This window comes from Ranitomeya variabilis, chromosome 3, assembly GCF_051348905.1.
Source record: "Ranitomeya variabilis isolate aRanVar5 chromosome 3, aRanVar5.hap1, whole genome shotgun sequence".
Lineage (NCBI taxonomy): Eukaryota > Metazoa > Chordata > Amphibia > Anura > Dendrobatidae > Ranitomeya > Ranitomeya variabilis.
In genome coordinates, this window is record NC_135234.1 from 367,714,548 (window position 1) to 367,786,636 (window position 72,089).

A 72,089-nucleotide genomic window follows, 5' to 3' on the forward strand; every position below is an offset into this window, starting at 1 on the left:
CTTATTTTATTTTATCTCTACTTGGATGTTTTTTTATTCTGTGTCTGTTTTTGGTTTTTCAATAAAGATTTACTATATTTTACATGTACCCCCTGTCTGGCATTTTTGTTTTTTCAATATTAACATACTGTACATTATGCATTAGAAATTACCTGGCAATATGGTACTCCACACCCATACAGTTATGATGATACCAAACTTGTCCAGATTTTGTATTATTTTATTGGTGAAAAGAAAATTGTAAATTTGCAAAAATGTTTTGATTTTGTCGCCATTTTTTGAGACTTGTAACGTTTTCATTTTTTGGTCGATGAAGCTGTGTGAGTGCTGATTCTCGTGGGGTGAGCCAACATTTTTTTTTTAAATGACATATTGGGATATACACAGCATAACAGACTGATCACTTCTTACTGCCTTTCTTCGGGTGTTTGTTATGACCCCAATGGCAGAGGGTCTCAGAGGTTATTACCAAGTCTGCACACACAAAAAACCAGCTCATAGGGCAGTGGTAACTAGGCTGACCGTATAACTGATCCTAGCACAACAAATAGCAGTAGCCGGGGAACGTACCTACGTTGGTTCTAGACGTCTCGCGCCAGCCGGAGAACTAACTAACCCTAGAAGGGAAACAATAGACCTTTCTTGCCTCCAGAGAAAAGACCCCAAAAGTTGGATACAAGCCCCCAACAAATAATAACAGTGAGGTAAGAAGAAAAGACAAACGTAAGAATGAACTAGGTTTTAGCAAAGAGAGGCCCACTGACTAATAGCAGAATATAGGAAGATGACTTATACGGTCAGCAAAAACCCTATCAAAATTTCCATGCTGAATATTCAAGAACCCCCGAACCGTCTAACGGCACGGGGGGAGAATATCAGCCCCCTAGAGCTTCCAGCAATATCAGGAATCACATTTAGTACAAGCTGGACAAAAATAAGAGCAATGCAAATAACCAAAAAATAAGGAAGCAGGACTTAGCTTATTTTGCAAAGAACCAGGACCAGCAGACAGGAGCAAACAGAAAGGAACTGATTACAACGATGCCAGGCACCAGACTGAGAATCCAGGGAGTTTAAATAGCAACACCCCTGGACTAACGAACCAGGTGGGTACCAAGCTAAGGAAAGAAAATCAAAGTGTCATGTCGCTAGTGACCACAAAAAGTTCAATTCACAACAGGTGTTGCAGTAACCAAAAAACAGCAATTTTGGCATTTTTTTTCAATTTACTGTCTTTACTGATTGGGTTATTGAATTTTATATTTTGATAGATTGGATTTTTATGGACACGGCGCTGCCACATATGTGTATTTTTTTAGCCTTTTATTTTTATTTAGCGAAAAGGTGGTGATTTGGATTTTTATGTGTGTTTAATATTTTTCATATATTTTAAAACTTTTTTTTATTCTTACTGTATTTGTTTGTCCTCTCAGAGGACTTGAACCTGTGATCGTCTAATCCTTTGTTTTTTAGCATTGCTGTGCATGGTTAAAATCACAGTCTGGGGGGCCTGCCCGGTGCCAGCAGAGCAGCAGAAGGAGACAGGAGCCTGTCCCTGCTGCTAAAGAGAAATTAATATTTATTATTCCCCATGCCTCCATGGGCGTTGAGAAGAGTGAATACTCATTTCAATTTAACAGCAGGCAGTGTTAGCCTGAGGCTGAGGCTAGCACTGTCTGCATGTAAAGCCAGTGGGGTTGCATTGGGGCCCCGAAGGTTGGCCCTTGCAGGGTGGCTAACCTTGAAGACAATCAGCAGGCAAGGAACGATCCCTGCAGCCTGGCAGCGGAGCGGAGCTGCAGGAATCTGATGCGCTTCCTGTCTGACAACGTGGCTGGATGACATCATCATTAAGCATGCGACTCTTTCAGAGAGAAAGCTGCCAGTGACGAAGATGCTGCCGAGGTGTGCTGCGGCTGCAGGTAACGTGCGGAGAGGTGAGTGGTGCTGTGTTTCTGTCTGCATGCGTGCGTGTATATGGTGCAGTGCTGTGCTTTGTGTGTGTGTGTGTGAGAGTGGTGTGGTACTGTTTGTATTGGAAATGTGTGCATTGGAGATTGATAATGATGTGGGTGATGGAGAGAGCAGTGACGGGGTGGTGGGAAAGAAGACAATATTGTTGGTGGTGGAAAGGACGATAGTGGTGGTGGTGGTGGGGAGGCAATGATGGAGGTGTTGGAATGGGCAATGATGGGAGAGGTGGGGGAGGAAGCAATGATGGTTGTGGTGGAAAGGACAATGATGGTGGTGGTGGAAATGACAATGGTGGTAGGGGAGGAGGAGGCAATAATGGAGGTGGTAGAAAGGGCAATGATAGGGGTAGTGGGTGAGAAGGTAATGATGGAGGTGGTGATGAGGACAATGATGGGGGTGGAGGGGGAGAACAATGATGGAGGTGAGGGGCTGCATTATACTCTATGAGAGGGGACTGCATTATACTTTGAGGGAGCTACATTATATTCTGTGGGGGGCTGCAATATATTCTGTTTGGGGGCTGCATTATTCTCTCAGGGGGCTATTGCCATGATCCAGGTCAGGTTTCACTCCAGGCTATCTCTTTCCTGACCTGGTCATGTGCGGGTTAACCTTTCCTGCCTCTCTCTGGTGTATGGGTGGCTATTACCCTACTCTGTTGCTGGCAGCTGATGTCAGTGATAGGTCATGTCTTCGGCTAGAGCAGCTGACCTAGTGTACCCTGAGTGTGTCCCTTGCTACCCTTACTACATAATTAAGATGTGTACTACCTTATATTATACCCTGATATTAGTGTGTTTTACCAGACAATTAGTGGTCTTTTTATTTCTATGTAGCCACATAGTGGGCCCCAAGAATGATTTTCGCTAGTGGGCCCAAGGTGCTCCAGTCCGATGCTGGTCCAGGGCAGCGGGCAGGAAGAAACTGCCGGAGACCCACCTGTCTGACTAGTCTCTGGCATGGTTAGGTCCTCGGCGGCTTTTAAAGTATGTTTTTCTCTAAAACGTTGCAGCATTTCAGAGTCAAACATGTTTGGCAGAGAACATACAGCCAGTGTCTGATACAGTAATGTTTGGACCCACTCATTCTTTATGCCATAATGTACACATAAGCACCTTGTTACGATGTTATTATCTTTATTTTTTTTTATGGTTGTCATAAAGTGAAGACTTCTCATTTTCGTGAGGATCTTCTTGCCATCATCTAAAGGATTGCATTTATCTGGTTTTCTTGCTACTTGAAGAATTTAGAGCTTAAAAAGTCCATATTTTTTTGGCTTTTATCTATTTTCAGTTCCTATTACAGATGCTCCAGTAAGTTCCATAAGCCATGACAAAATGCTCTGCTTAAGCTCATATTTTCCCACTTAATTTCCTTTCAGTTGTCTGTCTGAATTTATTAATTGATGAGGTTATTTTTACATCAAGCTTTCAATCAAGGCAAATAAATATAATAGTAATTCAAGTGGCAATTACCGTCTAGCTTTGAAGAGTTATCAGCTCATTTGTGAATCTTCAGAATAAACGCATATATTCTTTCACCACAATGTTATACCCTTTTTCCTAGCCAAATGATAAATACAATGAACTTCTTTGGATGATACTGAAATAATACAAAGATCAATCTAATAATCTCTCACCCACCAGGTCTGTATGCATCATCCAACCAAGAAAAAAAATTATGTATCAAGGTTGCTCACCTTCAGTAAAGAATCACGTCTGTACTGCAGCACAGCCACAAATAAAAGTGCGGTAATTAAAAATCAATATATAGCCCATGGTAGGATACCTCCTGTGAATGTCATCCAACAAAAGGTAATAAATTGGACAACCCCTTAGCACATACAGGTCCCCTGTTGATGAGCTGATCGCAGGGGGTCCTTGAGTCAGTTTACCATCTATTGCTGAGAAGCATGCTTGCACTGTTGAGACCTTAGCAAGAATCGTCAACACAATGGAATATGAAAATAGCAATATTTTTAATAAGGCATAGAAACAGAATAACCATGATTTGCTACAATATTCACATTTTAAGGAGATCATATTCAAATAATGCCACTGTCTTGGTTAAAGCACCCCTCCAGATTTATTTTTATTGCAGCGCTAGAGTGGTGCTACTGATTTAAGTGTCCTGTCGCTAGTTTTGCACTCACCAGCCTCTGTATTCATCTATTATAGGCACCACTCCTGTAGGTTTTCTGCAGGTTGTGATATGTTGGATCGTTCCATTGTTTTCTGGGTGATCCGGAAGTCACTTCTCAAAGTAAGTCTGTAAGAGCTAGAACGAGGTCAGAAGGAGGCCCTCATAGGCTTACATTAGAGCTTGTGACCGTTATATTTGACTTATGGTCATTAAGAAGTTGCGGTCACAAGATGGCGGATCGGGACCGGAGTGCCGCTGGGAAGAGCTGAAGCCTTCATCGAATAAGTATAATACTGGGGTCATGGAACTTAAATTATTTGCACTTCTCCAGTGCTAAAATTAAAAAATGCTGAAGTGGTGCTTTAAAAGGAAACTCTTGAATTATAGTAGTTGTCTATGGATATTTTCAAGGTCACAATTGTACGTAACAGCAGATGCAGTAAAATGATGATAGTGCCAGATGTTTTTACTGTATCGAACATCACGTTCCTCTATCTTGGTAGGGAAACCTAACACCATTATGGAATATTAAGCTTAATCCTTGTCTTGGGGCCTCCTCAATTCTACAGTATGTACAATGATACCGGATCATGGTATCTGCCATCTTATACCAGAAAGAAAATATTGGAAAGCAGACATCAACAATGACAGTCATGAACATAATATAGTGGTCCTTTAAGTTGTAATTTTAATTTGTTTCAGGACATCAAGGGTATTCCCATCTCCAAGATCCTATCCCAATATGTAGGGGGTGTTATAATAATAATAATAATAATAATAATAATAATAATAATATTAGCAAATACCTACAATTAGAAATGTAGTGTAGTTCTTCTGATTTGCTAAGCTACTTACTCCATGTGCAGCACATTACAGTAGTAATAAGTAATATCCATCCACCTACTACATGTTGGAATAGGATTTTGAAGATGAGAATACCTCTTTAAATCTATTCTAACTTGAGACCAGAGCTGAAAGTCTGGTAATTGTTCTCAAAGCCCACAAAATTTGAACCCAAACAATACAACATAAAGAGTAAATAAAATTAAGCAGATGCCTAATACAGATAAAGAAACTCCTTGTATATAAAATGAAAACAATAGGTATAGTAAAGTTGCATATTACTTATTATGTAGAAGACACACCTTACATCCCAAGGAGTAGCTCAATGTGGCAAAGGTATAAAGCAGCACAGAATATGTACCACCACATACTGTAGAGAGGAGCTACTAGACAGCCAATCAGTGCATCCATGATGATGGGCAGGAACTTACTGTCTTCACACATGATGAAGATTGGAATGGGGGTGGCAACATGGTGAATTTGATTTTAGGTTATAAAGTCCCTGGAAAAGCAATGGTATCAAAAAGCATAAAGCATGAACGGCACTGGGTATAACGTAGCGGGTGGTGTAACCGTAGCCTGAGGATTCCACTGCAAGACTCCTATAGCACATATATAGTCAGCAATGTTAGGGTGGTGCTCAGCAAAAAAAAAAGCAGTGAATGAATATCAAAGAAGAAAAGAGAAAATGCGGCACTCACCCTGATGAATTGCAAGTTAAAGTCCTTTATTCATCATAACTTGACAACGGACATAGCAAGGAGAGGTGGCTGGGAGAGATCAGCGGTGCGGGGAAAGGGAACAGGACTACGATCGTTTCGCGCTTGTGTCCTGGACCCGTGGAAGCGCACAAGCGCGAAACGATCGTAGTCCTGTTCCCTTTCAAAAGCAATGGTATGTTAAGAATATTTTCACTAAGGTCATTATAACTTGACGGATCACTGTTGATTTTGGTTCACAATTTTTTGACCAAAATTACCACGTGCATGTCTTTAAATTTGCAGTATCCCAAATTTAAAAAAGCAGGGAAACAGTCATTGTCTACTGAATTTTTCCAAAAAATGGGCAATTGTCATAACACAGCATCTGTGGAAATGTTCAAAGAAGCTTGAGTTCATAAGAAAAACATTGGAATAGTGAAAGAGCTCTGCTGCGGAATTCCTGAATTCAGCTCGAAGAAGGCATACTGATTTTAAAGCAAAGCGATTGCATAACAAACTAGAAACTTTTGTCTCAGGGCTTGCATTTTAAAAGCATTTTCATAACAGTCAATGGCAATTTCAATTGTTGCGCTCACATGTGGGCATGGAATGATGAGTATGGATCATTGTAACTGGGTATTGATAAGATATTTGTATGTGAAGCTTTATATTTTTGTTTAGGGACATCACCAAGTCAATGCGATTGTAATATTCTCTCTCCGGTGATCCCACCAGAGACTTTGCTAGATTGAGCACAGCAGGAGAAAGCCCACTGACCTCATAAATAGTGGAAATGATTGCAAATCAGAATGCATGTACGTCTTTTCTCAGTAGGTATCTTCATCCCCCTACAAAGGAAACAATCATCTCTTTCAGATCATGTTTGCCCTTTCTCTTACATTTGTTTGACGTTAGTATGGAGAAATGTTGTTTTTTTTTCATAGCAGTTGTGTTTCAGTTATATAGAACATAAGGCTCTGTCTATGGAAGAATATTGCCGTTTCAGGCAAAATAGATTTTTTTTTTAATTTGTACGATTTTAAGTTAAAACAAATAAACCTGCAATCGGCTGACAAAAGAATAATCTTTAGCAAATGTTGGTAATGTTTAATATTTCTATAACTGTAAATATTCAAGGCACTAGCTTAATGACATAATGTAATATTTACAGTACCCACTTAGGGAACACATAGACCCCGATTCATACTCCATTTCATACGCCAGTTTTAATGAAGTTCATGCAGGAATAAGATGCCCCAAATTTATTTCGAGGTGAAAGTCACATAATGAATTCAACACATTTTATCACTGGTGTTTGCCACTGTGTGCCTCGCTAGGAATATTACTACAGGAAATATGTATGACGCCACTTTTGGTGAATTTGTCGGGTGGGCGTTGGCACGCCTCATCCTGCCCTGGCTCCTCCCTAGCGCTGCCCTCTTTGCTGGAACTGTCTGAAAGTGGCTTGAAAATGTCAAAAGTTGCAATTTTGGGGGTCAACTACATGTAATACTTTTGGATGTCACTGTAATTATCTTGTTAAATTTGCATTATAATAACAATTATATTCTTCTATTTATAAAAAAAAACCCTAACTCTTTATTGAGATTCCTAACTGGCAAACAGATCTGGTTTGATAATTTACCTTACTACTTACCTATAGAGACCCAAGTGTTTTCTTTTGGGTATAATGTTTTTGGCCATAGGGGTAGTATTCCGTTTCGGCCACGTAAACTTGGTTGTAGGTTATATCTTCTGACTATATTGTGTCTATAGACTCCCTTACAGGTTTCATGGACTACAAGAAACGTGACAAAACCTGGGTAACACAACTCGGGGTGGTATTTGGTGAGAGGCAGCTAAATGACAGGGAAAAACCTGATATAAAAGACTTGAAACTGAAAATCAGGGAACTCCTGAAAAAGAGAATAAAAGTGCGGTGGAATAAGGCCGCTCTAGAAAATTATTTACAAAAAGACATCATACCTAGTGGATTACATATGGGTCATTCCATGTCAAGTGGACCAGTTTTAAAAATCGTCCCCACTCGACCTTCTCCGATTTTGCTGAAAATTTATAAGGATGTACATGTATGTTTGAAAAGAGGTTCTGTAAATTTTTAGGGCCAGATCTCAAATACATTGGGCAATGTTGACCTTTCACTGGAGGTTCCACCAAGCCTGCGGCTTCAGCTAAGAGGATTTTGCAAACTTTAGCACATAGCCATTAGAGTTCTATACTGGCTATGATGCTGAAATTTGGCATACTAGCTCAACTTTTGCTGCTAAACACGATAAAATTATTACCAGCTATGACAAAACAATATTTCGGCCGCAATTTTGTGTCAAAGTAGCTTGAAAAACGCGTCGCGTAAAATTTATGCCAAACTTTGCCCATATATAACTCAAGACCAAAAACCAATAGTAACTGGTGCTTTGCCCTGTACACCAAACATCTACATGACTTTGCATTGCTGCAATATCACGGTCAAAGCATATGTATTTGTGGAAATATTCACACCCACATATGATGAAAAACTTAAAAAAAAAGAATTTTACCTATTTTTAGGTCAAATTTCTCAAAAAGGGTACTCCTAAAATATATTAATTCTGATATCATTAGAAAGAGCACATTTTTCTCTACAAGGATCATTGTTTGTTTTTTTGGAGTCTCTCAGTTTAAGAAATGAAAAATGCCACTGAACATGGTGTTATTTATTAATACGCAATGAATGGTAACTGCACTACTCAAACCCTTGCGTTGGTCCATGGTGGTTATACCACAACGTTTTTTCATAAAGTTCATAAGCCAGTATGCTATTCCTATTTCCTATATATTTCATATTTCCTCATTTTAGCACAGATAAGTGCGGCCATAATCTATTCTATATGTGTCTTTTTTGGCTATGCACTAGCATTAATTATTATTATATATTGTTCAGTCAGTTTATTTATTTCTACTATATACTATTTTCTGACTTGAACGTCCCGCCCTTCACCATACCTGTGATTTTAATTACATCTCAACACTATTGGTTCTGAGCCTCCTTTATAAGTAGGCTTTATCATGTTAGTAGCCACAAGCATGTGTTCACATTGGGCAGTAGCTCAGATACCATAGGTAAGTGTTCAATGCAAAGTCATGTAGATGTTTGGTGTACAGGGCAAAGCACCAGTTACTATTGGTTTTTGGTCTTGAGTTATATATGGGCAAAGTTTGGCATAAATTTTACGCAACGCGTTTTTCAAGCTACTTTGACACAAAATTGCGGCCGAAATATTGTTTTGTCATAGCCGGTAATAATTTTATCGTGTTTAGCAGCAAAAGTTGAGCTAGTATGCCAAATTTCAGCATCATAGCCAGTATAGAACTCTAATGGCTGTGTGCCAAAGTTTTCAAAATCCTCTTAGCTGAAGCCGCAGGCTTGGTGGAACCTCCAGTGAAAGGTCAACAGTGCCCAATGTATTTGAGATCTTGCCCTAAAAATTAACAGAACCTCTTTTCAAACATACATGTACATCCTTATAAATTTTCAGCAAAATTGGAGAAGGTCGAGTGGGGACCACTGGTCCACTTGACATGGAATGACCCATATACAATTGTTTCCCACATTGGATATAGAAGATCCTTCCTTCACTAGCAAGTGGGAGGATACACTTTCTAAATGTTCCTGTACATTGCTGGAGCTCTTAATTGGTGTTGTTGACAAAAGGACATTAGAAACGATAGAAAAAGAGATTGAAGTGACACGTGATAAAATCCAGGAGGCCCTTCCTAGTGACGAATACAATAAATTTGATTCTACACTGGAAGAGGACCTCTCTAAATGGGAATTGGAAATACAAAACAATAAGACAAAAAAATATTTACGGGACCTTGAAGATAGATTATCAACAAAAACAAGTCTACCGTTGGTGCAAAAAACAATTTAGAACCCAGTCCAAATCACAATCTATCTCAAGTGTCTCCACTAGGGAGAGGGAGCATGCACTAGGGAGAGGGAGCATGTGGTGATCATTTTTTATGGGGAAGAAATGAATGAAGAGGGGAAACGTGGTTATCTGGCCTGTCGATTTGTACTAGGCAGAGGTATTCAAACAGCTTAATAATAAGGAATACTATCGTCGTTTGGATGTCCTACCCACTTCAGTTTTCCAACGTGAACTCACTCATCTCTTAGATGATGGAGTTGAAAATAGTGTTATCACCAATAAGATGCGAGAAGCCCTGCTGCCTGAGTTCCCTATAATTCCTACCTTTTACGTGCTTCCTAAAGTTCTGCCGGTGCCCACCTGGCAGATCCATTGTATCCGGCATAGGTAGTCTTTGTGAACCAGCGTGTAGATTTATTGACTTTTACCTGCAGAAATGCATGGAAACATTGCCATCTTTCGTAAAGGACGCAACTAATGTCTTCAAAAGATTGGATGGCCTTACCATGGATGATGATATGTGGTTTGTGACTTGCAACGTGGAGTCCCTGTATACATCGATCCCTGGATACGAGCTGCACAATTTTTTCTTAATATGACTAATCTCGATTCTGGTTTGATATAGTTTATTTTAAACCTTTTGAACTGTATACTTACTCATAACTTTTTTGTGCTCGAGGACTGCCCCTTCCTGCAGCTCCAGGGAACAACAATGGGGGCATCTTGTGTGCCCTCATATGCTAATTTGTTCCTGGGGCTGAGGGAGAGGGATACGGTCCTTGACACACCTGGTCACAGCTCAGTAATCTCATGGCTACACTACATCGATGATGTATTTTTCATCTGGCTGGGCTCCACGTCGCAACTCGATTTATTTCACGGTCACCTTAAAGGGAACCTGTCACCTGAATTTGGCGGGACCAGTTTTGGGTCATATGGGCGGGCTTTTCGAGTGTTTGATTCACCCTTTCCTTACCCGCTGGCTGCATGCTGGCCGCAATATTGGATTGAAGTTCATTCTCTGTCCTCCGGAGTACATGCCAGCTCAAGGCAATATTGCACCCGAAAACCCCACCCATATGACCCAAAATTGGTCCCGCCAAATTCAGGTGACAGGTTCCCTTTAATGACAACCCACTCAACATCAAATTGACCTGGAAATATAGCTATCCTGCGTCTCTGATTGGTCGTTGCCGCCAGGCCTCGACCAATCAGCGACGGGCACAGCATGGCGACGATGATATCATAAAGGTTGCCTCGAGCAATCAGAGATGGGCACAGTCTGCCGCGAATTCGCCTCGACAAATCAGCGATGGGCACAGTATAGATGTAGATGTCATAATGGTTGCCATGGCGACGATGTTGTCATCAAGGTTGCCTCGACCAATCAGCGACAGGCACAGTCTGCTGCGAATTCTGGAATCATCATTGTCCATATACTACGGGGACATGCATATTCTAGAATACCCGATGCGTTAGAATCGGGCCACAGAATCGGGTTTTTCTGTCTGTCCTGGAAATCCCGCGTCTCTGATTGGTCGAGGCCACCTGGGCCTCGACCAATCAGCGACGGGCACACTATCGACGTAGATGTCATAATGGAAATCCCGCGTCTCTGATTGGTCGAGGCCACCGGGCCTCGACCAATCAGCGACGGGCACAGTATCGACGTAGATGTCATAATGGTTGCCATGGCAACAATGATGTCATAAAGGTTGCCTCGACCAATCAGCGACGGGCACAGTCTGCCGCAAATTCTGGAATCATCATTGTCCATATACTACGGGGACATGCATATTCTAGAATACCCGATGCGTTAGAATCGGGCCACAATCTAGTTGTATTAAATGGATATTTATTGATTTCGGTGGTGTTGTGATCTTGGCACTATGGATTATCTTAATCATAATGACTTTTTATGATTTTGTATAATTTATGATTTTTAATTTTAGGTGCTTATCTACCACACCATCGAGAGATATACAGTTAAATGAAAAAGTTTGCGCACCCCTATTAATCTTAAGCTTAATGTTTTATAAAAATTGTTTTTTTTGCAACAGCTATTTCAGTTTCATATATCTAATAACTGTTGGACACAGTAATGTTTCTGCCTTGAAATGAGGTTTATTGTACTAACAGAAAATGTGCAATCTGCATTCAAACAAAATTTGACAGGTGCATGTATGGCACCCTTATCATTTTCTTGTTTTAAATACTCCTACCTACTTTTTACTGACTTACTAAAGCACTTTTTATGGTTTTGTAACCTCATTGAGCTTTGACAAGTGTGACCAACTTTTTACTATAGATGCTGCTTATGCAGCATCAATAGTAAAAAGATATCATGTTAAAAATAATTAAAAAATAAAAAAATGGTTATACTCACCCTCTGCAGACAGCCGATCTCCTCAGCAGCTTCCGTTCCTATAGATGGTGTGTGCAGGACCTTCGATTACGTCGTGGTCACGTGACCGCGACGTCATCGCGGTCATGTGACCGCGACGTCATCGCAGGTCCTTCACACACACCAGCTATAGGAACGGAAGCGGCAGCATGCACCTGAGAGGCGGGAAGACTCCGGGGGCCATCGAAGGTGAGTATATGACTATTTTTTATTTTAATTCTTTTTTTTTACCAATTATATGGTGCCCAGTCCGTGGAGGAGAGTCTCCTCTCCTCCACCCTGGGTACCAACCGCACATGATCTGCTTACTTCCCGCATGGTGGGCATAGCCACATGCGGAAAGTAAGCAGATCAATGCATTCCTAGGTGTGCGGAATCCCCGCAATTCCGCAAATTTAATGAACATGCTGCTTTTTTTCCGCGATGCGATTTTTTCGTGGAAAAAAATGCAACATTTGCACAAGAAATGCAGAATAAACTGAAAATAATGGGAGGCATATGCAAGCGCTTTTTTCGCGTTTTTTTCACGTTTTTATCACGTTTTTATAGCGAAAAAACGCAAAAAAACCGCGAAAAATACTGAATGTGTGCACATGGCCTCAATCTATGGAACAGCCTATCTCAGGAGCTGATCACAGCAGGGACCAGTGATGGTTTCATAAAAGGTGTAGAAGATTTCTAAAGAGAAAATAACTTAAATACTTTCATTCATTCATTATGCTTTTACATATATCCCATACTTTCATTCAAATCCTCTCCCATCCCTTTGTGACTTTCTTCCTATCAAACTCTGTTCTACCCATATCAACCTTCTTTCTACCAATGTAATCATCTCACAGTCTTGCAGACTTCTCTACTTTGGCTTATTGGAGTACCATAATATCCACAATCCTTACAATAATGGTCTCAAAGGTCTAGCAGAAGATATACCTATTTAACCTAGGAGCCAATCCCACATTTATTGGATTTTTTTTATACCTACCATAAAAAGTTAATATTCAATTAAAAGAGGACACATTTTGTATAAATGGAGACTGCCCTCCAAAGCATTTCCTATTCTCACTTATACTTCCTTTCATAAAGAATTTCCTTTTTATTCCATTTAACACTCACAAACTCTCCAAAGTAGAGGGACACAATAAAAATGTTATCTGGGTTTTGGTATTGTTGTACATGGGGCTAAGAACAGGAATGTAGTTCTGCTCGGTGCCGATCTCTGTCTGCTAAGAAGTCACAGACTGCTTATGCCACTGATTCTGTGATGTCCAGTGACGTCATGTCGACGCTTTGTTCTGTTGACGGGGCTTCTCTGTTGATGTCATGCTGATTGACAGGCATCTCCCACAACCAGTTGTCAATAGCAAGACATCTTCAATGATGCACTTTTGACACAGCAAGTTGGAAGCGTAAGTGCTGCTTTGTTGATGAGGGGTGTAATAAAGCAGGGGAATTACTGGCTGAGTCAGAAGAGATCATCCCTCTGCAGACCAGGCAGGTAGTTAGCAGCTACCTCCCTGTTAGTTCTTAGCCCCATACGCAAAAGTATTAAAAGTCATGGACAACCCCTTTTAAAGATGAATATAATGATTAATAAAGATCATATAATCCTTGCCAAGAGATACTGACCTGCAGCAGTTACATGTGAGTTAGTGATAATTACATATCTACAAAAAATTGGTTCATACTACGAACCGAAAAGTCTCCACATGACCTATTAAAGTCCTATAATTTGCGATGTGTGCAATAGTGCTGCTTCCATGTTATGTTTCTAAAGAAAATTTCAAAAATTTAGGATATCTTTATTGGTTTATGTTTTTACTAAAACATTTACTGTTTCCAGCAGTTAATATTCTGGTAATTGAAAAAAAAGTGAAAATACAAAGTATATGAATAGAATAAACTATTTAATTTTCAATAGTTCATGTTGCTATACTCTAGAAAAGTGGATTGTAGGTAAAAGGGCCCATTTTCTCTTTTAATAAAATACAAAAAAAATAACCATTCACTCAAAATGTATCTAAAGGCATCTTATATTGCAAAAGAAAACACATTCTAATATTCCAATATTTACAACTAAGTGTATGGCATCCAATTAGGAATCCTTTTCCATGGATCACTGGCTAAGATGGAACAATGTATAGTACATACTGATAATTATCAACCTATTCGTCTTTCTCTTACAGGAAGAACTGGAGGAAACATGTCTGCATGTCAAGGAGTATAATACTGGGGTTATCACCTCACATTACAGAGGATAGGAGCACATTCACCTCAGATATCATGTACTAGTGTCGTATCAGCTACTACATCATATATAGGATCAATATTACCTCATAAATTAATGTAGCCGCCATGTTCCCTCATGTGTCTGCTACAACTTACCTCACACACTGCAGAGGCAGCTCCTGTGTGACCTCAATGCAGACATAACTGATATATCACACATTACTGCAGTATTAGGCCTTCAACACACATCCGTTTTTTTGTGTCCATTTGAGGTCTGTTTTTTAAAGTTTAGACTTTCGCTGAACATGTTCAACATTGGTACCCAAACCCAATTAAATTCAATGGGAGGCCAAACCAAACGTGTACACTATACCTTAAGGGGTAACAAAAAGCTTGTCAAACAGCTAAAATTAGGGGCATATATCATAAAAAGTGGCATCAATTGACCCGCAGTAGAAATTTGCAAATGGCAAAGCAGCAGAAAGCCATGGGCCATGCATGAGGTATCAGTGTCTAGGCCAGCATTTATAGCTTTGAATTGAAGTTTCAATGAGGACCTGATGGTTAAGGGAGCGATGTAAGCCTTATTAGCTGGGAGCCCTGATACCTCATGCAACACCTCCACATTTTTTTTCCCAGCCACAATCACATGGCACAAACATTAGTTTCATACAGTACTATTGGTAGAAAAATGTAAGGAAAGTAACACAGGTAGTTGATGAAAATAAGTGCAGGCCTGCCGGTCTGGGAGCCCTAGTTAAACAGGCAACCTACCTACCTAAATTTCCACAGAATAGAAACAGTATAATAGGCCTCTGACACACTTTCCATTACAGGCAACCTACCAGATGCAGAGCAAACATCGAGTCTCCACATTTCAAAAATTTGTTTCCAACATTAGCAGCAATAGCTAATTAGGCACAGAAGCCACAACAAAGGTGGCACAGACTGCAATAATGCGAGATCAATGCATAACACTAAAAACAACACCATCACCTAGCCTGCCCAGTCTGCAACTGGGATTCAAAAGTGATTGGAGATCCATGATTTGTTCATTTTGATTATAGTTAGGACACCACCAGCAGTGCTGAAGACACAATCTTAGAGAATGCTGGCTGCCAGGCATGACAAAACCACCAAAGTGTGACAGTCAATCTCAGGACACGCTTCCATTTTTGAAGACCAAAATGCAAAAGGGTCCAAACCAGGGTTGAGCGAAACGGGTCGGCAATTTTCAGAAGTCGCCGACTTTTGGCAAAGTCGGGTTTCATGAAACCCGACCCGACCCCTGTGTGGGGTCGGCCATGAAGTCGGCGATCTTCTGAATCTGGAATCGGAATTCCGATACCGATTCCCGATATGTTTAAGATATCGGGAATTGGTATCAGAATTCAGATTTAAGTGTAAAATAAAGAATTAAAATAAAAAATATCGCTATACTTACCATCTGATGCGCCCTGGTACTAAGCGGGAACCTTCCTTCCTTAGAATCAGCCTTCCAGGACCTTGCGGTGACGTCGCGGTGACGTCGCGGCTTGTGATTGGTCGCGCGGCCCCCATGTGACCGCTCGCGCGACCAATCACAAGCCGCGACGTCACCGTGACGTCACCGAAGGCCCTGGAAGGGCTGATTCTTAGGAAGGAAGGCTGCCGGAAAGAAGCAGGGCGCGTCCGAGGGTGAGTATATACCTAATAGGAATATACTCACCCTCGGCTTCTTTCCGGCAGCCTTCCTTCCTAAGAATCAGCCCTTCCAGGACCTTCGGTGACGTCACGGTGACGTCGCGGCTTGTGATTGGTCGCGCGAGCGGTCACATGGGCGGCCGCGCGACCAATCACAAGCCGCGACGTCACCGCGACGTCACCGCAAGGTCCTGGAAGGCTGATTCTAAGGAAGGAAGGTTCCCGCTTAGTACCAGGGCGCATCAGATGGTAAGTATGGCGATATTTTTTATTTTAATTCTTTATTTTACACTTAAATATGGATCCCAGGGCCTGAAGGAGAGTTTCCGCTCCTTCAGACCCTGGGAACCATTGGAAACCCAATGCACTGCATTGGGTTTCGAGTTTCGGCCGACCCCGACCCCGACTTTTTTATAGGATCGGCCGATTTCACTCGACCCGAATTTTGAAAAAGTCGCGTTTCGTGAAACCCGACCCGATCCTATAAATGTAAAGGTCGCTCAACCCTAGTCCAAACCCTCCTGATGGCATTCATATTGAGCTCCAGATACTCCTGCACCATCCTCTCCTGCCATTCACAACTTGTCAGGCTTGAACACAGTACTGCTGGTGCATGGGCTGGTCTAAAAAATGTGTGAAACGACTCACAGAAATTGCTTACTTAGGCTGGTTTCACACTTGCGTTTTGATCTGCAGCGTTTTAAAAAAAAAACGCATGTGGTGAAAAAACGCATGTAAACGCGAGCAAACGCTGCGTTTTTTAGACGGATGGGTTTTTGCATGCAGAAAAAAACCGCGGTGTTTTGACGAGTTTACATGCGTTTTTCCCTGCGTTTGCGTTTTTGAAACGCATGCTGAGAAGTGTGTGACAGCTGCCAATCATCAAAATCAACTAGAAAACCCACTATTAATAGAATTAGCTAGGGTTAGGGTTAGGGTTAGGGTTAGGATCCCTAGGGTTAGGGTTAGGGGTAGCTTTTTATTAGAAGAATGTCCTGGTCACCAGGTCACTGATAAGCCACCCCCCACCATCAAGGTGATAAAGGGATCCAAACCCTAACCCTAACCCTACCCCTAACCCTAACCATAACCCTAGGGATCCAAACCCTAACCCTAACCCTACCCCTAACCCTAACCCTACCCCTAACCCTAACCATAGCCCTAGGGATCCAAACCCTAACCCTAACCCTAACCCTAACCCTAGGGATCCTAACCCTAACTGTTATGATCCGGTGACCTTGGAGCTGCATGAGACTTTCTCTGGAGAAGGTGGAACCTGTACTGACTGCAAACCCTAAACTGACACCGCAACTAGAAGTAGCCGTGGGGTGTACCTAACACATCCTAGACACCTCGACATAGCCGGAGGACTAAATACCCCTATAGATGGAAATGGGAATTCTATCTTGCCTCAGAGCAGAACCCCAAAGGATAGGCAGCCCCCCACAAATATTGACTGTGAGTATTAGAGGAAAGACACACGCATGCAGAAAACAGGATTTAGCAAAAGAGGCCACTCTAGCTAAATAGAAAAGGATAGGACAGAATACTAAGCGGTCAGTATTAAAACCCAAAAAATATCCACAGCAGATAATACAAAAATTCCACCATCTAACTAAAGACATGGAATGTATATCTGCATCTCCTGAGAATCCAACTTGACTGAAGAAATCCAAACACAGTCTAAGCTGGACAAGAAAAAACAATGAATAGCACTAAATTGTAAAGCACACAGCATGTGTACTGCAGAAACAAAACCCAGACACTTATCTTTGCTGATTTGACAGCAGGGCAGGAGGAACCAGACAGAGATGTAAAACCTCCAAGAACAATGGACAACTGGCAAGGGCTAATGAATCCTGCACACCTAAATACCCAGTCAGAGCTGCAATCAGCAGGGACACCTGCTCAGGATTGCAACCCAGGGACAACTGTATTACCACCAACAGCCACCGGAGGGAACCCAAGAGCAGAATTCACAACACCTAACCCTAACCCTAAGGGTTAGGATCCTATCCCTAACCCTAAGGGTTAGGGTTAGGATCCCTAGGGTTAGGGTTAGAATTAGGATCCCTAGGGTTACTAGGGATCCTAACCCTAACCCTAACCGTTACCCTAGGGATCCTAACCCTAACCCTAAGGGTTAGGATCCTAACCCTAAGGGTTAGGGTTAGGATCCCTAGGGTTAGGGATAGGGTTAGGGTTAGGATCCCTAGGGTTACTAGGGATCCTAACATTAGGGTTAGGGTTAGGGTTAGGATCCCTAGTAACCCAAGGGTAAGGGTTAGGGTTTTCTTGTTTTTTCTTGTGTTTTCTTGTGTTTTTCTATAGAAATGCATGCGTTTAAAAACGCATGCAAACGCATGTGCTTAAAAACGCATGCGTTTACATAGACAGCAATACATTTTTTTGCCGCGAATAAACGCATGCGTTTTTTTGCGGCAAAAAAACGCCGCTAGAAATTACTACAAGTTGCATTTCTGCAACTAAATGCACGCATAAAAAAACGCATGCGTTGCCAAAAACGCGTCAAAACGCATGCAAAAAAATGCATGCGTTTTTAATGTTAAGTATAGAAAAAAACGCATGTGTTTTTTTCAGTAAAAACGCTGCAGATCAAAACGCAAGTGTGAAACCAGCCTTACACTGCTGCTGCTGCTAATGTTTTTGCTATGACGCTTTGACGTTTCCAGGGTTGGACATCTAGAACTGCGATGCACACTGTGTGCCTCACTGCTGACATGGGGAAAACCACTCCTAAAATTGACTACAAGTGTGTTTTGATACTCCAGCATGCGCGTGTCTCTTTCCAGGTGGGAAAGCATCTGGCTAAATTTACTTTTGTACTGTGGATCCAATAGAGTAGCAACACAGTAGTCAGCACTATTTCTAATCCTAAGAATATGGGCATCATGTTGAAGATAGCTCAGCAAGAAGGTGCTCATGTGTCTGGCACTTCCATGAGGTCCAAGTTCAAGGTGTGATGGTGGTGAGGTAACACTCATGGTTGCTTCCTCTGTCCCCTCCAACCAACCGCAGACAACAGAGAGGGGTTCATTATTGTTTTAATCTCGAGTCCTGACTGTTACCGGTCTATCACCTTTTCCTCCTCATCCTCCTTGATATGTTCCTCGGCTCCTGCACCTTTACTAACAGTTTGTCTGGTACCATGACACCCCCCTGTCTGTAAACCATGGAGAAATGAAGGAAAAGCTGCCTGCGCAGCCTCGCCTCCTGACCAGACATGAACTCATTAGCATGGGAAAGTTTCTGAACTTTTTCCCACGCTGTCAAGTTCGGCAAATTCGCCCCTGGCACCCTGTGCTCTTCACAGGTGAAAGCAGGTTCACACTGACCACATGTGACAGAGTTTGTAGACGCCGTGGAGAGCGATCTGCTGCCCGCAACATCCTTCAGCATAACCTGTTTGGCAGTGGGTCAGTAATGGTGTGGGGTGGCATTTCTTTGGAGGGCCGCACTGCCCTCCATGTGCTCACCAGAGGTAGCCTGACTGCCATTAGGTACCGAGATGAGATTCTCAGACCCCTTGTGAGACCATATGTCAGTGCGGTTGGCCCTGGGTTCCTCCTAATGCTGGACAATGCCAGACCTCATGTTGCTGGACTGTGTCAGCAGTTCCTGCAAGATGAAGGCTTTTCAGATATGGACTGATCTGCCCGTTCCACAGACCTGAATCCGTTTGAACACATCTGGGACATCATGTCTCGCACCATCCACCAATGTCACGTTGCACCACAGATTGTCCAGGAGTTGTCGGATGCTTTAGTCCAGGTCTGGGAGGAGATCCCTCAGGAGACCATCCGCTGCCTTATCAGTAGCATGCCCAGGCATTGTAGGGAGATCATACAGGCACGTGGAGGCCACACACACTACTGAGCATCATTTCCTTGTCTTGAGGCATTTCCACTGAAGTTGGATCAGCCTGTAACTCCATTTTCCACTTTGATTTTGAGCATCATTCCAACTCCAGGGATTTTAGTTATGAGTTACGTTGATAATTTTTATGTTTTATTGTTCTCAACACATTCCATTATGTAATGAATAAAGATATACAACAGGAATATTTCATTCGGTGATATCTAGGATGTGGAATTTTAGTGTTCCCTTTATTTTTTTGAGCAGTGGATAAACATATATATATATATTATATATATATATATATATATATATATATATATATATATATACATACATTCTATGTGTATATACAGTATCCAGTCTATTCTGACCTGTCAGTGTGATTTTACTGTACCCCGGACATGATTTGCCAGCTTTTCAAAGGACACCGGTGTCCTTACATTGGCAAGTCTCGTCCAAGAATTGCAGCAATATGAGGCATGCTGCGATTTTTTTCTTAGTCCGATTTCGGCTGAGAAAAAACTCGCAAATGAGATGTCACCTATTGAATAACATTGGTACAAGTGCAATCCGATTTTTTTTTAGTTTGAGGTCCATCAATACACCTAAATTTGTTAATGCCTCCAATTTCCTCAATTAAATTTGAATCATGAAATCATCAAACTTATAGGTATCAGGGCTGATCAGTGAATTCTGTAAGTGTTTTTCTATTAAAGGAGAGTGAACACTAAAATGCTCTGGTGCTGGTTGCTCGAAACGAACAATTTCTAATACTTGCATGCTCTTTTTGAGTAATGAGTATAATGGCAGTCAATGGGAAAGCTACGTTTTTTTCTTGCAGACCCTACAAAGAGGCCTGGAGGTAGCGAAAATGTTCAAATAGATGGGAAAAGTGCTGAATGAAAGGAGAACATCGCGGGGAAGACCGCTGTAAGCAACTCTGACTCCCAGATCGCTGAGAACAATGGTGTCAAATTTTTACTCCACTTTAAGGAATGACAATAAAACATTCCAAACTGATGAGAAATTGCATTTCACAGGAAAAAAAAAGTTAAGAAACATTTTTTCCTGTGCAGTTGAGTCGCCCATTAGGGCAGTGGGGATACTCAGTACCCGGTTTGGTCGCAATTAAAGGGGTTGTCACGGTGGCAGCGACCCAGTCTGTGGCCCTGGGCGCCCAAGTAAAAGGGACCGTCTCTAAAGAGGTTGTGGAAATAATGAAAGTTTGTGATGCCACCTGTGGTTCTCGGTCAGAGGTGACCGACGCTGCTTAAAGGGGTCCTCTGGGGTGATGATGCTGCAGCAAAGATGGTGTTGCTTCCCACAGGTGAAGTGGTGTCCCCAGGTCTCCCGGTGCACTTGGCAGGGATGGTGAATGCCGGCAAATAAATGGAGGACACAGGGTTGCAGTCTTTACCTGGTTTACTGGTGTTAAACAGCCTCAGTCCAGGCAGGTAAACAGGTAAAGATGGCAGCCCGAAGACAGGTGGAAATCCTCTTGACAGGTCAGTTTGGGAGCCTTCCACTATGCGCTAATCTGTGGTCCCTTGCTGCCTGTAGCTCTCTAACAAGGCGCTCTTTCTTCCCTGTCAAGGGACAGTACCTGCACGGTAGGCAACTTGAGCTGTCCCTTTGGGGTCTCTGTCCACAGCGACTCCGGACTCTGATTGTTGCTGTACCTCAGGTATTATGTGGGCAAGTCCCTTTTAGTTTCCTGCCCTCCGGTTCTGCCGTGGGACCTGTAGTTCCTCACGACCTTGGGCTCCCAGTGCCCGGTTTCTGCGCTCAGCTTAGAGAGGCCCAGTAGCAGTTCCCCTCTAGCTCCAAAGTCCTTCTGTGCTCCTTCACTGTCTGCTACCAACTGTCAACTCGTCTGCACTAAGTGACTCCTCCAGGCCAGGATTTAAATAGGGAAGTTGGAGTCAGAATGTGTTGCATGTAATGTTACCTGCCAAAGGGATTCCTCCTGTTTCCAGGCATGACACTACCCTTCCCAAGAGGATGGGAATACCACTGGTACCTGAACTCCTGGGGTGCCACACAATGACTTGTAAATAAGGTAGCATTTAAAAAAGGTTTTAAAAAATATAATTTAAGTAAACCTAAATTGATTTATTTATTTTTTTATAAAAAAATAGGAAATTTCAGTTTAATTTATAACGGAGGCAAGAACTGCAAAAAATTAGGGACTCAGAAAAACCCTGTATTAGACATAAAGGAGGGCCTCATACACATCCTGTTCAAATTGTAATGTATTAGTACTCCTAGACTCATAAAGGCTATGTATTTTTGAGAGTTATATACCAAGGAAATGAACTCCAGACCACGGAATAGTGGTCTATGGGTGAGCAATATAATACCAATAAAATTTTAAGCATGTTTTTTGAGGTTATATAGCAAAGAAATCTACCCAAGAATGTGCAAAACTCTATTGATAAGCACCATAATACCGATACATTTTTTAACAAGTTTTTTGAGGGTTATATAGCAACAAAATGTACGCCAGACTAGAGATGAGCAAACTTGTTCATAAAACGTTCACCAACCTCAAATTCAACATGAATGTTGCACATTCAGATTCATGTTTGCTTTCTCAAGCATTTTTCCTTAAAGTCGGCAAAATTTCCACTAATGCTTTTGTTTGCTGTAGTGGTTAAAGTCGGCAAAATTTCTACTAATGCTTTTGTTTGCTGTAGTGGTGCTGTATGATGAGTGGGGAGAGCGTGTTTTAGGGCTCATTTCCACTTGCGAGGAAAATGGATGAGTGCAATCCGATAAAAAATCGGATTGCACTCGGATCAATGTTATTCAATAGGTGTCTTTTCATTTGCGATTTTTTTTTTCTCAGCCGAAATCGGACTGTTCCCACGCTCGAGTTCATATGAGGACATCCAGCAGGGGGCGCATCACCGCGACTCAAGGTAACTACAGGACATTCCCCTGCACTCCATTCATTCCTTAGGGGTTTTACAGCCTCAAGCACTGCATTAGCACAGCTCCTGGCTGTAAAATGACTTAACCCCTTCAGATGGATTTACATCGTGGGACGTGACTGATCATTGGAAGGTATGGGATATTGTTGATTTTTTATTTTTACTTTTTTACAGAACGAGGGCCTTCAGCTAGATTAAGAGAATAATAAAATATTACAACACCCTCTGTCTTTATTTCATTAAAGTACTTTGTAATAATGTGTGTGTGTTTTATTAACCATTTCGTACTATTGGATTAATAATGGATAGGTGTCATAATTGACCCCTCTCCATTATTAATCTGGCTTAATGTCACCTTACAATAGCAAGGTGACATTAACCCTTCATTACCCCATATCCCACCGCTGCACGGGAGTGGGAAGAGAGTGGCCAAGTGCCAGATGTGCTTTTTCTCGGGAGGCTGGGGGCAGATGTTTGTAGTCAGGGGGGGGCAATAACAATGGACCCTCTCTAGGCTATTAATATCTGCCCTCAGTCACTGGCTTTACCACTCTGGCGGAGAAAATCGCCAATTTTTTCCACGATTTAACCCTTTAATTTAATAGCTAAAGCCCCCAAATTTGACACACAGACACTTCTCACATTAGTGAAGAGGAATATGTAATAAAAGAAGGGATATGAGATGGTTTACTGTATGTAAACCATGTCTCATATCCTGTCGGGTTTGTGAAGGAGAGAGCAAAAGCCGGCAATTGAATTAGCGGCTTTTATGCTATCTAGCGCTGCATTAAATACAAATATACATATATAGGTGTCTCACTGACATATATATATGTATATATACACATTCTATGTGTATATATCTATTCTATTCTAACCTGTCAGTGTGATTTTACTGTACACAGAACTGATTTGCCGGCTTTTCAAAGGACACCGGTGCGTAAAAATCGGACAGCAATACAGATGTCATACGGATGTTGCGATAAAAAATCGCATGACACTGGCAAGACACTCGCATGAGAATCGCATGATTTTCCTCCGTTTTTTCGGTCCGTAAATCGGACCGTTTTGTCTCTTGCAAGTGGAAATGAGCCCTTATGAGGAGAAAGGGGGGAGTCTAGGTCAGAGGAGCTACGGAGTATAATTATTTTCCCCTCTTCTTTCCTTAATAACTAGTGATGAGCGAATACATTCAGCACTATTCATTACTCGCACAAATAGTACAGTATTTGGGCTATTCATTACTAGGTGAATAATTAGGTATTCGCCTCGGTATATTAGAGTGACCCGCCCAGCATGTTTTGCGCTTTATTTGTAGCCAATGAACATGCTGGACTGGCTTGCCAATCACAGTAATGCCGGTGCCATCTTTGGAGGAGTAGTACTTTTGAAAGACACCACTGGTTTTAGCATATCGTGTCCTGGAAAACGGGAAAAAATTCAAAGTGCGGTGAAATTGCAAAAAAGTGCAATCCCATGGTTGTTTTTTGTTTTGCTTTCTTACTAGGTTGACTAAATGCTAAAACTGGCCTTCCATTATGATTCTCCAGGTCATTACGAGTTCATAGACACAGGGCCGGACTGGGACTAAAATTCAGCCCTGGCATTTGAAGTTACACAGGCCCACTTGTCACATGGTGACTGTATAATACCTTTGTACACTTGTAGGCAGGGCCGGTTTTAGGCAAAGTGGGGCCCTAGGCAAAGTTTAAAATGGGTCCCCAAATGCTAACATATTGCACATCACACAGAAGCCTTTCTGTTGTATTTACGTGCGCTGAGTTCAGGCCGCTAAACAAGTTTGATCGACAATACTGAAGTTGTTCAACGCTTGTTTCCCGGCCTCTTTCCACCAGCTGAGGAATAATGATGAGACAGAACGATCACTAATAGATCACTAACAGATCACCATACAGTATCATGTTTTCAGCAGCACATCTACAGTTTACACTGGCAATGTGCTGCTGACAACAAGGCTTTTAGTTCCAGCAAAAACAATCCGAATATGCAGCATTTTACTTGTTTAGTAAAATACACCCCATAGTCCTCCATATATTATAATGTGCTCCATAGTCCTCCATATAGTATAATACACTCCCTATAGTCCTCCATATATTAAAATACACTGCTCAGTCCTCCACATAGTATAATACACTCCTCATAGTCCTCCATATAGCATAATACAATCCTCATAGTCCTCCATATAGCATAATACAATCCTCATAGTGCTCCATATAGTATAATGCACCGCCACAGTCATCCATGTAGTACAATTCACTTCCCATAGTATAATGCACCCCATAGTTCTTCATATAGTATAACGTATTCCCCATAGTCCTCGATACAGTATAATGCAGCCCACATATAGTATAATGCAGCCACCCCAGAGTATAATGCAGCCACCCCAGAGTATAATGCAGCCACCCCAGAGTATAATGCAGCCACCCCAGAGTATAATGCAGCCACCCCACAGAGTATAATGCAGCCACCCCAGAGTATGTAACCCCCATAGAATATAATACAGCCCACCTCCCCATAATATATAATGTAGCCCCCCATAGAATATAATGCAGCCCCCCATAGTATATAACGCAGCCTCCCCCATAGAATATAATATACCCCCACAATAGTATATAACACAGCCACATAGTACATAACATGGCCTCCCCCATAGAATATAATATACTCCCCATAGTATATAGCAAAGCCCGCATATTATATAGCACAAACCGCATAGTATACAGCACAGCCTGCATACTATAGCACAGCTCGCGTAGTAGATCACACAGCAGTATTCAGCACAGACCACACAGTAGTATACAGCACAGACCACACAGTAGTATACAGCACAGCCCACGTAGAAGTATACAGCACAGTCCACACAGTAGTATACAGCACAGCCCACAGAGTAATATATACAGCACAGCCCACAAAGTAATATATACAGCACAGCCCACAAAGTAATATATACAGCACAGCCCAGAGAACTATATACAGCACAGCCCACAGAGAACTATATACAGCACAGCCCACAGAGAACTATATAAAGCACAGCCCAGAGTACTATATACAGCACAGCCCAGAGTACTATATACAGCACAGCCCAGAGTACTATATAAAGCACAGCCCAGAGAGTACTATATACAGCACAGCCCAGAGAGTACTATATACAGCACAGCCCAGAGAGTACTATATACAGCACAGCCCAGAGAGTACTATATACAGCACAGCCCACAGAGTACTATACACAGCACAGCCCACAGAGTACTATATACAGCACAGCCCACAGAGTACTATATACAGCACAGCCCACAGAGTACTATATACAGCACAGCCCACAGAGTACTATATACAGCACAGCCCACAGAGTACTATATACAGCACAGCCCACAGAGTACTATATACAGCACAGCCCACAGAGTACTATATACAGCACAGCCCACAGAGTACTATATACAGCACAGCCCACAGAGTACTATATACAGCACAGCCCAGAGAACTATATACAGCACACAGTAGTATACAGCACAGAGCACAGCCCACAGAGAACTATATACAGCCCACAGTAGTATACAGCACAGAGCACAGCCCACAGAGAACTATATACAGCCCACAGTAGTATACAGCACAGAGCACAGCCCACAGAGAACTATATACAGCACAGAGCACAGCCCACAGAGAACTATATACAGCCCACAGTAGCATACAGCACAGAGCACAGCCCACAGATAACTATATACAGCCCACAGTAGTATACAGCACAGAGCACAGCCCACAGAGTACTATATACAGCCCACAGTAGTATACAGCACAGAGCACAGCCCATAGAGTACTATATACAGCCCACAGTAGTATACAGCACAGAGCACAGCCCAGAGAACTATATATAGCACACAGTAGTATACAGCACAGAGCACAGCCCACAGAGTACTATATATAGCACAGAGCACACAGTAGTATACAGCACAGAGCACAGCCCACAGAGAGCTATATACAGCCCACAGTAGTATACAGCACAGAGCACAGCCCACAGAGTACTATATACAGCCCACAGTAGTATACAGCACAGAGCACAGCCCACAGAGTACTATATACAGTGTTGTGAATTTGGATTTTGGGCTCCCCCGGTGGCCACTGGTGGAATTGAACTTGTGTCATCATCTTTCCTGTTCACCTGTTCTCATCAGATCTGGGTGTCGCTATATAATTTGGCTTCTCTGTTAGTTGCTTGCCGGTCAACAATGTTATCAGAAGCCTCTCTGTGCTTGTTCCTGCTCCCAGACATCTACTAGATAAGTTGGACTTTCGTCCATGTTTGTTTTTGCTTTTTGGTTCCAGTTCACAGCTGCAGTTTCGTTACTGTGTCTGGAAAGCTCTTGTTGATCAGGAATTGCCACTCTGGTATTATGAGTTAATGCCAGAGTCCTAAAGTAATTTCTGGATGGTGTTTTGTTAGGGTTTTCTGCTGACCATGAAAGTGTTCTTTCTGTCTTCTGCTATCTAGAAAGCGGACCTCAAATTTGCTAAAACTATTTTCCTGCTGTGTTTGTTATTTCATCTAAAATCACCGCCAATATATGTGGGGGGCCTCTGTCTCCTTTTTGGGCATTTCTCTAGAGGTGAGCCAGGTCTTATATTTCCCTCTGCTAGCATTATTTAGTTCTCCGGCCGGCGCTGGGCATATAGGGATAAAAAGTAGGACATGCTACCTGGCTACTTCTAGTTGTGCGGTAGGTTTAGTTCATGGTCAGTACAGTTCCCATCTTCCAAGAGCTTGTTCCTATATAGGCTTATGCTATGTTCTCTAGCCATGGAGATCATGACAGTTTGACCGGCCTACTAAAGGGTTAATTCCTTGGCTGAGAAAGGAGTGAAATAAGAAGTCTGCTGAGAGTTTTTTTTTTTTTTTTTTGTGCTCTTAATTTGATCATTTGCCAGTCTGTCTATGCTGCAGTCTTTCTTTTTTTTCTCTCTCCTTCTAATCTTTGAATGGCTCTGTGTTCACCTGTTTATTATGGATCTTCAGAGTGTAACTGCAGGTTTGAATAATCTCACCACGAAAGTACAAAATTTGCAAGATTTTGTTGTTCATGCTCCGGTATCTGAACCGAGAATTCCTTTGCCGGAATTTTTCTCGGGGAATAGATCTGGTTTTCAGAATTTTAGAAATAATTGCAAGTTATTTTTGTCCCTGAAATCTCGTTCTGCCGGGGACCCTGCACAGCAGGTTCGGATTGTGATTTCTCTGCTCCGTGGCGACCCTCAAGACTGGGCTTTTTCATTGGCACCAGGGGATCCTGCGTTGCGCAGTGTAGATGCGTTTTTTCTGGCCTTGGGGTTGCTTTATGACGAACCTCATTTGGAACTTCAGGCAGAAAAAACTTTGATGTCCCTATCTCAGGGGCAAGATGAAGCTGAAATTTACTGCCAGAGATTCCGTAAATGGTCTGTGCTTACTCAGTGGAATGAGTGTGCCTTGGCGGCTACTTTCAGAGAGGGTCTCTCTGATGCCATTAAGGATGTTATGGTGGGGTTCCCTGTGCCTGCGGGTCTGAATGAGTCCATGACAATAGCTATTCAGATCGATAGGCGTCTGCGGGAGCGCAAACCAGTGCACCATCTGGCGGTGTCCACTGAGAAGACGCCAGAAAGTATGCAGTGTGATAGAATTCTGTCCAGAAGCGAGCGGCAGAATTTTAGACGGAAAAATGGGTTGTGTTTCTATTGTGGGGATTCTACTCATGTTATATCAGCATGCTCTAAGCGCACTAAAAAGCTTGATAAGTCTGTTTCCATTGGCACTTTACAGTCTAAGTTTATTTTGTCTGTGACCCTGATTTGCTCTTTGTCATCTATTACCACGGACGCCTATATCGACTCTGGCGCCGCTTTGAGTCTTATGGATTGGTCCTTTGCCAATCGTTGTGGGTATGATTTAGAGCCTTTGGAGACTCTTATTCCTCTGAAGGGGATTGACTCCACCCCATTGGCTAATAATAAACCACAATACTGGACACAAGTAACTATGCGTATTAATCCGGATCACCAGGAGATTATTCGTTTTCTGGTGCTGTATAATCTACATGATGATTTGGTGCTAGGATTGCCATGGCTGCAGTCTCACAACCCAGTCCTTGACTGGAGAGCTATGTCTGTGTTGAGCTGGGGATGTAAGGGGACTCATGGGGACGTACCTTTGGTTTCCATTTCATCATCTATCCCCTCTGAAATCCCTGAGTTCCTGTCTGATTATCGTGACGTCTTTGAAGAACCCAAGCTGGGTTCACTACCTCCGCACCGTGAGTGCGATTGTGCTATAGATTTAATTCCGGGTAGTAAATACCCAAAGGGTCGTTTATTTAATCTGTCTGTGCCTGAACATGCTGCTATGCGAGAATATATAAAGGAGTCCTTGGAAAAGGGACATATTCGTCCATCGTCATCTCCCTTAGGAGCCGGCTTTTTCTTTGTGTCAAAAAAAGACGGCTCTTTGAGACCATGTATTGATTATCGGCTTTTGAATAAAATCACGGTTAAATATCAATACCCATTGCCGTTGCTGACTGATTTGTTTGCTCGCATAAAGGGGGCCAAGTGGTTCTCTAAGATTGATCTCCGTGGGGCGTATAATTTGGTGCGGATCAGGCAGGGGGATGAGTGGAAAACCGCATTTAATACGCCCGAGGGCCACTTTGAGTATTTGGTGATGCCTTTTGGTCTTTCTAATGCCCCTTCAGTCTTCCAGTCCTTTATGCATGATATTTTCCGCGATTTTTTGGATAAATTTATGATAGTGTATCTGGATGATATTCTGATTTTTTCGGATGACTGGGACTCTCATGTCCAGCAAGTCAAGAGGGTTTTTCAGGTTTTGCGGTCTAATTCTCTGTGTGTCAAGGGTTCTAAGTGCGTTTTTGGGGTTCAGAGAATTTCCTTTTTGGGATATATTTTTTCTCCCTCTTCCATTGAGATGGATCCTGTCAAGGTTCAAGCTATTTGTGATTGGACGCAGCCCTCTTCTCTTAAAAGTCTTCAGAAATTTTTGGGCTTTGCCAACTTTTATCGTCGATTTATTGCTGGTTTTTCGGATGTCGTTAAGCCATTGACCGATTTGACTAGACAGGGTGCTGATGTTGCTAATTGGTCCCCTGATGCTGTGGAGGCTTTTCAGGAGCTTAAGCGCCGTTTTTCTTCTGCCCCTGTGTTGCGTCAGCCTGATGTGGCTCTTCCTTTTCTGGTTGAGGTCGACGCTTCTGAGATCGGAGCTGGGGCAGTGTTGTCGCAGAAAAGTTCTGACTGCTCCGTGATGAGGCCTTGTGCCTTCTTTTCCCGTAAATTTTCGCCCGCTGAGCGGAATTATGATGTTGGGAATCGGGAGCTTTTGGCCATGAAGTGGGCGTTTGAGGAGTGGCGCCATTGGCTTGAGGGGTCCAGACATCAGGTGGTGGTATTGACTGACCACAAAAATTTGATTTATCTTGAGACCGCCAGGCGCCTGAATCCTAGACAGGCGCGCTGGTCATTATTTTTTTCTCGGTTTAATTTTGTGGTGTCATACCTACCGGGTTCTAAGAATGTTAAGGCGGATGCCCTTTCTAGGAGTTTTGAGCCTGATTCACCCGGCAACTCTGAGCCCACAGGTATCCTTAAGGATGGAGTTATTTTGTCAGCCGTTTCTCCAGACCTGCGGCGGGCCTTGCAGGAGTTTCAGGCGGATAGACCGGATCGTTGTCCGCCTGATAGGCTGTTTGTTCCTGATGATTGGACCAGTAGAGTCATCTCTGAGGTGCATTCTTCTGCATTGGCAGGTCATCCTGGAATTTTTGGTACCAGGGATTTGGTGGCAAGATCCTTCTGGTGGCCTTCCCTGTCACGAGATGTGCGAGGCTTTGTGCAGTCTTGTGACGTTTGTGCTCGGGCCAAGCCTTGTTGTTCTCGGGCTAGTGGATTATTGTTGCCCTTGCCTATTCCTAAGAGGCCTTGGACGCACATCTCGATGGATTTTATTTCAGATCTGCCTGTTTCCCAGAAAATGTCTGTCATCTGGGTGGTGTGTGACCGTTTTTCTAAGATGGTCCATTTGGTTCCCCTGCCCAAATTGCCTTCTTCTTCCGAGTTGGTTCCCCTGTTTTTTCAAAATGTTGTTCGTTTGCATGGTATTCCTGAGAATATCGTTTCTGACAGAGGAACCCAATTTGTGTCTAGATTTTGGCGGGCATTCTGTGCTAGGATGGGCATAGATTTGTCTTTTTCGTCTGCTTTTCACCCTCAGACTAATGGCCAGACCGAGCGGACTAATCAGACCCTGGAGACATATCTGAGGTGTTTTGTGTCTGCTGACCAGGATGATTGGGTTGCTTTTTTGCCATTGGCGGAGTTCGCCCTCAATAATCGGGCCAGCTCTGCCACCTTGGTGTCCCCGTTTTTCTGTAATTCGGGGTTCCATCCTCGATTTTCCTCCGGTCAGGTGGAGTCCTCGGATTGTCCTGGAGTGGATGCGGTGGTGGAGAGATTGCATCATATTTGGGGGCAGGTGATGGACAATTTGAAGTTGTCCCAGGAGAAGACTCAGCTTTTTGCCAACCGTTACCGTCGTGTTGGTCCTCGGCTTTGTGTTGGAGATTTGGTGTGGTTGTCTTCTCGTTTTGTCCCTATGAGGGTCTCTTCTCCTAAGTTTAAGCCTCGGTTCATCGGTCCGTATAAAATATTGGAGATTCTTAACCCTGTTTCCTTCCGTTTAGACCTCCCTGCATCCTTTTCCATTCATAACGTTTTTCATCGGTCGTTATTGCGCAGGTATGAGGTACCTGTTGTGCCTTCCGTTGAGCCTCCTGCTCCGGTGTTGGTTGAGGGTGAGTTGGAGTACGTTGTGGAGAAAATCCTAGACTCCCGTGTTTCCAGACGGAGACTCCAGTATCTGGTCAAGTGGAAGGGATACGGCCAGGAGGATAATTCTTGGGTCACTGCATCTGATGTTCATGCCTCCGATCTGGTTCGTGCCTTTCATAGGGCCCATCCTGATCGCCCTGGTGGTTCTGGTGAGGGTTCGGTGCCCCCTCCTTGAGGGGGGGGTACTGTTGTGAATTTGGATTTTGGGCTCCCCCGGTGGCCACTGGTGGAATTGAACTTGTGTCATCATCTTTCCTGTTCACCTGTTCTCATCAGATCTGGGTGTCGCTATATAATCTGGCTTCTCTGTTAGTTGCTTGCCGGTCAACAATGTTATCAGAAGCCTCTCTGTGCTTGTTCCTGCTCCCAGACATCTACTAGATAAGTTGGACTTTCGTCCATGTTTGTTTTTGCTTTTTGGTTCCAGTTCACAGCTGCAGTTTCGTTACTGTGTCTGGAAAGCTCTTGTTGATCAGGAATTGCCACTCTGGTATTATGAGTTAATGCCAGAGTCCTAAAGTAATTTCTGGATGGTGTTTTGTTAGGGTTTTCTGCTGACCATGAAAGTGTTCTTTCTGTCTTCTGCTATCTAGAAAGCGGACCTCAAATTTGCTAAAACTATTTTCCTGCTGTGTTTGTTATTTCATCTAAAATCACCGCCAATATATGTGGGGGGCCTCTGTCTCCTTTTTGGGCATTTCTCTAGAGGTGAGCCAGGTCTTATATTTCCCTCTGCTAGCATTATTTAGTTCTCCGGCCGGCGCTGGGCATATAGGGATAAAAAGTAGGACATGCTACCTGGCTACTTCTAGTTGTGCGGTAGGTTTAGTTCATGGTCAGTACAGTTCCCATCTTCCAAGAGCTTGTTCCTATATAGGCTTATGCTATGTTCTCTAGCCATGGAGATCATGACAATACAGCCCACAGTAGTATACAGCACAGAGCACAGCCCACAGAGTACTATATACAGCCCACAGTAGTATACAGCACAGAGCACAGCCCAGAGAACTATATACAGCCCACAGTAGTATACAGCACAGAGCACAGCCCACAGAGAGCTATATACAGCCCACAGCAGTATACAGCACAGAGCACAGCCCACAGAGAGCTATATATAGCACAGAGCACACAGTAGTATACAGCACAGAGCACAGCCCACAGAGTACTATATACAGCCCACAGTGGTATACAGCACAGAGCACAGCCCACAGAGAACTATATACAGCCCACAGTAGTATACAGCACAGAGCACAGCCCACAGAGAACTATATACAGCCCACAGCAGTATACAGCACAGAGCACAGCCCACAGAGTACTATATATAGCACAGAGCACAGCCCAGAGAACTGTATATAGCACACAGTAGTATACAGCACAGAGCACAGCCCACAGAGTACTATATATAGCACAGAGCACACAGTAGTATACAGCACAGAGCACAGCCCACAGAGAACTATATACAGCCCACAGTAGTATACAGCACAGAGCACAGCCCACAGAGAGCTATATACAGCCCACAGCAGTATACAGCACAGAGCACAGCCCACAGAGAGCTATATATAGCACAGAGCACACAGTAGTATACAGCACAGAGCACAGCCCACAGAGTACTATATACAGCCCACAGTGGTATACAGCACAGAGCACAGCCCACAGATAACTATATACAGCACAGAGCACAGCCCACAGAGAACTATATACAGCCCACAGCAGTATACAGCACAGAGCACAGCCCACAGATAACTATATACAGCCCACAGCAGTATACAGCACAGAGCACAGCCCAGAGAACTATATACAGCCCACAGCAGTATACAGCACAGAGCACAGCCCACAGAGAACTATATACATCCCACAGCAGTATACAGCACAGAGCACAGCCCACAGAGAACTATATACATCCCACAGCAGTATACAGCACAGAGCACAGCCCACAGAGAACTATATACAGCCCACAGCAGTATACAGCACAGAGCACAGCCCAGAGAACTATATACAGCCCACAGCAGTATACAGCACAGAGCACAGCCCACAGAGAACTATATACAGCCCACAGCAGTATACAGCACAGAGCACAGCCCAGAGAACTATATACAGCCCACAGCAGTATACAGCACAGAGCACAGCCCACAGATAACTATATACAGCCCACAGCAGTATACAGCACAGAGCACAGCCCAGAGAGAACTATATACAGCCCACAGTGGTATACAGCACAGAGCACAGCCCAGAGAACTATATACAGCCCACAGCAGTATACAGCACAGAGCACAGCCCACAGAGAACTATATACAGCCCACAGCAGTATACAGCACAGCCCACAGAGAACTATATACAGCCCACATCTCTTCTCTTCCTCCCCTCACCTCCTCCGAGAATGGCCCCACAGTCCAGAAAAAAAAAAAACTCTCCTCACCTCTCCTCGTGCCCAGCGTTGCTTCCTGGTTCCTGCTCCTGTCTCAGCAGCTGCAGTCTGCCCGGGACACAGCAGGTGCGCGATGATATGACATCATCGCGCACCCGCAGTGTCAGAGGCAGAGCGGGGAATGATGGGAGAGGAGCGTCTGTAGACGCTCTCCTCCATCATTGCATTCAACTGTACCGGCGTCTATACGCCGGTGTAGTTGAATGCGACGGCGGGGGCGGCGGATTGAGCGGCCCACCACTGGCACCGGCCCTTCTGGCATTTGCCAGAAGTGCCCTATGGCCAGTCCGGCCCTGCATAGACATCAAACATGTCTAGGTTATTTTTTATCTAAGTGGTGAAAAAAAATCCAAACTTTGTTAGCAAAAAAAAAAATTACGCCATTTTCCGATACCCGTAGCGTCTCCACTTTTTGTGGTCTCGGGTTGGGTGAGGTCTTATTTTTTGTGCACCATCTGACGTTTTTATTGACACCATTTTGGGATGGATACGATGTTTTCATCGCCCGTTGATGAATTTTAATGCAATGTTGCAGCGACGAAAAAAAGTAATTCTAGTGTTTTAACTTTTTTCTCACTATGCTGTTTAGTGATCAGGTTAATCCTTTATTTTATTGATAGATTGGGCGATTCTGAATGCAGCGATACCAAATATGTGTATCTTTGATTTTTTTATTGTTCTATTTTGAATGGGGTGGAAAGGGGGGTGATTTGAACTTTTATATATTTTATATTTTTTAAAATTTTTCAAAACAATTTTTTTTTTTTTTACTTTTGGCATGCTTCAATAGTCTCCATGGGAGACTAGAAGCTGCCATAACCTGATCGGCTCTGCTACATGCAGGTCATGATCAGATCGCCTACATTTAGCAGAATACCTGACTTGCTATGAGCGCCGATCACCAGGTGGCGCTCATAGCAATCCGGCAGTGACAACCATAGAGGTTGACCTCTGGTTGTCATGCCAACCCATCGGTGACCCATGATCACATGACGGGGATCACCGAAGGGCAGATTTCCGGCATGATTGCCGAAAATGCATGTTAAATGCCACTGTCAGCGTTTGACAGCGGTATTTAACGGGTTCCTCCCACAGCTGTTAGCTGCACATGTCAGCTGTTCAAAACAGCTGGCATGTGCCGGAAAAGGTGCGGGCTCACCGCTGGAGCACGCACCAAACAGTAGAAGGCATCCAATGATGGATAAATCCGTAATTAGCCTTAAGGGGTTAAAATCTAGTTGCTAAATAATATTCCTCTCGTCTATTGCTTAAATACCTAATATTTGTCTAACAGTTGTGACTGGTGCAATCTGAGTAGAGATAATCTTATGTGATAATATAGCACGGGCAATAATCTTCATTAATCTGCATTTGGAGTGTGTCAGCAAGGCGATCGAAGAAAAAATCATACATTTTTTATTGGTTTAAAAATAGTATATGTTTTTCTAGCAGTTGTGCGACTGGCACAATCGGGGTACATATAATCTTACGTGCCAATTTAGCAGGGGCAATAATCTCCATTTCTCTGCAATTTGAGTGTGTCAGCAAGGCGATTGAAAAAAAAGAAATCATAGGAAGAACACTAATCATCCTCTCCTCCTCACGTCACATAACCTCCTCCTCCTCCTTTTTCTCTTCAGGCCATCAATGCTAGACAGACATGAAGCTGGGATTGGGAGTCCCCACTGTAGCACTGACCAAAAACTCCTGTTCATCCTCATCTTCCTCCTTCTCCTCCTCCTCCTGTTCCTCGTCAACACCCAATGTGGCTTGAGAATATTGTGTGAGGCTCCGCTGTGTGGTATCAGCCACTATATAATCTTGCTCCAAAGCCACCTGCTTGGCTTTCTCTTTGAGATTTAGCTGCAAACATTTTAATAGACTGAGCAGTAGGATGGTTACGCTGACAATAGCGTCATCATTGCTTACCATCTTAGTGCAGTACTCAAAGTTTTGAAGAACCTCACAAATGTTACTGAGCCACACCCACTTGGCAGTTGTTATGTGTGGGGGCTGAATGTTACTCTGACGGGCATTGAGAAGCTGGAATTCAGACTGCTCTCTGCTGCTCACTAAGACTTGCCAACATATGAACTGCCTACTGCCTCAACACATCTAATTATCCCTGTATTGCCCATTCAAAATTTTCTTTATGACCAGTATCCTTGTAGCTTGTTCTCACATACTTCATGCATTTAATAGCCCTCTGTGTCTGTTCTTTTACACATACTGGCTGGTAACCAGTTAAAACAGCATTACATGAACATACAATTTCTTACATTATGGCTGGTCAGAACAATGAAAGCAATTGTTACCATTCACTTTTCATGTCTCCCCTATTTCCCCATTTATTGTAAGCTTGCGAACAGGACCCTAATTCCTCTTGGTATCTGTTGTTTATGTGATTATTGTTATTTTGTAATGACTTTTATTGTCTGTACAAATCCCCTCTAAAATGTAAAGTGCTGCAAAATATGTTGGAAGTAAAATTATTATTAAAAGTTGAATTATAGAGTGCGGCAGGTCGCAAATCAGTCAGTGACTAGGCAAATGAAAGCACTGCTGCAGCAAAGCTAGTCTGCTAAAAGACTGAGATGACTTTCAGAAATGTGCGCTTACACTCTGTACCTTTTATGCTACCTTGGCAAGTAGATGTCAGGATTCTCCCATTGCACAGGGTAGATCACGAGCCTTGCCTACATCAGCAGTCTCTCATTCAGCTTTGGCCGCTGCGGGTGCTGCTGAGCATAGATGTCGGTCTCAACATCTTGCTCCGGCTCATGCTGTTCATCTGGTCACTGCTGGCTCTTCAGCCAAGCCTATGGTAACCAGCAACGAGCGAATGCTCTGGAGACTAAGTCCAGAAATCACCCTACTGAGCATGCTCGTGATGTCTTGACATCTCATTGGTGGTCGGTCGTCAGCTGCTCTGGTGATGTGGCAGCTCCGGATTGGTCAGTGAGCAAGGTCTTGTCCGACTGGACTTGAGTTGAACACATAAAAGGGTCTCAGAGGCACACGCGGGTGAGCTAGTATCAATCTCTTTATGTGTGTATGGGACATTACAATAGTGTGGTCTTTATCAGCCTGTGCCCAGGGTCGGCGGTAAACCATTAGAATTCCGGTTCTCTGGAGAGGAGATTGTCTGAATGAATTCAGTGCTGGTGTCAAGCCATTAGAATTCCGGCACCTCTGGAGAGGAGATGGTTGAGTGCCTTTGCTGACTGTGTGACCACTGTTTGCTTCTTATCCCATGAGCTGGATTCGTTCCCCTGTAAGGTTAACAGGGATTGCATCTAGCGTACTTTCTATTCCATTACTGTGTGTGAGTGACACAGCTCTATTGCAGAACATCTATTCCGTTACTGTGTGCGAGTGACACAGCTCTATTGCAGAGCATCTGTTACTTTGCTGTGTGCGAGTGACACAGCTTCATGTGTTGTTCACAGAGTGACGTTTAACTTAGTGTGTGCAAGCAATCGCTCGCTGTGTGTTCCGTCATTGTTCACACAACCTGCAGTTCTACATCTCTGCATGGTGGACCCCGGGTTGCGATTGCACTTCTTTATTAAATTTATTTAGTGCAATCCGCCAACCCTAACAGTATACTAGCACCAGGATCTGGCTAGTAATGGTGGATGAGCAGCAGCTCCCACCGAATATCCAGCAGCTGGAGGGCAGTTTGTCCATGCTAGAGTGGGCAACTTCAGCTGTGGATCTATCAGCAGTAGCTGCACAGTCAGCTGGTGAAGCTGCTACTGGGGTCTCTGCTGTGGCTCTTGTTCAGTTCTTCCCATATTTCCCACTTCCCAATAAGTTCTCACGGGACAGCAAGGCTTGCAGGGGATTCATGATCCAGTGCTTGATTCAGCTGGAGCTACTGGCCTCAAGTTTCTCATCTGAACGGGCCAAGGTGGGATTTGTGTTTTTTTTTATTGATGGACAGGGCATTGGAGTGGGCTATGCCACTATGGGAACGTAAGGACCGGGTGGTCCGGAGCGCTCCTCGTTATTTGAATACTCTCAAACAAGTCTTTCTAGGACCTCAGGTTACACATGACGTCGCACTCCAACTCTTGGGTTTAACTCAGGGCCCTTCCAGTTTGCTATCCGGTTCTGGACTTTAGCAACCTAGTTGGAGTGGTCTGATAATGTTCTGCTTCCTGTTTTCTGAAGGGGCATTGCAGACCACGTCAAGGATGCTTTGGCCACTAGGGAGATCCCAACTACACTGGAAGATTTAATATCTACATCCACTCTCTGATCTTCGGTACGTTGAATGAAGTTTGGAGCAAGCCCAGTGTAGACAAAGATTTCAGTTAGCTCCAAACTTTACCAATCATTTGGGATCTCTGACTCAGTCGAGCAATCAGGTTAAGCCTATGGAGGTCTCTCAGGCGGAAGCTAAATCCTGTCCTGTGCATTCATAGCTAAATTGCTTTGTTGGCAGGCTGGTTATTACGCCAATAGTTGTCCCAGTCAACAGGGAGGTCAGCCATGTCTAGTGGCTATGGCAGGAGGTTCATGAGACACGACAGATGTGTCCTCCAAATTAACCTTTAAGCTGACCATGTCATATGGGTTGATTCCTCACACTGCCGAGGCTTGAGTGGATTTCAGAGGGGAGGGCAATTTTCTGTCTTCCACCTTCACCCAGTGATCCTGAGCAAGCAGGGGGGGTCCACTCATTCGTAGGAAGGTGCAGATGAAAGTGCAGGTTCCTTCATCAGGTGGGGGGCATACTCATTGGCAACATCACTGGCACAGGGCCCCTCATAGTACGGCGGTGTGTTTGATGGTGGGTGGCACCTCCCACTGGCAGAGACACTTTTGCATACTATGAGGGGCCCTGTGCCAGTGACGTCGCCAATGAATATGCCCCCCACCTGATGATGGAACCTGCACTTTCATCTGCATCTTCCTCTTTGTCCCCGTGTAAGGTGGTATAGTATGCGGGAAGGGGAACCTGACTTTCAGCAGGGTCAGATTCTGGCTGTGTAGAGTGCAAGGGGAATGTAGTGGTCTGGGTCAATGTACTAGCAGACTCATCTAGCAGTGGCTGGGCAATGGGCAGGATGAGGAGGAAACACAGTTAGTAGGCCCAAATAATAAAGTGGGCTAAATGCAGTTCAAATGTGGTAACAGGACTAAACAGCCGGCATTGCTTTGTTCAGTGGAGGAAAACTGTAATGAGTGGCAGACACAGATATAGGCCCAAATAATGAAGTAGGCTAAATGCAGTTCAAAATGTGGTAACAGGACTAAACAGGCGGCATTGCTTTGTTCAGTGGAGGAAAACTGTAATGAGTGGCAGACACAGTTAGTAGGCCCAAAAAATAAAGTAGGCTAAATGCAGTTCAAAATGTGGTAACAGGACTAAACAGGCGGCATTGCTTTGTTCAGTGGAGGAAAACTGTAATGAGTGGCAGACACAGATATAGGCCCAAATAATAAAGTAGGCTAAATACAGTTCAAATGTGATAACAGAATTAAACAGGTGGCATTGCTTTGTTCAGTGGAGGAAAACTGTAATGAGTGGCAGACACAGTTAGTAGGCCCAAATAATAAAGTAGGCTAAATGCAGTGCAAAATTGGTAACAGTACTAAACAGGCGGCATCGCTTTGTTCAGTGGAGGAAAACTGTAATGAGCGGCAGACACAGATATAGGCCCAAATAATAAAGTAGGCTAAATGCAGTTCAAATGTGGTAACAGGACTAAACAGGTGGCATTGCTTTGTTCAGTGGAGGAAAACTGTAATGAGTGGCAGACACAGTTAGTAGGCCCAAATAATAAAGTAGGCTAAATGCAGATCAAATGTGGTAACAGGACTAAAGAGGCGGCATTGCTTTGTTCAGTGGAGTAAAACTGTAATGAGTGGCAGACACAGTTAGTAGGCCCAAAAAATAAAGTAGGCTAAATGCAGTTCAAAATTGGTAACAGGACTAAACAGGCGGCATTACTTTGATCAGTGGAGGAAAACTGTAATGAGTGGCAGACACAGATATAGGCCCACATAATAAAGTAGGCTAAATGCAGTTCAAATGTGGTAACAGGACTAAAGAGGCGGCATTGCTTTGTTCAGTGGAGGAAAACTGTAATGAGTGGCAGACACAGTTAGTAGGCCCAAAAAATAAAGTAGGCTAAATGCAGTTCAAAATTGGTAACAGGACTAAACAGGCGGCATTGCTTTGTTCAGTGGAGGAAAACTGTAATGAGTGGCAGACACAGATATAGGCCCGAATAATAAAGTAGGCTAAATGCAGTTCAAATGTGGTAACAGGACTAAACAGGTGGCATTGCTTTGTTCAGTGGAGGAAAACTGTAATGAGTGGCAGACACAGTTAGTAGGCCCAAATAATAAAGTAGGCTAAATGCAGATCAAATGTGGTAACAGGACTAAAGAGGCGGCATTGCTTTGTTCAGTGGAGTAAAACTGTAATGAGTGGCAGACACAGTTAGTAGGCCCAAAAAATAAAGTAGGCTAAATGCAGTTCAAAATTGGTAACAGGACTAAACAGGCGGCATTACTTTGATCAGTGGAGGAAAACTGTAATGAGTGGCAGACACAGATATAGGCCCACATAATAAAGTAGGCTAAATGCAGTTCAAATGTGGTAACAGGACTAAAGAGGCGGCATTGCTTTGTTTAGTGGAGGAAAACTGTAATGAGTGGCAGACACAGTTAGTAGGCCCAAAAAATAAAGTAGGCTAAATGCAGTTCAAAATTGGTAACAGGACTAAACAGGCGGCATTACTTTGTTCAGTGGAGGAAAACTGTAATGAGTGGCAGACACAGATATAGGCCCAAATAATAAAGTAGGCTAAATGCAGTTCAAATGTGGTAACAGGACTAAAAAGGCGGCATTGCTTTGTTTAGTGGAGGAAAACTGTAATGAGTGGCAGACACAGTTAGTAGGCCCAAAAAATAAAGTAGGCTAAATGCAGTTCAAAATTGGTAACAGGACTAAACAGGCGGCATTACTTTGTTCAGTGGAGGAAAACTGTAATGAGTGGCAGACACAGATATAGGCCCAAATAATAAAGTAGGCTAAATGCAGTTCAAATGTGGTAGCAGGACTAAACAGGCGGCATTGCTTTGTTCAGTGGAGGTAAACTGTAATGAGTGGCAGACACAGTTAGTAGGCCCAGATAATAAAGTGGGCTAAATGTCTGCCAAAAAATTGTTCATAAATAAACAGGTGACATAGCTAGGTAGAGGGGTGGGCTCTTCTGCTGAGTAGCAGACAGTGGTAGTAGGCGCAAAGTATTAACTGGTCTAAATGGAGGCCAGGGCCCCTGTATATTTTAACTATCATCTATCATTTCAACAAATTTGTATTTGCAGTGCCATTGAAGGATTTAACAGCCCAGACTACACAGTGGTGGAGCAGGGAGAGGTAAATATTGCAAGTGGTAGAGCACTGTTCGAGCTTGGGGAGAACACTCTCTCATGGGCGGTGGTACTGGCACAGGGCCACTCATATTACAACGGTGTGTCTGACGTTGGTTGTGCACCACCACCGTCAGAGACACTTCATTGTACTATGAGGGACCCTGTGCCAGTGCCGTCACCCAAGAGTGGGCCCACCCACCTGCCCAGGCAAATGGCACTCGCACGGGTGCTTGCGCCAGGTGGTGACCACGGCCCTGTGGGGGGAGTCAGCCCATTTAGGGAGGTATAAAAATGGCCTATGGTGGACATTCAGCAGCTGCAAATGGAGGAATTGGAGAAGTCAGTAAGAGGAGGCCAAAAGCAAGACATTTTTCAGGCAAGCTACGTGTCAGCAGGGGAAGGTGGGGCAAAATAATTTGAAATCCATGAGTGGTTCATTTTAATGAAGGTTAGATCATCAACATTTTGGGTAGCCAGACGTGTCCTTTTTTCGGTCAGTTTTGAACCAGCAGCACTGAAGACTCTTTCTGATAGCACACTAGCAGCAGGGTAAGCGAGCTCCTGTAATGCATATTCTGCCAATTCAGGCCAGGTGTCTATTTTAGATGCCCAGTAATCAAAGGGGAATGACCTGTGAGGGAGAACATTGATAAGGGAGGAAAAGTAGTTTGTAACCATACTGGACAAATGCTGTTTCCTGTCACTTGGAATCAATGCAGCAGTACCTGTCGTGTCAGGGGTCATTGCAAAATCACTCCACAACCTGGTCATAAAACCCCTCTGTCCAACGCCACTTCGGATTTGTGCACCTCTAACACCTCTGCCATGTTGCCCCCTACGGCTCGTGTGAGAACCATCACTGCCGCTGTGTGCTGGGAATGCCTGAACCAAACGGTCTACAAGAGTTGCTTGTTTGGTAGCCAATATTTGCTCAAGGTTCTCATGTGGCATGATATTTTGTAATTTTCCTTTATATCGTGGATCCAGGAGGCAGACCAACCAGTAATCGTCATCGGTAGTGTTGAGTGATACCTTCCGATATTTGAAAGTATCGGTATCGGATTGGATCGGCCGATATCCAAAAAATATCGGATATCGCCGATACCAATACCCGATACCAATGCAAGTCAATGGGACACAAATATCGGAAGTGATCCTGGATGGTTCCCAGGGTCTGAAGGAGAGGAAACTCTCCTTCAGGCCCTGGGATCCATATTCATGTAAAAAATAAAGAATAAAAATAAAAAATATGGATATACTCACCCTCGGACGGCCCCTGGCTGTTACCGCTGCAAGCGTCTGCCTCCGTTCCTAAGAATGCAGAGTGAAGGACCTTCGATGACATCGCGGCTTGTGATTGGTCATGTGACCGCTCATGTGACCGCTCACGTGACCAATCACAAGCCGCGACTTCATTGCAGGTCCTACACTCACTGCATTCTTAGGAACGGAGGCTGCCGGTTGCACGACTGAGGTCCGGGTCCGTCGGAGAAGTGAGTATATCCATATTTTTTATTTTTATTCTTTATTTTTTACATGAATATGGATCCCAGGGCCTGAAGGAGAGTCTCCTCTCCTCCAGACCCTGGGAACCATACGCACCGCACATGCCTGGGAACTTAGAGGAACTTCCGATTCCGATTTCCGATATCACAAAAATATCGGAACTCGGTATCGGAATTCCGATACAGCGAATATCGGCCGATACCCGATATTTGCAGTATCGGAATGCTCAACACTAGTTATCGGTCATCATTTTGATAATGCGGGGGTCCCTTTTTAGGATACACAAGGCATACTCAGCCATGTGGGCCAATGTTCCAGGTGTCAAATCACTGCTTGTGCTGGGTTGAGGAGCACTTTCTTCCAAATCAACATCACTTGTGTACCCCGTACCTGACCTTGCAACACCACCAGTGTCTATTGCCCCCTGAGAAGCATCCTCATCCCATAAATATTCATCCCCATCATCCTCCTCCGCTTCTGAGCTACTGGTAGCGGCACCCTCTTCCCCCAATGGCTGCCAATCTGGGTCAACAACTGGGTCATCTATCACCTCCTCTTCAATGTCATGTGCACTTTCCTCTGTGTCAGTGTGTAAGGTGCTATAGCGTTCGGGATGGGGCACCATAGTCTCATCAGGGTCAGATTCTGGCTCAGTACACTGTGAGGGCAATGTAGTGATCTGAGTCAATGGAACAGCATAATAATCTAGCTGTGGCTGTGCATCAGTGCACTCCACGTCCGATTCATCTTGTAATGGGCAGTTAACAATTTCCCTTTCTAACCCAGGCATGGTATGTGTAAAGAGCTCCATGGAGTAACCTGTAGTATCGCCTGACGCATCCTTCACCTTTGGTTTGGGTGAAGGACACAAGGAAGCGTCTTGTTTCTGACCGGGAGCATCCACTGACGACTCGCTGCTTTTATATTTGGAACTTTCTGAAGAGCAGGCGAAAGAGCTAGAGGCTGAGTCAGCAAGGAAAGCCAAAACTTTTTCCTGGCTGGAAGGTATATGAAAAAATACAAGGACTGTAGTACAATTTCAATCTCCCTACAATGATCTCAGGACAAGTATGGCAGCAATAAAACAGACTGCTGCACACAAAAGTGTGGACAAATAAACAAGATAACTGTGCAGAAAGGAGCAACAGGATTTTTGCTTTTAAAAAAGCAGTTGGTTTGCACAGCAGCAGTGCAAACAGCAATGCAGCTATCAGGGAGCCTTATAAGGCAGCCTAATAAGCTACAGAGCTGATGCACAAAAATATAGCCTCCACTGTCCCTGCAAAAAAAGGTGGTGTTGGACAGTGGAAATCGCTACAGCACAAGCAGTTTGGGGGTTAATCTTCCCTCCCTAACGATATCTCTTCTTCTGATGAAGCTGCAGCAACCTCTCCCTATGCTAAGATCGGCAGAAGTAAGATGGCGGTCGGCGTGCACGCCCCTTTATAGCCCCTGTGATGCTGCAGAAAGCAAGCCAATCACTGTCATGCCCTTCTCTAAGATGGTGGGGACCGAGACCTATGTCATCATGCTGCCCACACTCTGCATCCTCCCTCATTTGCTGAAAAATGGCGCTGAAAGCGTCATACGAAACGCGACTTTTGCGCGCAGATCGCCGACCGCATGGCCGATCCCACACTAGGATCGGGTCGGGTTTCATGAAACCCGACTTTGCCGAAAGTCGGCGATTTTTGAATTTGTCCGATCCGTTTCGCTCAACCCTAGAGGTCAGTGCTATTTTCGGGTCCAAGGTGGTGCATGGCAAAAAATTTTTTGGGGCACACTGGAAGGGTCATGGGCCTGAGGATAGGAATTGGTAGCCTATAGAGCTCCAGCTTATTGCGGCTTTTGAGCATGGCTAACGTTGTCGGGGGACTGCTAGTGGGGGGTAATGTTGGCAACAGGATTCTCCCACTGCACAGGGCCTTGCCTGCATCAGCGGTCTCCCATTCAGCTTTGGCCGCTGCTGCTGGTGAGCATAGACGTCAGTCTCAGCGTCTTGCTCAGGCTTGTGCTGTTTGTCTGGTTACTGCTGGCTCTTCAGTCATGCCTTTGGTGACCAGCGATAGGCAGCGACGAGCAAGCGCTCTGGAGACTAAGTCCAGAAATCACCCTACTGAGCATGCTCGTGATGTGGCGACGTCTCATTGGTGGTCTGTCATCATCTGCTCTGGTGATGTGGCAGCTCCGGATTGGTCTGCAAGCAAGGTCTGACTGGACTTGAGCTGAACACATAAAATGGTCTCAGAGGCGCACATGGGCGCGCTAGTATCAATCCCTTCATGTGTGTGTAAAGACATTGTGGTCTTTATCAGCATGTGCTCAGGGTCGGCGGTAAGACGTTAGAATTCCGGTTCTCTGGAGAGTAGATTGTCTGAATGAATTCAGGGCTGGCGTCTAGCCATTAGAATTCCGGCACCTCTGGAGCCGAGTTGGTTGAGTGTATTTGCTGACTGTGTGACCACTGTTTGCTTCTTATCCCGTGAGCGGGCTTCGTTCCCCTGTGAGGTTAACAGGGATCGTATCTAGCGTAATTTCTATTCCATTACTGTGTGCGAGTGACACAACTCTATAGCAGAGCATCTATTTTGATACTGTGTGCGAGTGACACAGCTCTATTGCAGAGCATCTGTTCCGTTGCTGTGTGAGAGTGACACAGCTTCATGTGCTGTTCACTGAGTGAAGTTTAACTCCGTGTGTGCAAGCAATCGCTCGCTGTGTGTTCCGTCATTATTCACACTACCTGCAGTTCTACATCTCTGCACAGTGGAACCCGGGTTGCGATTTCACTTCTCTATTAAATTAATTTAGTGCAATCCTCCAACCCTAACAGTAGGTCCGGCAAGTCAGGGCATGTTTTAAAAAAACGCTGTTCAACCAAATTCAGCACGTGGGCCATGCATGGAACGTCTTTACCAGCTTGCCAAGCTTTAAAGCCACCACCAAGTTACATCCATTATCGCACACAACCAGACCTGGTTGGGGGTTTAGTGGGAAGAGCCACTGATCTGTCTGTTCTTTTATCACCATCAACAGCTTGGCTGCGTTGTGAGCTTTATCACCTAAACAGATGAGCTTCATCAGAGCATGCTGCCACTTTGCCAAGGCAGTGCTTCAGTCCTCCCAGCTGGGGATGATGGGGAGGCTACTTTCAGTGAGGAGGAGGAGAGACAGCAACTATAATATGAGGAAACAAACCCTGATGGAATTTGGGACCGCTATTCTTGGTGTGGGTAAGATGTGTGATGTCCCAGCCTCTGTCCCTGTCCCAGACTCTACCAGGTTCACTCAGTGTGCCATAAGGAAAATGTAGCATCCATATCCACAAGAACTTGTCCACGTGTCTCTGGTAAAGTAGACCTTCCCTGTGACTGCGCTGGTCAGAGCATGGCTGATACTGTTTAACATGTGCTTATGTATTGTGTTGACGGCACACCTGGAAAAATAGTATCAGGTGGGAATCGAGTACCGTGGGGCTGCAACTGCCAAGAGGATGCGGAAAGACTCAGTTCCCAAAAGTCAAAATGCCAACATTTCGAGGGCTACCAATCTGGCTAGGTGGGTGTTTAGCATTTTGTCCTGTGGGTAGGTGGGTTGATATTTCTACTTTCTGTTAAATGTCTAGGGCAGGGACAATTGAATGCTGTGCTGGGACAACAAACTGGAAGTCGTTGCTGACTGTTGTGTCTGTCTAACTGCAGGTTGTGGGCAGGAGGCATCAGCGCCTGCTTCATGGACAGCAGATTGGGAAGGCTGTAACACAGGGGAAGGGGCAGTGGTTTCACCATCAGACAAAGATTTTGTACCCTGGCGTTCCGCCCACCTACTGGGGTGCTTAGCTGCCATGTGCTTTGCTTGCTGGTGGTGCTCAAGTTCGCAGTGTTTTTGCCTCTTCTTAGCTTGGTTTGGCAGATGATGCAAATTACAGTTGCTTTGTCTAAATGAATTTCAGAAAAAAACTGCCATACAGGGGAACAATGCACCCTTGGCCTGTTATCTAGCCATATGCGGGGGGGGGGGGGAGGGCTTTGTGGAACAGTTGACCAAGTTCTCCCTCTGGTCAAACCACTACCTCTTCTTGCCTGTTTTTGTGCTACGGATCCATCCCTGTCTGCACTTCTGTGCTTGCTAGGCATGCCACTGTACCAGGTTGGATTAGTGGCTTCATCATCGACAACGTTATCTTCCAATTCCTCAATCTGATCCTCCTTCTGAATTGAGTTTTTAGGCTGACCTGATGACAACTGTGCATCATAATTATCCTTAACCTCCTCAGACATGAATTGACCCACAAAGAGGAAGAAGGCTATAACAAGATAGCAAAGCATAATCAAGTTGCTCTTTCCTCAGTTTGAAATGTAATTAAGAAATGGCAGTGAAGGGCAAGACAAGGTCTGGAAGACCAAGCAAAATGTCGCTCATAGTATTGCTCATAATATTGCTGGAGAGGCAATACAGACTGAAAAGAACTTCAGAAAGTTGTAGGAGACTGTGGAGTTGTGGTACATTGTTCTACTGTTCAGGGACACCTGCACAAATATGGCCTTCATGGAATAGTCATCATAAGAAAACCTCTACTGTGTACTCCACATAAAATTTAGCGTAAGAAGTATGCCAAGTTAATATCTAAACAAACATTATGCATTTTGGAAACAAGTCCTGGGGACAAATGAGGTTAAAGTAGAACTCTTTGGCCACAATTATCAAAGGTATGTGTGAAGAAAAAATTATTGTTGCAAACATAATATCATCTATAAAAAAGCTGAAATTGAAAATAGGATGCATTCTACATGTCAAAATCCACAATAGGCTACCTCAAAATGCGCATGCTGATGGTTTAACAATGGCCCTCACACTCCCCTGATTTGAAAATCATTGAAAATCCATGGCTTGCCTTAAAATAGCAGTGCATGCAAGTTGATCCAGGAATTTCATGTAACTGGAAGAAGTTTCCAAGGAAGAATGGATGAATATCTGTCAAACAAGAGTTGAAAGTTTCTTGGCTGGCTGCAAAAAGCATTTATAAGCGGTGATACTTTCAAAAGGGGGTGCTTCTAGATAGTAGCCATGCAGGGTGCACAAACGTTTGCATCGGCCTATTTTCCGTTTTGTAATTCTTAAAATATAAAAAATGAAAATATATATGCATTTTATTGCCTAAAGTACAAAATTAAATGTATCATTTAAACTTTAGGCCTTTCAGAGATCATTTCATCTTCAACTTTCTTAACTGTTCACAATGACAGTAATTTTGACCAGGGGTGCCCAAACTTTTCCATGCCATTGTATATTATTAACCATACTTTCATGTTATGGGTTAAAAAATGTTCTATTATACTCAAGCTTGTAAAAATTTGGGAAATTTTTCTTATGTTCTGTGAGATATTGATTAAAAGTTTACTTTTCAAGTGGGGTGTACTCTTTATGCTGATATATACACTGCTCAAAAAATTAAGGGAACAGTTAAACAACACACTGTAACTCCAAGTCAATCACAGTTCTGTGAAATCAACTTGCCCTGTTATGATGCACCAGCAATTGTGAATCAATTTCTCCTGCCTTTATGCAAATGGAACAGATGATAGGTAAAAATGATATGCAATTAGCACAGAGTCCAGAGTATGCAGCAGAAACCAGGAGACAGGCCAGTATACCAGGACATGTGGAGGGGGCACTAGGAGGACAACAACCCAGCAGCAGGACGACAACCTCCACATTTGTGCAAGGAGGAAAGGAGGAGCAGGGCCAGTCCCCTGCAAAATGACTTCCAGCCGGCAACAAACATCCATTTGTCAGCTCAAACTGTCAGAAACAGACTCCATGAGGATAGTATGAAGGCTCGACGTCCTCAAGTGGGTGCTGCCCTTACAGCCTAACACCATGCAGGGCAGTTGGCATTTGCCAGAGAACACCAAAATTGGCAGATTCGATATTGGCATCCTGTGCTCTTCACAGATGAAAGCAGGTTCACACTGAGAACATGTGACAGACGTGACAGAGTCTGGAGATGCTGAGAGCATTCTGCGGCCTGCAACATCATCCAGCATGACTGGTTTGGAAGTTGGTCACTAATGGTGTGGGGAAGCATTTCCTTGGAGGGCTGCACAGCAAACGATGTACTAGTCAGAGGTATCCTGACTGTCATTATGTACCAGGATAAGATCTTCAGAACCATTTTGTGGCCATATGCAGATGCAGTGGGCCCTGGGTTCCTTCTGATACATGAAAATGGTAGGCCTTATTTGGATGAAGTGTGTCAGCAGTTACTGCTTGATCAAGGCATTGATGCTATGGACTGGCTTTCTTATTCCCCAGACCTGAATCCAATCAAGCACATCTCGGACATCATGTCTCAGTCCGTCCATCAATGCCACATTGCACCACAAACTGTCCAGGAGTTGGCTGATGCTTAAATCCAGGTCTGGGAGGAGATCCCTCAGGAAAACATCTGTGGCCTCATCAGGAGCATGCCCAGGCATTGGAGGGAGGTCATACAGGCACGTGGAATCCACACATACACTACTGAGCATCATTTCCTTGTTTTGAAGCATTTCCACTGAAGTTGGATCAGCCTGTACCTTGATTTCCTACTTTGATTTTGAGTATCATTCCAAATAAAGACCTCCCTGACATATTAATTTTGATTTACTGTACATTGATCAATTTTATGTTTTATTCTTTTCAATGCATTCTTCTATGTAATGTATAAAGATTTGCAACTGGAATATTTCATTCAGTGAAATCTAGGATGTGATATTTTAGTGTTCCTTTTATTTTTTTGAACAGTGCATTTAAATATTTTTAATGCATTTATTTTTTAATCCATTTAACTTTTTTATTAGTCCCTTTATTCGTCATGAATGCGTGATCACTTTATCTCTTATAAAATACATTGCAATTAGTGATGAGTGAGTATGCTCGTTGCTCGGGTTTTCCTGAGCATGCTTGGGTGGTCTCTGAGTATTTGTGAGTGCTCGGAGAGTTAGTTTTTGTTAACGCAGCTTTTTGATTTGCGGCTGCTAGACAGCTTGAATACATGTGGGGATTCCTTAGCAACCAGGTAACCCCCACATGTACTCAGGCTGGCTAGCAGCCGTAAATCATGCAGTTGCGTTGACAAAAACTAAATCTCCAAATAGCCAAGAGAATACCTTATATACAATATTAAAACATAACCTTTAATAGTAATCGTATAAAAACGGTTTTATGGACAATAAACGTGATAAAGTGCAAACAGTGCTCAAATTACCAGTGCTGAATAAAAAAATGATTTTGTCTCAACAAATCAGTCATTTTCTTAGCAGGTGCTTCCTATTACATAAAGGGGGAGGGGAAAATGGTTGCTATCCTACCCCAGTCGTGCCCCTGTGTTGCTCCTGCCCCGACAATGGCAGTCCCCAAGTCAGGCTAAATAATTGTACCCACCGCAGAACAAGTAAACTTCCCTACACGTTTCCTCTCCCATAGGGGAGATTCATCAGGGAAAAATAAGGGTATAAAGATTGTGGGATAATCTATTTAGAGAAAGTGCCCCTCCATTGGGAGGTAGCTACTATGTGTCCAATGCACCTAGTTTTGGGTATGGACTGTGGTAAGGTGAGATGAGGGACGGAAATGCTCCCCCTTAAATAGTTTCCTCCTTTTTCTAAATGCTTACACAGCGTCCTACCTTATTTCTACAAGGTCACGTGTTCTGTATGACCGTTAAGATCCTTTTGGCGTTCATGGCGTTGTATCACCATTCTCCCCCCTGTATGTGTGGACTTCCGGTATCGGAGTTGCTAACATGCCGCGCATGCGTTCTACAGCGCGACATGTGGGACCAAAGACCTGCCGGTTAACACTTCCGGTTTACGCTCCCTGGGTTGCTCGCTAGTGCGCAGGCGATGCTAAGGGGAGAGATACACAAATTCCTACTCATGGCATCGCTGTATCCCTAGTAACGCCCGTGTTCTCCAAATTACACGCTACTGTGCAAGCGTTGTTTTTTGTGGATACCCAAGCTAGTTCCCTAGCTCTATCATACAAAATATGCAACAGGTACATCTAAATTAGTGGTGTCTATGCCTGTTGTTGTTGCACATACAGCGTTTCACAATTTACCCCTTTTATTCACAGATTGGTGTTTTTCGGACTGCATGTTAGTGCATATATGTTAACCAGCAAGATGGCCAATTAGGCTTATGCCGCTGGTTAACTAAAGTTCCTGGATACTTAGGAAAAAGTTGCTGATGCAACTATGGGAGCCCATGTGTTTGTGTCATGAGTACATCCAGACCTTATATCCTAAATATGTTTTTATTTTACCTATCCGGTGCAGGGTTCTCACTGTTAGTGTGTATTAATACCGCACACTCACATTTCATAGTAAAATTAGTACAATGAGCACACCCCTGCCCTCAAGGTTACCCAAAATATGTGCTATCTGTATGACAACACCGTACTGTCCCCATAAGATCCATTTTAACTCAGGGCAGGCTTGGTACCAACAATGACGATTTAATCTATAAGGGGTATCATATCGACGCCGCTATAATAGATCAGTGACAAAAATATATGAACCAATCAAATAGGCACAATAGGGACCCTTCGGGGTTATATTGAGTCACAATTATCGACACCACTTGTGTACGACCCTAATCCACAAGAAAGCAGCCCAGAAAACCTGAAGGTAACTAATACATCCAAAAGAGGGAGATTATATACGCTGTGGGGAGATGAAGAACCGCCCTAATAAAATTATCCATAAAAACATACAGTTCTCAGTTTTGTGCCTCATATATCGGGGCCAGAGATACAGATGTGTAAAATACAGCAATGGCTTATATTTTACTATGAAATCATAATAGATAATATACGCTCTGTTTTATTGGCTCAGTACTCCTGGGGGACAAGTCCCAAATTCCAACATATCAATGTACAGCAGTAAAAAAGGATTTTTCATTTTGAATCCTGGGGTTTGGTATTTAGATTCAGAGAAAACAACTATAACTCAACTGCTCATTCAGACCATGTGGATAACATGTGTTTAGGCGAAATATCCACCTTGATTCTCTTTGAAGCAGAACCCTATCGTAATCTCCGCCTCTTCTTGGTGGTTTCACTTTCTCAATCCCCATGAACTGTATGACCTTCACATCCCCATTATGCAGTCCGTTTACATGTCTAGCCACAGATGTGTCTCTTTTGTTACGGATGTCACCTAAATGCTCTCCTATCCTCCTCCTCAATTCTCTTATAGTTTTACCTACATAGGCCTTGCCGCATCTACAGGTAATGCGGTAAATGACGCCCTTAGTCTTACAGTTGATGAAGTCCCTAATCTCAAAAGACTCACTAATGCTCTCAAATTTCTTACCTACCAATATATGCTCGCAGGCGATACATTCACCACAACGATAGCATCCCTTGGTTTTGGCTGATAACCAGGTTCCATTAGCCATAGGTGTGACAAAGTGGCTACGTACCAACCGATTTCCTATTGTCCGGCTCTTTCTATAGGTAATGTGTGGTCTCTCACCGACAAAGTCTTTTATGTCCTCATCCATCTGGAGGATACCCCAATGTTTTTGGATAACCTCCTTGACCATCTGGGCCCCATTATCAAAGGTACAGATGAGTCGAGCTTTCCCATCCGGGTTCTTGATTCTCCTTTTGGGTACCATAAGTCCCCTCCTATCTTGTTCGTTTGCATGTTTGAATGCCTCTCTGAGTACACAATCGGGGTAACCCTTAATACGGAATCTTTGACGCAAATCATCCGCCTTGACTTTGAAATCTTTTTCATTTGAACAATTCCTTTTTAACCTCAGGTACTGACCCTTAGGTATACCTTTTTTCAAAGAATAAGGGTGATGGCTATCCCACTTTAATAGAGAATTAGTGGAGGTCGGTTTACGAAAAATGGTGGTTTCTAAGGCGTCCCCGTTTTCCAATTTCGTAATCAGGACGTCGAGGAAGGCCAATCTTTTGGAATCAATTTCATGTGTGAACCTTAGGCCCATCTCATTCTGGTTCAGTGAGTCAATGAACTCCTGAAACTCGACCACAGTACCCCGCCATAAGATAAAAACGTCATCTATGAATCTGACCCAAAGATCCACATTACTTGTCAGATGCATGAATTTCTCAGAGAAAACGATGGTGTCCTCCCACCAGCCCAGGAACAAGTTAGCATAACTTGGCGCACATGGATTGCCCATGGCAGTACCCCTGAGCTGGTGGAGGACTTTACCATCAAAGGTGAAATAATTTTGGTGCAAAACAAACTCAAGGAGGGAAATGACCAACTCATTGTGAGGGACACACTGACGGCCTCTTGTAACTAGAAAGTGTTCGACACCTCTAATCCCAAATTTATGTGGAATGGAGGAATAAAGTGCCTCAACGTCAATACTTGCTAAGAGTACTTCTGGTTCCACACTGATGTTGTCTAGTTTACTTAAGAGGTCGGCTGTATCTCTAACGTACGATGGTAGGGAACTCACAAAGGGTCTGAGTATCTCATCAAGGTATGTACCCACATTGTGACTTATACTACCAATACCTGATACGATTGGTCTCCCCTTTAGGGGACAAACCCCCTTTGTAACTTCGGAAGTGCATAGAAGGTCGCCACCACCGGATGTTTAGGGAGAAGGTAATCATATTCTTCCTGACTAATTAGTTCATTGCTCTTAGCTCCATCAAGGATATTTTTCAATTCATTCCTTGTTCTTTCCATCGGGTTACTCGGGACTCGGATATATGTTGCTGGGTCATTCAACAAAGAAAGGCACATCTCTCTGTACCCATCTATATTCATTATGACTATGTTTCCCCCCTTATCAGAGGGTTTCACCACTATAGATGTGTCCCTTTCCAAAGTATGGAGTGCTTCCATCTGTTCCTTTGTTAAGTTATATCTGGTATGCACCCCCTCCTTTTGTTTGATCTCATCAGTTATTAAATTAAGGAACACATCTATGGCAGAAACATCGCCACCGGCTGGCGGCATCTTAGTGCTAGTTTTTTTCAGAGAAGTAAACGGACCCTGACCAGTTAGAGATGACGGGGATTGATCCAGGTTGGCCAAGAGCTGTACCTCCTGGAGCATATCAACTGGAATGTCCAAGCCAGCACGTCTTCCTATTCTGTTGTTTGAAAAACTTGTGCCATCTCAGTTTTCTAACAAATAAATTTATATCCTTGATACAATCAAAGGTAGAAAAATCAGTAGTAGGGATGAATGATAGCCCCTTACTCAATACCGTCATCTCTGATTCACTGATCGTTCTATCAGAGAGATTAACTACCTGTAGTTCTAATCCTTGTTGAAGGGATTTCTGCTCCTCAGGGAGTATGTGTTGTCTAAAAAACCTGGCCTGGTATATGAGTGAAAGCTGCCTCCCCTCGAATGACCTCTATTTTTTCCCCTCTGTCGACTGCGTATTGGCCTTTGCTTTGATTCTGTGTCTGAGATGTCGGTTTCTGTTGAGGATAAATCTGTTTCTCTCTCCCCTCTTTCTAAGCGATCTCCCAGGACCTGATAAATTTTATTCTCCTTAAAGTCCTGGAGATCTCTTAGGTACTGTTTATGTTTCCTTTCTTTTAGTTTGTACTGAAATTTTTCAATTGAGTTCTGTAGTTGTGTTTCCTTAATACTGAAATCACTTTCTCCTTTAAATTTTGTTACTATCTCAATCTGTTCTTTCAGTTTAATATTTAATTTTTCAAAATTATTTTTTTCCTCCATAACCAACAAGTTCATAAATCTCAGAGAGCTACTAGTTGCTTCCTTCTCCCAACAGCTTAGTAGCTGTGGGTTCCAACAGCGAGGCGCTGACAGCAGAGTGATACGTAATCCCCTAGGGACTATATTGTTTTTAATATATGTTTCTAAGCTCTGGATGTCCCACCAAGAGCTCGTATGTTCTTTATACAATTTATTAAGATCTTTAAATGCTGCTGTATATGTTGGAGTATACTTCTTCTGAGCGAAAGTTTTCTCAGAAAAAATTTCTTTGGCCTCGGTGAGCCACAGGTTAGTGTCAAGTCCTGCCGACAAGAAACCGGACATAACAGAAAAACCTTTTCAATACCAAAGCAAGCCAAACTATAGGGTGTATCAATTCAGATACCCCCAAAAGATCCTCTGATAGAAAATATCCAAATAGCCAAGAGAATACCTTATATACAATATTAAAACATAACCTTTAATAGTAATCGTATAAAAACGGTTTTATGGACAATAAACGTGATAAAGTGCAAACAGTGCTCAAATTACCAGTGCTGAATAAAAAAATGGTTTTGTCTCACCAAATCAGTCGTTTTCTTAGCAGGAGCTTCCTATTACATAAAGGGGGAGGGGAAAATGGTTGCTATCCCACCCCAGTCGTGCCCCTGTGTTGCTCCTGCCCTGACAAGGGCAGTCCCCAAGTCAGGCTAAATAATTGTACCCACCGCAGAACAAGTAAACTTCCCTACGCGTTTCCTCTCCCATAGGGGAGATTCATCAGGGGAAAATAAGGGTATAAAGATTGTTGGATAATCTATTTAGAGAAAGTGCCCCTCCATCGGGAGGTAGCTACTATGTGTCCAATGCACCTAGTTTTGGGTATGGACTATGGTAAGGTGAGACGAGGGACGGAAATGCTCCCCCTTAAATAGTTTCCACCTTTTTCTAAATGCTTACACAGCGTCCTACCTTATTTCTACAAGGTCACATGTTCTGTATGACTGTTAAGATCCCTTTGGCGTTCATGGCGTTGTATCGCCATTCTCCCCCCTGTATGTGTGGACTTCCAGTATCGGAGTTGCTAACATGCCGCGCATGAGTTCTACACCGCGACATGTGGGACAAGAGAATTGAGGAGGAGGATAGGAGAGCATTTAGGTGACATCCGTAACAAAAGAGACACATCTGTGGCTAGACATTTAAACGGACTGCATAATGGAGATGTGAAGGTCATACAGTTCATGGGGATTGAGAAAGTGAAACCACCAAGAAGAGGCAGAGATTACGATAGGGTTCTGCTTCAAAGAGAATCAAGGTGGATATTTCGCCTAAACACATGTTATCCACATGGTCTGAACGAGCAGTTGAGTTATAGTTGTTTTCTCTGAATCTAAATACCAAACCCCAGGATTCAAAAGGAAAAATCCTTTTTTACTGCTGTACATTGATATGTTGGAATTTGGGACTTGTCCCCTAGGAGTACTGAGCCAATTAAACAGAGCGTATATTATCTATTATGATTTGATAGTAAAATATAAGCCATTGCTGTATTTTACACATCTGTATCTCTGGCCCCGATATATGAGGCACGAAACTGAGAACTGTATGTTTTTATGGATAATTTTATTAGGGCGGTTCTTCATCTCCCCACAGCATATATAATCTCCCTCTTTTGGATGTATTAGTTACCTTCAGGTTTTCTGGGCTGCTTTCTTGTGGATTAGGGTCGTACACAAGTGGTGTCGATAATTGTGACTCAATATAACCCCGAAGGGTCCCTATTGTGCCTATTTGATTGGTTCATATATTTTTGTCACTGATCTATTATAGCGGCATCGATATGATACCCCTTATAGATTAAATCGTCATTGCTGGTACCAAGCCTGCCCTGAGTTAAAATGGATCTTATGGGGACAGTACGGTGTTGTCATACAGATAGCACATATTTTGGGTAACCTTGAGGGCAGGGGTGTGCTCGTTGTACTAATTTTACTATGAAATGCGAGTGTGCAGTATTAATACACACTAACAGTGAGAACCCTGCACCGGATAGGTAAAATAAAAACATATTTAGGATATAAGGTCTGGATGTACTCATGACACAAACACATGGGCTCCCATAGTTGCATCAGCAACTTTTTCCTAAGTATCCATGAACTTTAGTTAACCAGCGGCATAAGCCTAATTGGCCATCTTGCTGGTTAACATATGTGCACTAACATGCAGTCTGAAAAACACCAATCTGTGAATAAAAGGGGTAAATTGTGAAACGCTGTATGTGCAACAACAACAGGCATAGACACCACTAATTTAGATGTACCTGTTGCATATTTTGTATGATAGAGCTAGGGAACTAGCTTGGGTATCCACAAAAAACAACGCTTGCGCAGTAGCGTGTAATTTGGAGAACACGGGCGTTACTAGGGATACAGCGATGCCATGAGTAGGAAGTTGTGTATCTCTCCCCTTAGCGTCGCCTGCGCACTAGCGAGCAACCCAGGGAGCGTAAACCGGAAGTGTTAACCGGCAGGTCTTTGGTCCCACATGTCGCGCTGTAGAACGCATGCGCGGCATGTTAGCAACTCCGATACTGGAAGTCCACACATACAGGGGGGAGAATGGCGATACAACGCCATGAACGCCAAAAGGATCTTAACGGTCATACAGAACACGTTACCTTGTAGAAATAAGGTAGGATGCTGTGTAAGCATTTAGAAAAAGGAGGAAACTATTTAAGGGGGAGCATTTCCGTCCCTCGTCTCACCTTACCATAGTCCATACCCAAAACTAGGTGCATTGGACACATAGTAGCTACCTCCCGATGGAGGGGCACTTTCTCTAAATAGGTTATCCCACAATCTTTATACCCTTATTTTCCCCTGATGAATCTCCCCTATGGGAGAGGAAACGCGTAGGGAAGTTTACTTGTTCTGCGGTGGGTATAATTATTTAGCCTGACTTGGGGACTGCCCTTGTCAGGGCAGGAGCAACACAGGGGCACGACTGGGGTAGGATAGCAACCATTTTCCCCTCCCCCTTTATGTAATAGGAAGCTCCTGCTAAGAAAACGACTGATTTGGTGAGACAAAACCATTTTTTTATTCAGCACTGGTAATTTGAGCACTGTTTGCACTTTATCACGTTTATTGTCCATAAAACCGTTTTTATACGATTACTATTAAAGGTTAAGTTTTAATATTGTATATAAGGTATTCTCTTGGCTATTTGGATATTTTCTATCAGAGGATCTTTTGGGGGTATCTGAATTGATACACCCTATAGTTTGGCTTGCTTTGGTATTAAAAACTAAATCTCCAAGCACTCACAAACACTCGGAGACTACCCGAGAGTGCTCGAGAAAACCCGAGCAACAAGTATACTCACTCATCACTAATTGCAATATTGTTGTAACTCGATCTATTTTAAAGTTGTGATCTATTAAAAGTCCAGTTCCTGCTCGGTGTCATAGTTGCACAAACACAGCTGAAGATGGAGTCTTCAATAAGTCTCAAACTGCCATGACAGTGACTTGATCGCTTTGCATGAGGTGATGGGCAACAGCAAGGACACTTTCTGTTTCTGATTTTCAGGAATGACAGCCTCGTCTAGAATATTAAACTGTTATGATCAAAACTAGCTCTAATCCTTGCTTTTATTCTTGGGTGGTGGCTGTATAACACAGCTGGCAGTCAAACTGTTTGGAGCCGCGTTCTGGTGTGTTCATTTATTGTTGATGTAGCATATGGGTTAAAACTTTTCGGATTATGTTGCTATTAGTGTACAGTATCCATTTTGCTTTTTGTGCTGTACCCAGAGCCAGTGCGCAAGTAAATCCATTTAACATTTTTGTCACAAAATGACTCTTTTATCTAAAGTTTTGTCTTAGTGATAAATGGCTTAGTCACTTTGTAGGACATTATTCATGTTGTATTACATCCAAGGAGAGAGACTCTGATGGATGTTAAGGAGTATATGATTAACAGGGGAAATTAGTGCAGCAGACTTGCTTAGGTTTGATTTAAAAGGGAAAGGGCAGATGAGAGGATCCAGTGCCAGCAGTGACACAGAGAGAGAGCTAATGTAACTTCGATAAACCATAAATTTGATGAAACTTTAGCACTAGGCACAAAAGAGAAAGTGGTTGTTAATTTTAGTGTACTTATGGGATAAAAAGAATAATGATAAAATTGACTTTGGGTGCAAAGAGAATTTTCTTATCAATTAAAAGTCATTGACATACTTAGCCAATGGAAAAAGTACCATTGACCTGCAGCATTTGCTTCCCTAATTATACATTCACCTACAAGTTTTAGACTTATATTGGCAAAAATTTACAAATAAAAAACTGCATTTTGAGTTATTAATCCTTGTCTGAATATATCACATTTTTCAAAGTAGTATTCATACCATAAGGAAATAGCAAGGGCAGAAGATTGGCGGACATGTTCCACACAGGGCATCCAGGATACCAATTTGCCTTGAACAGGATATTTAGACACCAAGGCTAATGTTCAAAATTAGTTTTTTTCCTGGTGAAAATTCTGAGGCAAAGTTGTTTGCTTTTAGAATCTCATCTAGCTTTACTTAATGAGACAAAAAGTACCTATTTTGAGCTCTGGTCAGTCTTCTGCAGGTTGTGACCAGCCAGATTGCTCCAGAATTTGCCAGGAGAGCCAAAAGTCTAAAATTAAGTGTAAATCTATGAGAGCCAGAACGAGGCTTTCATAGAATTACATACTGTAATTATGCAAATTGTCTCTTCAGAGAGGAAGAGAACTAGAATTTTAGTGCCACCTATTGGAAGGTAGCAATCTTACAAGTCAATGTCAACCCTTTAACGAGCCTTGTGACATGCCCTAGGATAAAAGCCAAACCAGAATCTCAATTTGCAGACACTGTGTTTCGGGGTACTGCCCCTCATCAGTGTAAAGTGGAGATCTGGTTTGGCTGTGTGAGAGGCGTCCGACCGATATCCAAGAAGTATTGTTTCTCCTTGCGGAGATTGGCAAGTTAAGCATGCCGAGCTGAGGAGACTCAAAGCCGCAATGCTCCTCTGGGAAATATGCTAATTATGCAAATTGTCTCTTCAGAGAGGAAGAGAACTAGAACTCTAATGCCACCTATTGGAAGGTAGCAATCCTTACAAGTCAATGTCGACCCTTTAACGAGCCTTGCCACATGACCTAGGATAATAGCCAAACCAGAATCTCAGTTTGCATGCACTGCATGATCGGTGCTAGCACCGAATGTGGGCATTGCTGCGGGGTGTCAGCTCACATACAGAGCTATACAATTTTGCTATATGTCTTGTGTTTGAGATTATGACACTTTCAATGTTCATTATCTTACAATGGGCCATTAAAAGGGGAGTTCCCAGATTCCAAAATTATTTCCTATTCATAGGATAGGGAGTAATTTACTAATCACTTAGAATGAGACTGCTGCAACCCAAATCAATCTGTAAAATCAAGCTGTGGATCCGGTGCTTGGCATCCTCAAGCAGTCCCATAAAAAATAGATGGGGCAGAGGTTGTGTATGTGTAAGGTTATATTTGGCCAAGAGTGATGTGTAAACCCTAAACAGCAGTGAAACACGTGAAGTGGTGACAATCTCTTCCTTCACACTAACAGTACTGCTTCCTTGGGGGCCAATGGCAATGACCTGAGATGTAGTAATATGGAAGGGATGAAAAAGAAAGGAGATGTCATTATAGTTAATAACAGAAGTCTATTGCTGGGGTAGATGAACATGAACAGACATAACAAATAACTGGCATCAGATTGGATATTTACACTCGGATTTGACAGAGTTTTCATACAGTTGATAGTACATGGCATCATTTTCCACTTCTTCTTAAAGATGATCTCACATGAATTAATTTTAGCAAAATTCAACTGTACTACTTTTACACACTGGCTGCAGCATCTCCTTTTTCAAATGTTCCCATGAAACAAGAATTAAAATTCCTTTTCTAAATCTTCCACACCAGGTTGGCACTTGTAGTCCACCACAGTGTGTATTTAGGTGACCTTGTCTAACCCATAGCAGTCTCTAGTAGCTCTGCGCCACCATGGTTCCCAACTATATTCTCGTTCAGTCCGCTCCTAGGTTCCCACTAAGCTGTACTCTCTTCCAGGATAATGCCACTTTTTTGTAGGATTCTTATTTGATAGAACTTCCTTTATGTCTGTCTGATGCTTACTTGTGTTGTAACTAGAGGCACTATAATGAACTAGGCCTCAACAACCTCATATAACTGAAGCTCCTTCCTTAACTTCTCCCTAATTGCTAACTCTTTCTTTACTAATACTACTGAAGCTATCTGTCACGATTGTTGCTCTCAGTTTAATGAGTGGCAGCTCATCTGTCCAATCTGTGGCAGGGGTATGCTGAGCTGTCAGTATCATGATAGACAGCTCATTTGCTCAATCTGAGGCTTGGGCATGCTGAGCTGTCGATGCAGTGAGTGACAATCTAGTCACTAAATCATTAGGTTTCCTACAGGTGTCTCCAGTTCAGAATGATTCCCTGGCTATTTAGCTGGCTGTCTGCCAGTTAACTCTGCCAGTTTGGTGTGTGTTTGCTCTCTGCTTTGAGTTCTAGTATTTTGATTTTTGTTGACTGACCTTGGATTTGCCATTGAGCATCTGCTTCTCTAACCCATTTGTATTGATCTTCTACTTTCTTGGAATTCTGATCTTGGACTGTAGCCTGACTATGCCTTTGCCTCACCTCTCTGTTTATGATGCATCCTCCTGGCTTTTGACCTTAGTCTCCCTGATTTCCCCACCTCACGGCATGCTCATAAGCAGTGACTAATGTCACATTGCAATTGTCTTTTTTCACCAGTATGGATCCTGTTTACACACTATGTGACTGCAGATTGCCGAAGGATAACAGTTTGTAGTGCGCACACTGTAACGATTCCCTTGTTTTGATAGCACGAGTGTTAAATCAAGAGATCACAAGTAAGCAATTTTCATAGTTGCGGTCACATACCTATTAGATAATCATTGGATTCTCTCATTAGAAGAGAGAATTTTGAGAGAAGTGGATGAGAATCTAGTCAACATGTGACTGTATCTAATAGTCTTCTATGAGTACATGATGTAACTCTGCACATCTAAACTTCATATGGATTCATACAAAGGTTACTTCTGTCAGATTTCATATTAGACCAATTGTGTAATGTTTCCTAGAAATTGTTTCCATGAAAGAGGTACCCAGATTTCCTTTGGGACTCTGCATGTCTCTGTTCAGCGTTTGTACACACCGCTGCTTTGATTTTAGGTGCGTTGTTAGATTCACAAACACAGCTGTCAAGTTCAACGGGGCTCCTTCAATTGTATTAACTTACAAAAAAATACATATTTTGTTAGTTTTCTTCCATACAGTATTTGTCCATATGAAACTACAAATGGAAGGTGACTTAAACAGACGACAGATGCTACCCAGACTACGTATGTGATCTTATATATCTGCTAACTCTGGTGGACAGTATTACAGCCTACTCAGCAAAGTGTTCAGTGGAACCTTAAGTATAATAGTTATGAATACATTAGCTCATAAAAACTCTTTTAACCTGGCTGGCTTCCATTTGGATGTCCATCTATGCAGCAGGTATTCCATTCCAACCCTATTAAGAGCAAAGCAAAATTGGATTAGTAAGTAATGAAAAAGTAATTTAAAGGAGAGATGTGGCGTTTCTTGAAATTCTTTCTTCCAATGATACACTGAAATTTATTATTGCCATGCACCGTTTTATGCACAAGGTCCCCGTTGGTACTCCAGCTAATGTACTCTTACGCTGTTAACCTGTACCTCTTTTTAAAGGACAATTGAGTTTTTTATATATATATATAAAAGGGACATCTGTTCCAAGCAATATTGCTGGTGAATTTTAATCAACTTCCCGGAAAAATAAGTAATATTACTCATATTAATGCATCACAAGTTTGATAGCTGAGCAGGAACAAAGGTGAATTGAGAAGTTAGATGTGTCCTGTATTACATATATTAGAGTGTGTGTTTTATAGCTGTGCAAAGTCTTTAAGCTTAGTTCACATTTGAAATTAAGCACTGTCTAAATGTGAATCATGGAATTAAATTGATGTAATATAGGGTTACATCATTATATCACTCTGTATTCATGTCAGTTCCATACATAGTTTTTAAAACAGTATAGTATTACTATTTATGGGTTAAGTAATTTATGAACATAATGAAAAAGGTATAGTGTTTAGTGCAGGGGTGCACAACCAGCAGCTCATTGAGTTTACAATGTGGAAAGCAACATTTAGGCCGGGGTCACACTTGTGAGAGCAATGCGAGAAACTCGCGCCTCAATACCCGGCACTGCTGCCAGCACTCGGGACCGGAGCGTGCGGCTGCATAGAAATACATGCAGCCTCATGCTCCGGTCCCGAGTGCCAGCGGCAGTGCCGAGTATTGATGCGAGTTTCTCGCATTGCTCTCTCAAGTGTGACCCTGGCCTTACGTGTAGCCTCCCTCCTGACTGCAGAGACCCATAGAAACTATTCTCCCACAAAGTGACGCCACACATGGGTATTTAACATATAACTCTTTATTTCTCTTTATAAATAACTTGGTAATATCAACTTCAATTTTTCTCTTTTGGCTTAATAATTAAGGTCGCAGCTTAAAACCGGCAAAAATTTGCCAACCAATTGGGTGTAGGGAGATTGACTGCCTTCCGGACTTCCGGTGCAGGTATCATCACCACCATCATAACCACCCATTCCGCTGCTGCGACTGAAAGGAAAAAAACAAAACAAAAGGGAGGGAGGGAGGGAGACAGGTCCGGGTCCAAGTGAGGGGATCCGGAAGCAGCCTGTAAAAATGCGCCCACCTCTTTTGAATGGGGCCCCGCCCCACTAGAAAGCCCGGCCCCCACCAGGAGCGCAGCGACGTCACCCCGTGGGAGACCGGGTGAGAGCCATGTTAAGGCTCAGCAGTCAGGGGACAGCGGGAATACCGCTGTGTCCCACAGACTGCAGAGACCCATAGAAACTATTCTCCCACAAAGTGACGCCACACACGGGTATTTAACATATAACTCTTTATTTCTCTTTATAAATAACTTGGTAATATCAACTTCAATTTTTCTCTTTTGGCTTAATAATTAAGGTCGCAGCTTAAAACCGGCAAAAATTTGCCAACCAATTGGGTGTAGGGAGATTGACTGCCTTCCGGACTCCCGGTGCAGGTATCATCACCACCATCATAACCACCCATTCCGCCATGGAGTAGCCCGTGACACGAGCTACGACCCATCCAAAGAATGGAGCGCCTGAACCACGCCCTCTCTAAGCCCATCCAGAAAAATGTCCAAACCCGCGTCATTGAGGTGAACCCCATCTGGCAGGAGAAAACCAGAGTTATCCCCTTCTAATCGATGGTGGCTCACCACTACACCATTCTTAAACCTGATGAAGCGAGATATCCGCTGGTTTAGCGTGCGTCTGGACCTTTCCATGGCGCTCAGGTCCCTGGCACCTCGCCAGACAGATCTAGGGATGAACTCGGACCACACCAAACGCATCATTGGAAAAAAAAACCTGGGAGTTTGTCCAAATCGGCTCTCATCAGGGTCAACAGTTCGGCAAGAGGAAAAGAGGCCAAGTCGTTCCCTCCGGCATGGATAACCACTACTGTAGGTGAGGATGCTACTCTTGCGATACGAACAACTTCCGGCAGGACTTGTGACCACGTTAGACCTCTTGTTCCACGCCAGATGACGTCCATCCCTGTAAAGCCAAGTGAACGACCTTCTGGGCATAACTCAGCACGCCGTGCTGCCCAATATATATAAGAATGGCCCACCAGCCATATGCTGGGCCGCATACCATCTGAAACTAGAAACAAAGTCATTGTTAAGTAATATGAAAAATCGAACTGGAACAGCAGAGAGAGAAACGAACAAAAGGGAGGAAAAAAAACCCGAAAAAAACCCCGAAAAAACACATAATAGCGCATTCTTGGCAAAACTTATTGCAGCACTAATTCCGGCCTGATATATCTGGTAAAACAACGGGATCTCCATCTGCCCACCCTCTGGATCTCCGATTCAAAAAGACCCGCCCTGGAGGCTTCGGTTGCCGCGCCGATCCTAAATGAATGAGTACCAAAATCCGTCGCGGGTAAACCTAGAAACGCCAATGCCTGTCTAAGGATCGCTAGGAACTGGCACGAAAAAAGAGGAGAGCCGTTCTCGTGGATAAAAAATTGCGGCCCATTGCCCCTGATTTGCATGTAGCTTTTAATCAATGCTAATGGGCAAGTCGGTCCCTTGATGGCAAAAAGGGGGAACCAGATGCCCCTGCCTTCCTGGTCGGTTTTGGATCTGCGCACCCTCACCCGCAGCCCATCGTCACAGATCACTAAGTCTTCCAACTGCAGGCCGCCTGCCCTGCAGCGGGACGAGGGGAGGATCTCACTATCCCGCATCGCCCCGAAAAAAGCCAGGCTGAAAGCCGCTGAAATCAACGTAGCCTCGTAAGCAGAGTCGCAAACGGAGCCCGAGACCCTGACCAAATTGGACAGAAGAGTGAAAGAAATGGGCCTCCTTTGGTCACAGCACGCGCTGGCCCGACGCCAGCCTTTCAAAACCTGCGCAATCAAAAAATGTTTGGTAGTATCAGGCCAACCGCGCAGTTTAAAATGAAAAGCCACCCCCGATATGCGGTTGCGAGCCGCTGCTCCCGAAACCCCAGAAGCCTGCAAACGCGCTAGAAAAGCCAATGTAACCTGAAGTCTCAAGCAATCGGAGCTACCTACCGGTTTTTCGGCTGCTACCATGCACCACTCATCCCATGCCTTACCGTATGCTCTCCAGGTGGAAGGAGCGATGGAAGACCTTAACAGAGGAATCAGCTCTCCAGGACATCCCAGACCGAATGCGGGCATCCCAGGATTTGCTGCTGTGCCCCCGGCTGCCGACCATATCGCACCTGTGAATCAGAACAAAGTTTAACATCCGTAACGCAGCCATTTATAATGTTGTGGGAGTTCGCCTTTAACCATGTGTTGTTCTCCAAGCATTTTAACACCATGAACGCGATGACCTTTATGACTGGTAACGATGAAGATGAAAGGAAATTGAGGGCATGTATGGCCTTGTCCGATTTAAGCTGCAAGCGGACACGCTTGTTGCGCAAGAAATGGCCCCAAAGTTCCATGGCGGCCGCCAGGGGAAGTAGTTCCAGTAATACTGAGTTCTGGGTCCAGGCTCTGGCCACCCACGACTCAGGCCATGTGTCCGTGCACGTCTGATCCCTAAACCTGACGCTGAAACCCACCGCGTCCACTGGGCCAAAAATGAGCCCCAAGATGTCACTGTCACATTCGTCTTCCTGAAAACACGTTTTGCCGTTGTAGGAAAAAAGAAAACGCTGCCATATGATCAAATCGCTGCGCAACTGCGCCGTGACTCTGATCCTATGGTGCGGTTGCTTCACACCTTTCGTGGCCAAGATTAACCTGCGAGAGAAGATTCTGCCCATTGGCATAACCTTACAGGCGAAATTAAGGGAACCAAGGAGGAATTGCATTTGGACCAGGGTCACCTTACCGACCGCTAAACACCCCGCAATTAGGTCTAGCAATTTTGAGATCTTGTCTTGGGGCAACCTGAATTCCATGGCAACCGAGTCAATTTCGATCCCCAGGAACGTGATAACAGAGACGGGACCAATAGTTTTTTCCGGAGACAAAGGAACTCCGAAACGGGACATGACATCCTTAAACTGAACCAGGGCATGATGACACGCTTCTGAATTAGCCGGACCTACCAGCAAAAAGTCATCGAGGTAGTACGTGATCGACGGCAAACACGTGACCTTGCGAGCTACCCATTCCAGAAATGTACTAAACATTTCAAAATAATGGCAAGAAATTGAGCATCCCATAGGCAGGCATGTATCGAAGTAGTATTTATCCTCGAACATGGCTCCTAACAGATGGTAGCAATCCGGATGAACCGGAAGCAGACGGAATGCAGACTCAATATCTGATTTGGCCATGAAGGCGCCTGGTCCTGCTTTTCTGACCATTTCGATGGCTCTGTCGAAAGGTATATACGAAACCGCGGTGTCATCGTCGGGGATGCCGTCATTTACCGATCTGCCTTTTGGGTAGGACAGATGGTGGATAAGCCGGTACTTACCCGGCTCCTTCTTAGGGACAATGCCCAAAGGGGAAACCCGTAAGTTAGAAAAGGGGGGGGCCTCAAAAGGGCCTTGGAAGCGGCCTGCTCGAATCTCCTTATCCAATTTATCCTGTAAAATTGTTGGGAAATCCCTAGCCGATTTTAGATTGTGGGCAAACTGGGGTTTTCTTGAAAAAATAAAAGGAATGAAAAAACCGAAAGAAAAACCGAACATTAGCTGCGCTGCAGCCGGTTTATTGGGGTACCTGAACAACCATGGTTCCATGCTTTTTACGCTCACCGGTGTCAGGTGGCTCACTCCCCGCGGATAACTTATTGCTGTTGGTTTTTTGAGGAGGTCTGGAGCATTTTGATGCAGAGTGGGGTCCCCCGCAGGCGGAGCATTCGTGCTTGTACTTGCACAAGCCGTAGAATTTGCAGTGGCCCTCGTTGAAGAGCCAACAAGTGCCCGGTCTACGTACGACTGCTGACCCTGCATTGTTGACCGGACCGGCGGGCGACCCGGGAAAGGGCTGCAGGGTCTTCTGAGCCATCATCAATCTCAACCATGAGTCGGTGTCTTTAACCCCCCACCCCAAATGTGGATTGACGGCGAGCCTGCGGCGGAAATCCTCGTCATATTTCCACCAGGCAGAACTGCCATGGGATTTATATGAACTGTAAATGCTGTCCATATAAATGAAAATCTCGGAACATCGTTCCGGGTGCTTCTCCCCCATCACGCATCCTAGAACTGCGAAAGCCTGCAGCCAATTGTTGATAGTTTTGGCTACCTTCGGTTTTCTGTCGTAAACTCTCTCACCTACTCGTCTCTCCTTATCTACCGAGTGTTGCTCTGTGGATACGAGGGACCAAATGTCTATGAACTCGTTACCCCAAATTTGCTCCTTTACGCCAATATCTAGGTGTGACCCCAGTGGTGGGACACCGCAAAACAGACCATCCTTGTAAATATCAGGGCGGGTGGGAGGGATTGGCTTTGGCTGCGCGACGGGTTGCAACAGCCTGGGATTTACAAAAATCCTGCCGCCGCTTGCGCTAAAAGGGGCCGCGCCTGCTACATTACCCATACCCCCCTTATCGCCGCCCCAAGCACCAGTAAAGGCGTACTCACCGGGTTGTGTACTGGGTTCCGAGCGACTCTGATCCTGAGGTACGTGGGAGGTAGCACCTCGCCGTTCGATCCGTGAAGTGGACCTGTGCTGCGATGCACCGTGATGACGGGACCGGCTGGATGAACTGTCCGAGGAGGATGGAGAGCGCCATCTAGACGCTCTGGACCGCCTGCTGTGATGGCTGGATCGGGACCTGTGGGAGTGTCCCCTGCTACCGTACCGTTCCCTACGCCTTTTCCGGTGGCGGCGGCCGTGCCCGGACGACGAAGACGAGGAGATGCTGCACGCGGAGCGGTTACTCGTGCTCTGACTAACCAGAGCCGAGGTGCCAGCACCCTGTACGGGGGGTCCAACATCGGTTGCCATCAGCGATAAGCCTGCCGAGGCGTTCTGATGTTCTCCCATAACAGATGCTAACTGCGGCTGGGCTATTTGACCCCCAGTGGCTGATTGATGGGGTGTTGAAAAAATTACAGGGAATGAAGGGAAAGGGGACTCAATTCTAACCCCTGCGTGCCCAACCCCCGGCTGCTGTCCCATTATGGGTGCAGAACTCACTTGCTGTAGGGCCGCTGACCCTGACTCCCGCCCCCTCCCAGTATAATTACCATCACCCCACGAAGGTTGTGGGGTGGGGGAAAACAATTCCTGGGACTCCCCCCTTTCTTCATTCTCCTGTGACGACGCTGAAGCCGCTGAACCCTGAACTCCCCCCATGCTAGCGACCGCCAGTGATTCCTGTGCAGCTGGGGTGATTAAAGGCTGCAGCTGAGTGCCTCCTCCCCAAGGGATTAGTATGGCCGTAGGAGCGGAGCCGGTACTTCTCTGAATTCCCCCTTCCTGTGCCTGCCTGACAGTCCCCGCCGCGCTATGTCCCTCATGTGAGGATGCGCTTGAGCCGCGCGCGCTCCTTTTTGAAATTAATGGCGGGCTCAGACGTGTCGGCGGCCGGGAGGTTCTGCCAGAACGCCGCCCACCCGACCGCAACGCCTGGCTCGCTGCAGGGAGGGAGCCGCTCGCGGCCAATAGCGCCGCTAGCCAATCGCTACCCTCCCTGCTGATCTTCTCCCTCACCGCTTCCTGGAGCGGGTCCATATTACCGGCAGCCCCAAGACAGGTCCGGGTCCAAGTGAGGGGATCCGGAAGCAGCCTGTAAAAACGCGCCCACCTCTTTTGAATGGGGCCCCGCCCCACTAGAAAGCCCGGCCCCCACCAGGAGCGCAGCGACGTCACCCCGTGGGAGACCGGGTGAGAGCCATGTTAAGGCTCAGCAGTCAGGGGACAGCGGAAATACCGCGGTGTCCCACAAAATGCTGATGCTAGAGGGGACACCCTTTTTTCCCACAAGTACAGGTTCCACTTTCTGGACTACTATCTATCAGTCATTCACGGCATGCAGTTTTCATATGTCAGAAAGGTCTCAGATGGTAAATACCCATTTTATCATAGCACTTATATATAATAATTCAACATGACAATGCTGCCCCCGGACCAGAAAAGGTTGTGCACCATTGGTTTAGGGCATTATAGGCCTAAAAGATGTTAAGTGCACATATTTATGATTCTGATACCATTAAAACTCTCCTATAGCCTAAGATGTGTTAGCAGTTTAGTAATATTCCAAATGAATGCTCACCTTCAACTAATATGTAACTATTATGTCCAAAAGTCTATGCTGATGACTTTTTTCAAATATATTTTTAATACAACTCAAGTTCCATTTTCTCATACACAGTCCAAAATCTCCCACGAAGACATAGAGTTAAATGATAAAATTCTAGCTGCCTGCAGTCCCCACTGCAAAGAGCTCTGCGTGCACTGTGATACATTTATTCTTCAATACAGTATACAAACAGAAAGCTCCTAAGCGGCCCTAGTGGAGGCTGCAAGCAAATAAAATGTTATCATCAAACTCTATGGGCCTGTGTCATTGGTGCATTTGCGTCTGCTTTTTGTGAAGATTTTAGTGCCTTTTTTGTTTGCGAAATGTTCATCTTTCCATTTGCACTTTTTTTAAAGTAATTTTATATGTTTTCCGCTATAGATTTTTTCTCAGCAATAATATACTTGGCACTCAGGAAAATTTTTTAGTGAAGAAAAACATCATTTATTTAGTGCATCCAGTTCAACATGAACGTTTTCGGTCCAAACATAAGACCTTCATCAGACAGGGTTTTTGAATACTGGAATACACAGTTTGTCTGTATGGGCCCACAGTGGTGCCAGTGTCAGACAGAATCCAGGAGATGTGAGGCCGCCTTGTATAGCCAGTGAGAGTATGCGCTGCAGGAGGGTGAGATAATCGCTGGTGCAAAAAGCGCTGTTACTGCTGTAGAGGACGGCGCCGTGCTGCAGGGGACACTCCCGGAGATGATTTTTTTTCAATTTGTTACTTTGGGTAGAGTTCAGAGTTTCCAGTTGTTCCAAATGATTCATCTTTTGCAACTTTTGGAAATGTAACAAAATTTGTAAATAAATGAACTCAATTCCTGTCTTGTAGAAATGTTATGTTTTTGGGGCTCTGCCTTCTAGTAGGGGTGTACCTACTGTGAGGCAGTGAGGGGGATCATATACGAGGGTTGATATGTATCCCCCAGGATGCGCATAGAAGTGTATTGAGGCCGCTGGAGTGTATTGCAGTCACAGGCATAGCTGTGATTGCAGTGCAAAATAAAAGTAAGTGTGGAAATGGTCAAGCTATTTGCCCAAGGCATATTTAAGAAAACCCGGCATGGGCTTTTATTTTTGAAGCGAACTACAGGATGGTAGTGGGGCAGTTCACTCTCTCAAGCCGAGTCTTACACAGATTCCATTTAAAAACCCAGCAGCAAAGGGTTAAGAGTGCCAGTCATGGTTTGCAAACTGCAGGGCAGGTGGCTCTGCAACATCCGACTTGTGTATGAAGTAACACGGAGCCAAGCAAAGCCAAAGCGCCTGGCATCTCTCAGCATGACATGATGGTGCAGTTGCCCATGGCAACAAATTTCGGATATGGACTGTCTTGATTCCCCAGCTGCGATCTGGAGGATACTATTTATTTTCCATTTGTGAGTTACTTTGGACATTAAAGAGACTTTGTTTTGAACTTTCCTGGGGTACCTGCCTATCTGTCGCACTGCACCAACTGCGTTGCACTACACTACATGTGATGCAGAAGTAGTCTCGCCAAGATCCTGGTATCTATGTAAGAAGACATGAGTATTATAAATATGTATGGTAGGTTGAAGACTCTGATACACATTTTGCAGTGGGTTCCAGAAGCTTTAAGTTATCATTTGGAAGATTTTTAAAAAAAAAAATCAGAATTGATTAAGGTTTCTGTTAAATATCTCATTTTATTTATAAAAGATAGTTCTGGCCATGCCCAAAATTAATAGGATCATGATATAAAAGAATTGCAAGTAAACATAGCAAAAAGAGGTTGTACTATGAAGATAATCCTTAAACTTGCCCAAATCATCTTTAACCTGTCTGGCTTCAGAAAACCAATTGTCAAATGTGTTATTAGTTCACCTGATGAAATGGATTCACTAAACCAAAGGTCAGGGTGAGCAGCGCGGACAAGACACATTATTGCTAGCTGCATGGCAATTGGAGCAGCAAGGACTGGTAGAGCTGGATATGCAGGGTCAGTGGAGCAGAAGATATTGTCAAATAACTTGGAATAGCAGAGTTGAATGTGTGGACAGCAACTTGATACATTACAGACAAGTAGGCCGCCAAAAACCTTGATACAGCAGACTTTGGTGAACAGCCTCGCTAAGTCAGCAATCAGATACCTTGTTGTGTCAGAGCCAAATGTGCAGACAACACCAAGGAAGTATAATATTGAATTAGTAGTCAGACCCCATATTTTAGCAATGCGGAACATGTGGACAGCACCCAGGAACAACACAGCTGACACCTTGCCTTAGCAGCACACCCAGGAACAGCAGAGCTGAGTCGGCAGTCAGAAACCTTGTAGTTGCAGAGTTGAGTGTGCGGATAACTGCCACGAACAAGAGGCAGAGATGTAGTAATGCTCCTTGCTGTAGCAGAGCCAGTAATACTGACAGCAACTAGGAACAACAAAGTTGACTCAATAGTCAGGCACCTTGTTGCAGCAGAGTAGGATGGGGAGACTGCATATGCAAACAGT